Source organism: Symphalangus syndactylus, chromosome 6, assembly GCF_028878055.3.
Source record: "Symphalangus syndactylus isolate Jambi chromosome 6, NHGRI_mSymSyn1-v2.1_pri, whole genome shotgun sequence".
In the NCBI taxonomy this organism is placed as follows: Eukaryota; Metazoa; Chordata; class Mammalia; order Primates; family Hylobatidae; genus Symphalangus; species Symphalangus syndactylus.
The window spans coordinates 142,043,795-142,115,883 of record NC_072428.2 but is presented as its reverse complement, the minus strand read 5'-3'; the positions used below and the strand labels follow the sequence as shown (position 1 = coordinate 142,115,883).

The window sequence follows — 72,089 nt, the reverse complement described above, 5'->3', positions numbered from 1 at the left end:
CTCTGTCAAAATTAAGTTGTTGCAGAATTAAGTTTTTTTATTTTTTTAAATGGAATCTTGCTCTGTCGCCCAGGCTGGAGTTCATTGGCATGACCTCGGTTCACTGCAACCTCCACCTCCTGAGTTCAAGTGATTCTCCTGCCTCAGCTTCCCCAGTAGCTGGGATTACAGTCACATGCCACCACCCCTGGCTAATTTTTTTGTATTTTTAGTAGAGATGGGGTTTCACCACGTTGGCCAGGCTGGTCTCGAACTCCTGGCCTCAAGTGATCTGCCTGCCTCAGCCTCCCAAAGTGCTGGGATTACAGGCATGAGCCACCTAGCCCGGCCCAGAATTAAGTTTTATATAACAATTCCTCTCATTTAACATCCTTTTGAACAGTGTTTAAATTTTGTTACATCCAAGTAGAGTTTGTATCGGATGCTCTGCTTCCAACAGAATGAGACATCCACCAATGAGCAGACGGCTTAACCCTTTGTGTGCTCCCGTGCTGACTTTGCCTCTCATTTTCCCCATGGGCCTGGCAGTCTCTGGCCAGCTCTCCCTACAATCACCTCCCTTCCACATTTCTGCTTTCCTAAGCTTCCCATCATCTTCTCCACCAGGATGTGTGTTCCCATAACAGGTGCACAGGTTTTTTTGTTGTTGTTTATTTTTTATTTTTAAATTTGTTTGTATTTTATTTTCATAAGTTTTTGGGGAACAGGTGGTATTTGGTTACGTGAGTAAATTCTTTAGTGGTGATCTGTGAGGTTTTGGTGTACCCATCACCTGAGCAAGTACACATTGAACCACCCAATTTGTAGCCTTTTTTTTTTTTTTTTTTTTTTTTGAGACGGGAGTCTCACTCTGTCGCCCAGGCTGGAGTACAGTGGCGCAATCTCGGCTCACTGCAACCTCCACCTCCTGGGTTCAAGCGATTCTCCCACTTCAGCTTTTCGAGTAGCTGGGATTACAGGCATAGGCCACCACACCTGGCTAATTTTTGTATTTTTAGAAAAATAGGGGTTTCACAATGTTGGCCAGGCTGGTCTTGAACTCCTGACCTCAAGTGGTCTGCCCACCTCAGCCTCACAAAGTGCTGGGATTACAGATGTGAGCCACTGTCCCTGGCCTTAACCAGTGGTTGTAAAAGTATGATTTAAAGACCCCTGGAACCTGGGAGGCGGAGGTTGCAGTGAGCCGAGATCGTGCCATTGCACTCCAGCCTGGGCAACAGAGCCAGACTTCATTTCAAAAAATAGTAAAAAAAAATAATGACCCCTGGAGACATTTCAGGATGACTTTTCACGGGGTTCACAAAATCAAAACTATGTTCGTAAAAATACTGAGAGGTCATTTTCTTTTTCTGTTGCGTCGGCATTCGCATTATGTTCGTACCATGATAGACTGAGTTCAGAAGCTGACATGAGCTTGCAGCTAACCATTCAAGTAAGCCAGCCATTAAAGAGATTTGCAAAAATGAAAAGCAATGCTACTCTTCCCAATATTTTATTCCGGAAAATAATGTTTTTAATAAAATAAGTTTTTTTATGTGCACGTGTAATTGGTGGAATAAATAAAGAAAATAGTCATTTCTCCATTTTATTTGTAGTATGGTAAATATCAGTTGATAAACCTTCATGAACAAAAACCTTGTTGGGGTCCCTAATATATATATATTTTTTGAGATGGAATCTTGCTCTGTTGCCTAGACTGGAGTGCAATGAACTCACTGCAACTTCAGCCTCCTGAGTTCAACGGATTCGCCTACCTCAGCCTCCCGAGTAGCTAGGATTATAGGCATGCTCCACTGAGCCTGGCTAATTTTGTATTTTTTAGTAGAGACAGGGTTTCGCCATGTTGGTCAGGCTGGTCTCGAACTCCTGACCTCAGGTGATCCACCTGCCTCGGCCTCCCAAAGTGTTGGGATTACAGACGTGAGCCACTGCGCCCGGCAATAATTTTTTTATTTCTTTTTTTTTTGAGACGGAGTTTTGCTCTTGTTGCCCAGGCTGGAGTGCAATGCTGCGATCTCAGCTCACAGCAACCTCCGCCTCCCGGTGACAGACAGGACTAGCTGGATTTCCCTAAGCCTAGCTGGGAAGGTGACCGCATCCACCTTTAAACACGGGGCTTGCAACTTAGCTCACACGTGACCAATCAGGTAGTAAAGACAGCTCACTAAAATGCTAATTAGGCAAAAACAGGAGGTAAAGAAATAGCCAATCATCTATTGCCTGAGAGCACAGTGGGAGGGACAATGATCGGGATATAAACCCAGGCATTCGAGCCGGCAATGGCTACCCTCTTTGGGTCCCTTCCCTTTGTATGGGAGCTCTGTTTTCACTCTATTAAATCTTGCAACTGCCCACTTTTCTGGTCCGTGTTTGTTATGGCTCGAGCTGAGCTTTTGCTCGCCGTCCACCACTGCTGTTTGCCGCCGTCGCTGACTTCCATCCCACCGGATCTGGCAGGGTGTCCACTGCGCTTCTGATCCAGTGAGGCGCCCACTGCTGCTCCTGATTGGGCTAGGGGCTCGCCATTATTCCTGCATGGCTAAGTGCCCGGCTTTGTCCTAATCGAGCTGAACACTAGTCGCTGGGTTCCACGGTTCTCTTCCGTGACCCACAGCTTCTAATAGAGCTATAATACTCACCCCATGGCCCAAGATTCCATTCCTTGGAATCCGTGAGGCCAAGAACCCCAGGTCAGAGAACATGAGGCTTGCCACCATCTTGGAAGAGGCCTGCCACCATCTTGGAAGAGGCCCACCACCATCTTGGAAGCGGCCCACCACCGTCTTGGAAGAGGCCCACCACTGTCTTGGAAGCAGCCCGCCACCATCATGGGAGCTCTGGGAGCAAGGACCCCCGGTAACACTGGATTACAGGTGCAAGCCACCACGCCCGGCCAACAATAATTTTTAAAAGTACAGAGTTCCTGGCGCAAAAAGTTTGAGAACTGCTACACTAAAATAGTTATTCAAATCCAGTCTGGATAGTTTTTTGTTGTTGTTATTTTGATTTTTTTGTTGTTGTTTGTTTTTTTGTTTTTTGAGACGGAGTCTCGCTCTGTCCCCCAGGCTAAAGTGCATTGGCACGTTCTCAGCTCACTGCAACCTCTGCTTCCTGGGTTCAAGCCATTCTCCTGCCTCAGCCTCCCAAGTAGCAGGCACACGCATGTGCCACCATTTTTCTTTGCATTTTTGGTAGAGATGGGGTTTCACCATGTTGGCCAGGCTGGTCTCAAACTCCTGACCTCAAGTGATCCACCTGCTTCGGCCTCCCAAAGTGCTAGGATTACAGGTGTGAGCCACAGCTGCAATATTTTTTTTTTTTTTTTTTGAGGTGGAGTCTCGCACTGTCTCCTGGGCTGGAGTGCAATGGCACGAACTTGGCTCACTGCAACCTCCACCTCCTGGGTTCAAGTGATTCTCCTTCCTCAGCCTCCAGAGTAGCTGGGATTACAGGTGCCCGTCTCCACGCCCCGCTAACTTTTTGTATTTTTAGTGAGATGGGGTTTCAAGGGGTTTCACTATGTTGGTCAGGCTGGTCTCAAACTCCTGACCTTGTGATCTGCCCACCTCGGTCTCCCAAAGTGCTGGGATTACAGGCGTAAGCCACCGTGCCCGGTCCCTGGCAATAATTTTTAAAAGTACAGAGTTGTTGGCCCCAAAAGTTTGAGAATTGCTACACTAAAATAGTGATTCAAATCCAGTCTGGATAGTTTTTTATTGTTGTTGTTTTGTTTTTGAGACGGAGTCTTGTTCTGTCAGCCAGGCTGGAGCGCAGTGGCACGATCTCAGCTCACTGCAACCTCCATCTGCCAGGTTCAAGTGATTATTGTGCTGCAGCCTCCCGAGTGGTTGGGACTACAGGTGCATGCCATCACGCCTGGCTAATTTTTGTATTTTCAGAGATAGGGTTTCACCATGTTGGCCAGGCTGGTCTCGAACTCCTGACTTCAAGTGATCTGCCTGCCTTGGCCTCCCAAAGTGCTGGGATTACAGGCGTGAGCCACTGCGCCCGGCCTGTTTGGATAGTTTTGTTAGATCTTCCTCTGAAATGTTTTTTACCTCACAAAGATAAGAAAATTCTCTTAATTCCATCCCCACGTATATAATAGGTTTTTATTCTAAGGACTGTTAATCATATATATATCATATATATAAATCATATATATGATATATATCATATATAAATCATATATATGATATATATCATATATAAATCATATATATGATATATATCATATATAAATCATATATATGATATATATCATATATAAATCATATATATCATATATATCATATATAAATCATATATCATATATATCATATAAATCATATATATCATATAAATCATATATATGATATATAAATCATATATATCATATATATGATATATAAATCATATATATGATATATATAAATCATATATATGATATATATGATATATATAAGTCATATATATGATATATATCATATATATAAATCATATATATGATATATATGATATATATAAATCATATATATCATATATATGATTTATATAAATCATATATATGATATATAAATCATATAAATCATATATATAAATCATATATATCATATAAATCATATATATATCATATATAAATCATATATATCTAAATCATATATAAATCATATATATATCATATATAAATCATATATCATATATAAATCGTATATATCATATATAAATCATATATCATATATAAATCACATATATCATATATAAATCATATATATCATATATATCATAAATCATATATATCATATATAAATCATATATAAATCATATATATCATATATAAATCATATATGTATCGTATATATAAATCATATATATCATATATATAAATCATATATATGTAAATACAAATAAAAAGAGAAAGAGAATAGTAAGTCCTATACCATAGAACCCAAAAGACACATACATATGACCAAAAAAGCTGTCTCTAAGAAGTAAAAATTTATTCTGATATGACTGATGTGTGCATAATTGTGTTTAAAAAAATTTAAGGCCGGGTGCGGTGGCTCACGCTTGTAATCCCAGCACTTTGGGAGGCCGAGGCGGGCGGATCACGAGGTCAGGAGATCGAGACCACGGTGAAACCCCGTCTCTACTAAAAATACAAAAAATTAGCCGGGCATGGTGGCGGGCGCCTGTAGTCCCAGCTTCTCAGAGAGGCTGAGGCAGGAGAATGGCGTGAACCCGGGAGGCCGAGCTTGCAGTGAGCCAAGATCGCCCCACTGCACTCCAGCCTGGGTGAGAGTGCGAGACTCCGTCTCAAAAAAAAAAAAAAAAAAAAAAATTAAAAAGGCCGGGCGCAGTGGCTCACGCCTGTAATCCCAGCACTTTGGGAGGCTGAGGTGGGGGGATCACAAGGTCAGGAGATTGAGACCATCCTGGCTAACATGGTGAAACCCTGTCTATACTAAAAATACAAAAAATTAGCCAGGCATGGTGCTGGGTGCCTGTAGTCCCAGCTACTCGGGAGGCTGAGGCAGGAAAATGGCCTGAACCCGGGAGGTGGAGCTTGCAGTGAGCCGAGATTGTGCCACTGCACTCCAGCCTGGGCAACAGAGCAAGACTCCGTCTCGAAAAAAAAAAAAAAAATACAAAATTAGCCAGGCATGCTGATGCATGCCTGTAATCCCAGCTACTCGGGAGGCTGAGGCAGGAAAATCATTTGAGCCTGGGAGGTGGAGGTTGCAGTGAGCTGAGATCGGGCCATTGCACTCCAGCCTGGGCAACAAGAGTGAAACTCCATCTCAAAAAAAAAGAAGACAAAAAACAAAGTTTAAAAACAATTTTTTTAAAAGGGGAATGTCATCGTAGCCCATTTCAAAACCTCATAGCTTTTTTTTTGTTTTTTTATTTCTTTCTTTATTTTATTTTATTATTATTATTTTTTGAGACAGAGTCTCACTCTATTGCCCATGGTATGAGCATGGTGCATTGCAGCCTTCAACTTCTGGGCTCAAGTGATCCTCATGCCTCAGCCTCCCTAGTAGCTGGGGCTACAGGCATGAGCCACCATCCCTGGCAAATTTTCTTCCTCGTATTATTTTTTTTTTTGTACAGACAGGGTCTTGCTATGTTGCTCAGGCTGGTCTCAAATTCCTGGGCTCAAGCTCTCCTCTCGCCTCAGCCTCCCAAAATGCTGGGATTACAGGTGTGAGCAACTGTTCCTGGCCTCATAGCCTTTCTTTATGCAGCTTTACTGAGATATGATTCACATCCTATATAACTGACCTACTTAAAATTTATAATTAGAGCCGGGCGCGGTGGCTCACGCCTGTAATCCCAGCACTTTGGGAGGCCGAGACGGGCGGATCACGAGGTCAGGAGATCGAGACCACGGTGAAACCCCGTCTCTACTAAAAATACAAAAAAATTAGCCGGGCGTGGTGGCGGGCGCCTGTAGTCCCAGCTACTCGGAGAGGCTGAGGCAGGAGAATGGCGTGAACCCGGGAGGCGGAGCTTGCAGTGAGCCGAGATGGCGCCACTGCACTCCAGCCTGGGTGACAGAGCAAGACTCCGTCTCAAAAAAAAAAAAAAAAAAAAAAAATTTATAATTAGGCTGGCATGGTGGCTCACGCCTGCAATCCCAGCACTTTGGGAGGCCAAGGCAGGTGGATCCCTTGAGGTCAGGAGTTTGAGAACAGCCTGACCAACATGGTGAAATCCCATCTCTACTAAAAATACAAAAATTAGCTGGACATGGTGGTGCATGCCTGTAGTCCCAGCTACTTGGGAAGGTGACGCAGGAGAATCACTCGAACCCGGGAGGTGGAAGTCGCAGTGAGCTGAGATCATGTCACTGGACTCAGGCTTGGGCGACAGAGTGAGACTCCTTCTCAGAAAAAAAAAAAAAAAAGTGTAATTAGGAATCTCTGAACACACTCCGGCTCAGGAGGCTGCCCATTTAAAATAGTACATAAATAAAGTGTATAATTATACTTTCGTCTAGACTTTTAGTCTATTTACAGAGTAGTGAATCAATCACCACAATCACAACCAGTTTTAAAACATTTTTGGGCCAGGCACGGTGGCTCACACCTGTAATCCCAGCACTTTGGGAGGCCGAGGTGGCTGGATCATTTGAGGTCAGAAGTTCAAGACCAGACTGGCCAACATGGTGAAACCCCGTTTCAACTAAAAATACAAAAATTAGGCCGGGTGCGATGGCCCACGCCTGCAATCCCAGCACTTTGGGAGGCCAAGGCGGGCAGATCATAAGGTCAGCAGTTTGAGACCAGCCCGGCCAACATGGTGAAACTCGGTTTTTTTTTGGTTTTTTTTTTTTTTTTGAGACGGAGTCTCACTCTGTCACCCAGGCTGCAGTGCAGTGGTGCAATCTCGGCTCACTGCAAGCTCCGACTCCCAGGTTCACGCCATTCTCCTGCCTCAGCCTCCTGAGTAGCTGGGACTACAGGTGCCCACTACCACGCCCGGCTAATTTTTTGTATTTTTTTAGTAGAGACGGGGGGTGAAACCCTATCTCTACCAAAAATACAAAAAGTAGCCAGGACTGGTGTGCGCCTGTAATCCTAGCTATTCAGGAGGCTGAGGCAGGAGAATCGCTTGAACACAGGAGGCAGAGGTTGCGGTGAGCTGAAACCGAGCCATTGCACTCCAGCTGCATCTCAAAAAAAAAAAAAAAAAAAATTATCTGGGTGGTAGTGATGTGCGCCTGCAATCCCTGCTACTCAGGAGACTGAGGTGGGAGAATCCCTTGAGCCTGAGACGCAGGGGTTGCGGTGAGCCGAGATCGGGCCACTGCATTCCAGTCTGGGCAAGAGAGTGAGACCCTGTCTCAAAACAAAATAAAACAAAACAAAACAAACATTTTTGTCACCCTAAAAAAAACCAAACCCATTAGCCATCGCCCCCAAGTTTCCTCTCTTCTCTGGTCATAGGGAGCTGCTAATCTCCTTTCTGTCTCTAAACTGATCTATTCTGGACATTTTATGTAAATGAAATCATACAATAGGCTGATGCCAGGAGATGAGGCTGAGCCAAAGAGGAAATGTCATCTCCATCCTGTACAGAAGTCTGGTAGGACTTAGTCAAGGTGGGCATGTGTGTATTCTATGACCTAGCCATCCCATTCCAGAATACAGATTGCATAAACATTTATACAAAAGGTCCATAGGGCTCATGTATCCAAGAATGTTCCTCAGAGAGTTGTGCATGGTTATTGGAGTTGGAGGCACTCTTGTTTTCCGGGATGTGGGAAAGTGAAGCGTGGAGGATGCACAGCCCGGATGCTCCATGGCAGTTAGAGAGCGGTATATGTGCACACAGAAAAGCACAGTTAGGCCTTAAAATATGGTGTCCATAAAAAGGGGGAAAACTGAATGTATCAGCAGGGGATTAATCAGGAAAACAGAAACTACTTTAAGTTTTTTTTTTTTTTTTAGACGAAGTTTCACTCGTCAGGCTGGAGTGCAATGGCGCATTCTGGGCTCAGCGCAACCTCTTGCCTCCCAGGTTCAAGCGATTGTCCTGCCTCAGCCTCCCTAGTAGCTGGGATTACGGGAGTGCACTGCCACACCTGGCTAATTTTTTTGTATTTTTAGTAGAGATGGTGTTTCGCCATGTTGGCCAGGCTGGCCTCAAACTCCTGACCTCAGGTGATCCTCCCATCGTGGCCTCCCAAAGTGCTAGGATTACAGGCATAAGCCACTGCGCCCGGCCCCTTTAATTATTTTTTATTATAAATATTAACTCATTTAGACTTTTAGTACTTTTAAAATAGAATTTAGGCTGCTCCCGGAGAGGAAGCATCTGCTGCCTTCCTCTTCCTCCCTCCTTTAGGCTCCCCACTGTGCCGCCCACAGTAAGCTCAGAAGGAAGCTCACCTGGGAACCTACAAACGCAGTTGGAAAGGTCAGCCCACGCCTCCCCTCCTCCCACCCCACTCTCCCGTCCCCTGCCCTCTCCTGTGATACAAAGCAGAGTGGGGAAAGAAGAAGAGAATTTGAGAGTAAAAGGTACTAGCCTGAACACCGAATGATCACAACTCTTCATACAAATTACAAATAAGTACGCATTCAAAACAAAACTACTTTTTTTGGCAAGGAAGTTACAAACACAAGTAAATATTTAAAATACATTAGAGTAATTGCCTATGCAGGGATGAGATAGGGAGTAAGAAATGGGACTAAGAGGGAATAAATAAATGAAGATGAGCAAGGCCTGCAGGAGCAGAGAACTGGCCACAAACTGAAAAGTGCAATTAACTAACCCCAAGTACATAAAAAAGAAAAGAAGTTCAGTGAGAATGACTTTAGCATAAGGGAGTATTCATTTAGCTGATACTCATTTAGCTGTTGTTATTCCCCTGGGAAAAGGGAATGAAAATTTAGGTTATAACCTATTGGCACCTTAATAAACATGCCCATTTCCTCTATCTTCTTGCATCCTCATACTAAAGAATCATAGAATCTAGCCTTGTAAATGGCCTTAGATCCTTGGAATCATCTGGAAGCAACTTAACATGTTAGAAAGACCACAGGCCTTATAGTAGTGATGGAAGATCTGTCATCTTATCCAAATCCCCAAGAAAGAAGTGGAGGCCATCAGAGAGGTCGGGCCCAGAATCACATAGGGAGAGCAGAGCTGATGACAGATTTTGAATCTCTTGACCCTCATTCCAGAACCATTCCACCCTGCTATCCTGCTTCTATTTGTCTACTTGACCCTGAACTGTATTGATTGAAAAGCCAGCGATTGAATGACTCTTTAGGCATAGGTTTTTTTTGTTGCTGTTGGTTTGTTTTGTTTTGGTTTGATTTGGTTTTTTGAGACGGAGTCTCGCTCTGTCACCCAGACTGGAGTGCAATGGCACGATCTCGGCTCACTGCAACCTCCACCTCCCGGATTCAACCGATTCTCCTGCCTTAGCCTCCCAAGTAGTTGGGATTATAGGCGCCCACCACTATGCCTGGCTAATTTTTGTATTTTTAGTAGAGACGGGGTTTTGCCGTGTTGGTTAGTCTGGTCTGGAACTCCTGACCTCAGGTGATCCACCCACCTCGGCCTCCCAAAGTGCTGGGATTACAGGCGTGAGCCACCATGCCTGGCCTTTTTTTTTTTTTTAAGACAAGGTCTCACTATGTTGCCCAGGCTGGCCTTGAACTCCTAAGCTCAAACAATCGTCCCACCTTTGCCCCCCAAAGTGCTAGGATTATATGGATTAGCCACCACGCCTGGCCAGGCGTAGCTTTGTAGATTGACTTTCTATTTGTTTCTGATGATTTTAAATAAGTGAATTTGAAATTCATTCATACTAATAGAAATATCTTTAGGAAAAAATCTTGGCCGGTCATGGTGGCTCATGCCTGTAATCCCAGCACTTTAGGAGGCTAAAGTAGGTGGATCACCTGAGGTCAGGAGTTCGAGAGCAGCCTGACCAACATGAAGAAACCCTGTCTCTACTAAAAATACAAAAATTAGCTGGGCATGGTGCTGTGCACCTGTAGTCCCAGCTGCTCGGGAGGCTGAGGGAGGAGAATTGCCTGAACCTGGGAGGCGGAGGTTGCAGTGAGCCAAGATCGTGCCACTGTACTCCAGCTTGGCAACAGAGCGAGACTCTGTCTCAAAAAAAAAAAAAAAATTTCTAAAGACATCAGTGTATATTTTCTTGAAACAAGGGCTTTCTCTCAGAATATTAGAGCATAATTCCAAAATTATGACATTAATATTGATAAAAAAATTATCTAAATTACATACCTGGTCAGGTCCAGTGGCTCACACCTATAATCTCAGCACTTTGGGAGGTCAAGACGGAAGGATCACTTGAGCCCAGGAGTTCGAGACCAGCCTGAGCAACATAGCAGGACCCAGTCTCTACAAAAGTACAAAAACTAGCCAGGTATGGTGGTGCATGCCTGTAATCCCAGCTACTTAGGAGGCTGAAGCATGAGGATCACTTGAGCCCAGGATGCAGAAGTTGCAGTGAGCCTAGATGGTGCCACTGCACTACAACCTGGGTAACAAAGACCCTGTCTCCAAAAAATAAATAAATAAATAACAGACGTATTCAACTTTTACCAACTGTCTCACTAAGGTATTTTTCTGGTTCAGAATCCAGTTCAGGATCACACATTATATTAATATATAGGTGTCATGCCTCTTTAGTCACCCTTAATCTGGAATAGTTCCTCAGTCTTTTGTTTTGTTTGAGATGGAATCTCACTGTGTTGCACAGGGTGGAGTGCAGTGTCATAATCTCTGCTCACTGCAACCTCCATCTCCCAGGTTCAAGCGATTCTCCTGTCTCAGCCTCTGGAGTAGCTGGGATTACAGGCACATGCCACCATGCCTGGCTAATGTTTGCATTTTTAGTAGAGACGGGGTTTCACCATGTTGGCCAGGCTGGTCTTGAACTCCTAACAACAGGTGATCCACCCATCTCAGTCTCTCAAAGTGCTGGGTTTACAGGCGGGAGCCACTGTGCCCAGCCACGTTTTTGTTTTTGTTTTTTTAATCTAGATTTTAAAAATAATACTGGTTGGTTATATTCTAGAATATAATGTACCTCAGTTTGGGTTTGTGTAATGTTTGTGCATGATTAGATTTGGGTTATGCATCTTCGGTGGGAATACCACAGAAGGGATGCTGTGTTCTTCCCAGTGCACTGTATTAGGAGGCACATGATATCTATTTTTCTCATTACAGGTGATGTTAACTTGGATCACTTGGTTAAGGTGATGTTTAATAGGTTTCTCCATGGTGCAGGGCATGGTGCGTCACACCTGTAACCCCAGCACTTTGGGAGGCTGAGGCAGGTGGATCACCTAAAGTCAGGAGTTTGAGACCAGTCTGGCCAACATGGTGAAACCCCATCTCTACTAAAAATACAAAAAAATTAGCTGGGTGGCCAAGCACGGTGGCTCACGCCTGTAATTCCAGCACTTTGGGAGGCCAAGGCAGGCAGATCATGAGGTCAGGAATTCAAGACCAGGCTGGACAATATGGTGAAACTTGGTTGCTACTAAAAATACAAAAATTAGCCGAGCGTGGTGGTGTGTGCCTGTAGTCCCAGCTACTCGGGAAGCTGAGGTAAAAGAACCTCTTGAACCCGGGAGGTGGAGGTTGCATCGCGCCACTGCACTCCAGCCTGGGCGACAGAGTGAAACTCTGTCTCAATTAAAAAAAAAAAAGTTTCTCCAAGGCGGGGTCACTCTTTTCTTTGTAATTAACAAGTATCTTGTAGGGAGATCCTTTAGGCTATAGTCTGTCTTTAATTATACTTTTATCCACTAATTTTAGTATCAATTGATTACTCTTAATCTCCTCTTCCAAACTATTACTGTGGCAATTTGTTTTTCTTTTTTTTCTTTCTTTTTTTTTTAGACAGTCTCACTCTGTCACCAGGCTAGAGTGTAATGGCACCATAGTCATGAGCCACCATGCCCAGCCTACTGTGGCAATTTTTAAACATTTTAATTTTAGGTTCAGGGGTACACGTGCAGGTTTGTTATACAGGTAAACTCATGTCATGGGGGTTTGTTGTAGGAATTATTTTGTCACCTAGGTACTAAGTCTAGTATCCAATTAGTTATTTTTTCTGCTCCTCTCCCTCCTCCCACCCTCCAGTCTCAAGTAGGCCCCAGTGTGTGTTGTTCCTTTCTTTTCGTGCATAAGTTCTCATCATTTAGCTCCCGATTATAAGTGACAACATGTGGTATTTGGTTTTCTGTTCCTGCATTAGTTTGCTAAGGATAGTGGTCGCCAGCTCCGTCCATGTTCCTGCAAAGGACATGATCTTGTTTTTGTTTTGTTTTTTTCTTTTTTGAGACACAGTCTCACTCTATTGCCCAGGCTGGAGTGCAATGGCATGATCTCAGCTCATTGCAACCTCCACCTCCCTGTTCAAGCAATTCTCCTGTCTCAGCCTCCCGAGCAGCTGGTATTACAGGTATGCACCACCACACCCGGTTAATTTCTGTGTTTTTAGTAGAGGCAGGATTTTGCCATGTTTGCCAGGCTAGTCTCAAACTCTTGACCTCAGGTGATCTACCAGCCTTGGCCTCCCAAAGTGCTGGGATTACAGGCGTGAGCCACTGATGATTTCTTTTTTAGGAGGTAAAACATTATGTGATTCTAAAAGTTAGAGATGGCCAGTCATGGTGGCTCATGCCTGTAATCCTGGCACTTTGGGGATGCCGAGGTTGGTGGATCACCTGAGGTCAGGAGTTCCAGACCAGCCTGACCAACATGGTGAAACCCCATCTCTACCAAAAATACAAAAATTAGCCAGGTGTGGTGGCAGGTGCCTGTAATCCCAGCTACTCAGGAGGCTGAGGCATGAGAATCACTTGAACCCGGAGACAGAGGTTGCAGTGAGCCAGGATTGTGCCATTGCACTCCAGCCTGGGTGACAGAGCAAGACTCTGTCTCAGAAGAAAAAGAAATTGGAGCTATCAAAAAAAGTTACATGTAGGGAAGTGTCCCTCACCCCATCTCTTTTACCCTATTTTCATCCTCCATTTTTTCCAACCTATTTTTATCTACCCTCTGTAGATAAAGAATCCCATTTGTTTCTCATGTATTCTTCTGTGTTTCTTTTTACCCAAATGAGCAGAGACATGTGTCTCTTTTTCTTTCCCCCTCCCTTGTTACAAGAAAGCTAGCAAACTATAGACACCCCTTCCTCTTTGCCTTTTTCACTTAACGCTATATCCTGGAAATCATTCCTTACAGATGCATAGAGATCTTGGCCATTCTTTGTTGCAGCTGCATAGTGCTCCATTTTGTGGCAGTGCCATATTGTTTTCAACCACTCTCCTATGTATAAACATTTAGGCCATTTCCAGGATTTTGCAGTTACAAACCATGCTGCAATATGCTTTTTTTGCACACATGTTTTTGCAATGTTGGAAGTATGACTTCAAGCTAAATTCCTAGAAGTAGGATTGCCGAGTGAAAAAGTTAATAAATGTGTCATTTTGTTAGATATTGCCAAATTCGGCCTGGTGCAGTGGCTCATGCCTGTAATTCCAGCACTGTAGGAGGCATGAGGATCACTTGAACCCAGGAGTTGTAAACCAGCCTAGGCAACATGACAAAACCCTGTCTCTATCAATTAAAAAAAAAAAAAGATATTGCTAAATTCCTTTCCAAAAAGACCGTATGTTTTCATGTCTACCAGCAATTTGTGAGAGCACTTCAAGTATCCTTTTAAATGAGAAGTGATGTTTCTGGAGCATTAAAACTGAAGTAATTTCAAAACCATGTTGTGCTCACACAAACAGGTGTGCACCTAATGGACTAAACTAGTTCAGCTGATATGTCGTCTTCATTAAGAACAGTGTGGAGACTGAAAAACTAATTTAGCCTAGAGCAGCTATTTAATTGTAAAGTCTCCTTTCTCAAATATTGATTTACTATGTGAGGAAATATTTACTTTGTATAGAAGTGTGTGGAATGGACGAGGGGGTTGACCTACATACGTGGTTTGGTATACACATATCCTCATTACAGAGGGTGTAATGAAGATAGAGGTGTTTCAGCACCATAGGAAAGGGAAAAAAGAAAAAAAAAAGACGGTAGAGGTGGCCTCCCAAGCATCCACTCCCACTCCTCTTGTTAATGATTCACAATTTGTTGTTATTGTTGTCATTTACTGTTCTCTACACCTTTCCACAGAGCCTATGTGCTTTTAAAAAATATGTCGCTACTCCGGATAGAAGCGGGGCACACAGGGTCAGGCGCGGTGGCTCACGCCTGTAATCCCAGCACTTTGGGAGGCTGAGGCAGGCGGATCACAAGGTCAAGAGTTCAAGATCAGCCTGGCCAATATGGTGAAACCCTGTCTCTACTAAAAATACAAAAATTAGCCGGGCGTGGTGGCGTGTGCCTGTAGTCCCAGACACTCGGGAGGCTGAGGCAGAAGAATCACTTGAACCGGGAAGGCAGAGGTTGCAGTGAGCCAAGATCACACCACTGCACTCCAGCCTGGGCGAGAGTGCAGTGAGACTCCGTCTCAAAAAAGAAAAAAAAAAAAAAAAAAAGAAAGAAAAAGAAAAAACAAAAGTAAGTGGGCTCAGGCCTAAGCTAACCAGACCAACCTCATTCCTGATGGTTGTTAATGTTTCAGATATGGGCCCGCAGCCTTAAGTAGAGAAGAGGCCAAGGTAGAAAATATGAATCTGAGGTAAAAAGAAATGAGGTACTTGTTTGCCTAATCAAGCTTCTCAATTAAACTAACCTTGAAGCCTGTCTTACCTTTGGACTTCTAGTGATGTCACCCCGTAAAGCCCGTTTGTTTCAGTAAATAAGAGTTGGGTTTTCTGTGACTTGCAACCAAAACCATTCTAATTTACAAAATGAGCAACTTTAATATTACCCATGAGAAATACTTCATTGGTACATGCTCTTTCTTAGCGTTTTTGAAAACTAAACTAGGTGGGTGAAAAGTGTATCTTTGCATGAAACTTTTTCATTCCAGAAAACATTTTGTCATCTTGATAATAATGGCCAATGCTACTATATCCAAATTTTTGTCTTTTTTTTTTTTTGAGACGGAGTCTCGCTCTGCCGCTCAGGCTGGAGTGTGGTGGCGCGATCTCGGCTCACTGCAACCTCTGTCTCCCTGGTTCAAGCGATTCTCCTGCCTCAGCCTCCCTGAGTAGCTGGGATTACAGGCATACGCCACCACGCCCGGCTAATTTTTGTATTTTTACTGTAGACGGGGTTTCACCATTTTGGCCAGGCTGGTCTCGAACTCCCGACCTCAAGTGATACTCCTGCCTACCTCAAAAAGCAACTTGATAAATCCACAGGTTCGGTATATTTTAAAAATTCTTTTAAATACAGTATACTTTTCTCTTTTTTTCCAGAATTAACCATGAATCGCACACACAGCCAGAGGCTTCTAACTCGAGAACGGACAAAGGGGCCTGCTTGTGCAGTACAGTTTTTAATGGTTAAACAAATTAAGTATATAAGACCAGTTTTACCTAAAATAGTAATAACGAACCAAAGTTTACAACAGACAAGAAAAGCAAAGAATCGGCTGTCCTCGCCACCCCGGCGCGATCTCCAAAGGGACGCGGGAGAGCGCCGCGGGCGACGCGGAAGTCTGACGTCACAGGAACTGGGGGCGGGGCGGGGGGGGGGGTGGCCCGCACACCCTATTGCGCATGCTCCCGCCTCCCCGGCCGCGGCCTGGCGCAATGCGCACGCGCGCGGGTGGGCGGGTTTGACTGGCTGTAGAGTCTGCGCCGTTGGTGAATGGCGTTGGTGGCGGGAAAGTTGAGTCTCTCCTGCGCCTAGCCTTCGGGGCGATGTGTAGTGACTTCCATAGGGCTGAGTCTGGGACCGAGGTGAGAGCCGCCGGGTTGGGAGTGAGGGAGATGGGAACAAGGCCGCCGGTGGGCGAGGGGAGCCGAGGGAACCCGGGGGGCTGGGAGGCTTGGGGCGGCGCGGCCTGGCCGGGCTGGGACCCGGCTCTCGGCCTGGACGCCGGCGATGCTGGCACCCTCTGCCACCTCTCACCTGGGTCCCAGGGGTCCGCCCCTGGGCAGCCTGGAGTCCTCCGAGGTGGGAGGACCGGGCGGAGGTGGAGGAAGTCTTTCTTTGGAAGACTTGCTGCCTACCCAGATCGATATACAAGGTCTCTCCTCCCAAGAGTTATGGTCTAAAAACCCGTCACAAATTAACTACCGTTGGAAATGTCAAGCTATGCAAGAAAAGCTAGAAAAGGGGAGGGGTCGCCCGTTGGAGCATTTGGAGCTTTTCTGGAACAGGTGGTGTTTGCGGAGGTTGCCTCACCTCCCTGTAGCCCACGTGTCTCTGTTTAGGGCAGCTGGCCCTCGCCACTCCCCAGTATTCGTTTCCAGCCCAGGTAGCTCCAGAGCCACACAAGCCGGTGGATGCCCCTCAAGAATTGAACCAAGTGTCCAGCACTTACTGTGTGTCAACTACGGGTTAAGGGATAGGAGTAAGCAATAGAAGACATAACTTGTGCCATTAAAGAACTAGTAAGGGAGGCTGCTGTAAGAATTACAGTATTGCACAGAAGTTTGTTGTCCATTAGAGGGGCGGACATCATGGAAGATGCAGGAGGAGATGACTGAAGTTTCAAGGACCATTTGAAATGGTTTGGCAAGGAGAGGATGACATTCAGAGCGGAGACAGTCGGGAATACATGGATTCTGAATTAAGCAAGAGCATGGCTTATTTAGATAACTGCAAGTATTTCTGTAAAATTGGAACAAAGGGAGTGAGGGACAATAGGGTGGGAAGTAAGCGCTGAGCAGTGGGCAGGGTATGAAGGATCTTCTATGCAGATGAGAGAGGAAGCAATCTCAAAAGAGTCAGCAAACATTTTTGTGGAGGGCCATGTGGTAGATATTTAGGCTTTGCAGGCCATGCCGTTTCTGTCACAACCACTCAATTCTGCTGTTCTAATGGGAAGGCAGTCATAGATAAACAAAGGCACATGGCAGAGTTCCAATAAAGCTTTGTTTTTTGGATTTAGCCTGCTGGCTATAGTTTGACAATCCCTGTTGCTAAAGAGTAGAACCACTGCTTAGTATAAGAACGGCTACAGTTAAAACCATAGATATATATATTTAAAAATATATTTATATATATAATATATATTTAAAAATATATTTATATATAATATGTATTTAAAAATATATTTATAGTATATATTATATAGAAAGTATATAATACATGTAAACATTTTTTATATATAAATATATATTTTTTGAGATGAAGTCTCGCTCTGTTGCCCAGGCTGGAGTGCACTGGTGCGATCTCAGCTCACTGCAACTTCCATCTCCCAGGTTCAAGCAATTCTCCTGCCTCCGCCTCCCAAGTAGCTGGGATTACAGGCACATGCCACCACACCCAGCTAACTTTTCTATTTTTAGTAGAGATGGGGTTTCGCCGTGTTGGCGAGGCTAGTCTCGAACTCCTGACCTCAGGTGATCTGCCTGCCTCAGCCTCCCAGAGTGCTGGGATTACAGGTGTGAGCCACTGCGCCCAGCCAAAACCTTATATTTAAATGATTATTTGATACCCAGGTTAAGGTCCGATGATTTTTGCAATCAGAACAAGCCTTGTATCCAAAAAATGGGAGTCTAGCTAGCACAGTTAAGTCATGGAACAAAGAACTTAACATCATATCCTTTGCCTACCTTGTCTGTGTGGCAGTCTTAAGCCTAGCTCATACTACTCTGGAGTAGAGTGGGGTGGAATGGTGAATAGGAAGCTAGGCAATTGGCGCTGCTCTATTTTCTTATTAACAAAACCAGTTAAGCCAGTCTCTTTCCCTTTGTCTTGGGAACTATGTGGCCACTGCCAAATTTGTTTGAACTCTAGCTTCTTTGCACATTCATCTACTTTGAGTTTACTTGGAGGGATTGTGTTGAGGAATATATCTGAAGCCATAAGCTAACCCAAGAAACTGAAATAAACTACTGTAAATTTTTGTTTGTTTGTTTGTTTTTTTGAGACAAGAGTCTCACTCTGTTGCCCAGGCTGGAGTACAGTGGCGCGATCTCGGCTCACTGTAATCTCTGCCTCCCGGGTTCCAGCAGTTCTCCTGCCTCAGTCTCCCGGGTAGCTAGGACTACAGGTGCACGCCACCATGCCCGGCTAATTTATTTTTTATTTTTATTTTTTTAGCAGAGACCGGGTTTCACTGTTGGCCAGGCTGGTCTTGAACTCCTGACCTTGTGATCCGCCTGCCTCGACCTCCCAAAGTGCTGGGATTACAGGCATGAGCCATCGCACCTGGCCTGCTTTAAAATTCACTAGAATTAGAACCTAATAAAATAGTTAACCTTTCTTGGGAGTATCAGGGAAAAGACATTTCATATGGGGGTCTTCAAGAAAATAAAATTGCAAGAATACTTTTTTAGGCTGGGTGCGGTGGCTCATGCCCGTAATCCCAGCACTTTGGGAAGTTGAGGTGGGCGGATCACCTGAGGTCAGGAGTTAGAGAGAAATCCTGTCTCTAATAAAAATAAAAAAAATTAGCTGAGTTTGGTGGTGGGCGCCTGTAATCCCAGCTACCTGGGAGGGTGAAGGAAGAGAATTGCTTGAACCCAGGAGGCGGGGGGTTTCAGTGAGCCTACATCACGCCACTGCACTCCAGCCTGGGTGACAGAGCAAAACTCTGCTCAAAAAAAAGAATATATATATATTTTTAGCAGATTCTAGGGATGAAGTTTATGGTAAGCAAGGTGGAAAGTGGAAAACATATGTGCCCTTGATTTAAAGAAGACAAGCATTTGACTACAGTTTACAATAGAACAATCCATTTTTCCCTTTGCACAGTAGCAATGGGATTTTTACTTTTATATCTCACTGAGATTGTGAGAAAAGATTCAGTGATTTGGGCAGTATTTTGGTATCATCCACCAAATGGCTTCATTTGCATATAGTTGTTAAATAATGGTGTACTTTGCATTTTTTCAAGAATGCTAATATGCCTTGAATTTAAAAATAATTGGTAAAAAAAAAAAATTGGAAGTGTCTGTCTAGTTTTGGTTGCTATGCACAGCATACCATGTTTTTTTTTTCTTTAAAAAACTAACCCCATTATATTTATTATTAAAGCAGTTCATGTACATGGCAGAAAATTCCAATAGCACTGAAGTGAAAAGTAGGAAATGTCTCCACTCCCATTATCATTACCCAAGGATAGCCCTGTGAATATGTGTACATTCTTCCAGGAATTTTCTAATGACATATTTTGGAGGCTGAGATCTAGAGAATATTGGACTGGAAGTTCAGAAACCTTGGTTCTGCCAGGAGCAAGCACTGTGATTTTGGATGAGTCATTTAACCTTTGCTGTACTTTTGTGAGATGAAGGTGGTGGACTGATTTCTCAGCTCCCTCACAGCTCATATACTTAACTGCATCCTTTGAACTAAACACAGTGTCTGCATAGTAAATGTAAATAGTTACTGATAATAAAGGTTGGTTTTCTTAAAAAGAAAAGCTACAGGGTGGTCTTTTTGCTAGAGGCAGATATTACATAAGACAAATATTTATTGTTTCTTGTAAAATAATAATTGGTGTTGTATAATCACCTTTTATCTTTGCTTCCCTTTTACCCAGAATAGAATCCATGTTCCTTCATTATAATTATTCCATTATTATTGCCATCAAATTACTTGCCTCTTAACACCTCTAACCTATTTACCCATGCATGGTGAAAACCAACTGTCTACTTCCACTCAGCTGAATATTATTAGAGAAAATCACAACTAGGCTGACTTGATTTTATTTTAAATTTATATATTTTCATGTTTTTGAGAAAGGGTCTCACTCTGTCACCCAGGCTGGACAGCAGTGGCACGATTACAGCTCCCTGCAGCCTTGACCTCCTGGGCTCAAGTGATTCTCCCACCTCAGCCTCCCAAGTAGCTGGGACTAAAGGGATACACCACCATGCCTGGCTAATTTTTGTATTTTTTGTAGTGATGGGGTTTCGCCATGTTTCCCAGGCTGGTCTCAACTCCTGGGCTCAAGTGATTCACCTGCCTTGGCCTCCCAAAGTGTTGGGATTACAGGCGTGAGCCACTGTGCCTGGCTCCATTTTAAATTTATAATCATCAATCTTAAATGGGCACCCGGTCTAACTATATTTCTCTAGTAATTCACTTTCTCACTACAAAACATCCAACCTTATCCCGGAATTCCAGACTCATGTTCTATCATCTTGACATCACTATGTATATGTTTAATAGGCATCCCAGATTTAACATATTTATCCTCAATTGCGTCTAGTTCCAGGGAAAATATAATAAAGAGTATATGTATAAGAGAGTAGTATTGTATGTATCAATGTTAAATTTATGATTGTGATCGTAATGTGACTGCAGAATACCTTTTACCTCTTTTTTGAGTTTATTTTGTTTTTGCTTCTTTGTTAGGAATATCTTTTTGCTTAGGAGATACATATCAAAGTATATGAGGGGAAGTTGTTCAACAAAAAGTTACCTCAAATTTGGCAAAATGTTAGCAATTGGTGGATCTAGGTGAAGGTATTGGTTGTTCACTGTACTATTCTTACGCTTTCTCTGGAGGTTTTAAATTTTTCAATTTTTATTTATTTATTTTTTTTGAGACAGTCTTACTCTGTCACCCAGGCTGGAGTGCAGGGGCATGATCTCGGCTCACTGCAGCCTCTGCCTCCTGGGTCCAAGTGATTCTCCTGCCTCAGTCTCCCTAGTAGCTGGGATTACAGGCGTGTGCCACCATAGCTGGCTATTGTATTTTTAGTAGAGATGGGGTTTCACCATATTGGCCAGGCTGGTCTCAAACTCCTGACCTTGTGATCCACCCACCTTGGCCTCCCACCCATAGTGCTGGGATTACAGGCGTGAGCCACTGCACCCCGCCAAATTTTTCAAAATTTAAAAATTGGGGGCAAAAACTTAATGTGCTTCAAACTGAAGTCTTGATTGACCACCACACACGTGCACTCACCCCCAGCCTGCTGCTTTTCAGATCTTCCCTATCTTGTTAAATGGCCGCTTTATCCTATCTGGTGCATAAGCCAAATACCCTGGAGTCCTCCTTGACTCTGCTTGTTCACACATATCTCCTGTCAGTCCACTTGATTCATAAGCAAATTCTGTCTCCTGTACATTCAACATACTTTGTGAAATTGACCACTCCCCACTGTCTTTACCGCAACCATCATTCCTGCTGCTGTCGCCAGCACCTCCTTTTATTGCAGTAACCTAATTGGTCTCTGCTTCCAACCTTTCCACACTTACCCCAGGCTATTTTCTACATAATATCCAGAGTGATTCATTTTAAACATAAGTAGACTCTACTGACGAAAGCTTCCGAGAGTCTCCCATATCATTTACAGTAAAATCCGGAGTCCTTATCCTCTCCTACACGGGTACGCGTTGCCCTGTAGCCCCACCCATACCCTCTGTCTCAATCTCCTGCCCTTTTGTTCCCATCTCCTGTCCCCCCAGTCGTCTTCAGACATTGTCCCTTGAATATGCCAAACGTGGTTCCATGTCAGAGCTGTTTGCACTTCCTGGTCATTCTGCCTCGATTGCACTTCCCTCAGAAATTCACATGGCTCACTTCCTCAGGTGCTTCCGGTTTCCGCTCAGATGTCGGCAAACAGGAGAAGCTTTTCCTGCTCATCCGTGTAGAGCAGCCCTCCTCCTGTCAGCCCTGACTCCTTTACCCTGTTTATTCTTTTTTTTTTTTTTTTTTTGAGATGGAGTCTCGCTCTTGTCGTCCAGGCTGGAGTGCAGCGGCGCTATCTCGGCTCAATGCAACCTTCACCTCCTGAGATCAAGCCATTCTCCTGCCTTAGCCTCCCGAGTAGCTGGGACTACGGGCGTGTGCCACCACGCTGTTAGCCAGGCTGGTCCCGAACTCCCAACCTCAGGTCATCCTCCTGACTTGGCCTCCCAAAGTGCTGGCATTACAGACAGGCGTGAGCCACCGCACCCAGCCAAGTGTTCATTTTATATTTACTCAAATGCCATGATTTTTCAGTTAATAGGGTTTCTCCTAAAAAAAAATCATTATTTTATCCTTCTGAAAATTGCATATACTGATTTCTTTTTCAGAATTTCCTCTTCCTAAAATAGAGTAATAATTTTTTCTCTTTTTGGGCCAAAAAAAGGTAAAAGTAAATAAATAATAGAGTCATAATTTTTGCTCCTAGAAAAGGGCAACTTCTGCACTTGTGAGATAGATTCCCTCCATCCCATGCCACCTCCTCAAGGACATCACACCTGCCGTCCTTACCGCTTCAGTCATTTTTCTCTGTCTTTTGCATTTTTTCTCCCAGTCTTTTCCGTCAGGATCCCAACCTAAAACAATGAAAACAAGACAAACGAAAAACCTCCCTCTCTGCCACCCCCCCACCCCAGTTCGGCACCCTTCATCACAGTGATGAGTTGTCTGTGCTCTCTGCCTCCACTTCCTCCTCTCACAGCCACCTTAGCTCACTGTGTTCTGGCTTCCCTCTCCACCCTGTTCATTGAAACCTCTCGTCAAGGTTATCAACAACCAGTTGCCAGTGCAGCACTCGTTTCTATGTCCTCCTCAAACTGGACCTCACAGTTGATCATGTATCTCTGTAAAACATCTCCTTCCCTCAGGACTCTTAAGGGCCTGCCTCAGTCAAACTTAGGGCCTGAAGGAACACAGGAAAATGCAGGCTTCCTGCAGGCAAGCTGTCTGAGGAAGGGGCAGATTCATGCATGTCTAGTTTCTGCTCTTAAAATTACCCATAGAAAAATCTCTCTTTCCTGGAGGAAGAGAGAAGGAAAAGATGGGAGAAAATACCAGAAGTATTTTTCCAGCGGAATCCTTCCCATACAATTGGGGTAATGAGTGTTTCACCATCAGAAAGCTCCTGCAGTTTTGATTTTGTGCTTTCCTGCCTCTTGCTATGATCTTGCATAAAGATTATTTTTATGTCTAAATGAAGTTTTGAAGCACAGTCTGATAAAATTTTCTAAAGGATTCATTTAATGGAATTAACAATTTGGGAAACTTCTTAAGTTTAAAATTTAGTACTACAATCATGATAAACTGTCCATGAAAAAAACTTTTAAAAAATGTTAGTGCTTACAAATTGTTAGAAATTGATGCTGCTTAGTCACGTATAGATAATTTTTGCTTGACCTTTTATGTATTCTTCTATTTTCCCTTTTCTCTTATAGGATGATCGCTTTTCAAAAAGTAATTATAAAAGTAGCAGCGCTTCAGGGAATATACTTAGAAACAATGGTATTTGAGTAATAGTTGTCTTTTCTGTAAAATTTAGACAAATGCTTTATTGAAGAGCCAGTACCATGCCTTGAAGGACAACTGAATTTTCAAAGTGGCAGAGAAGTGTGATTTCACATGTGACAGAATTAGTCCTCTGATTCTAGGAAATGTGGTGTTAAGGGCCAAGCTTTACACTGATCCCACACATCCTCACATCGCAGCAGCTCTCCTCTGCCTCCTACTCATTCCAGCTGTTCTCTGCTTTCCCCGTGCTACCAAGTTACACACACATTTTCGCTTGAAGTGAATTTCCTCTACATATCAGTAGTACAACTATTAAGACTTGTATTCAGTTGGGCGCAGTGGCTTACGCCTGTAATCCCAGCACTTTGGGAGGCTGAAGTAGGCGGATCACCTGAGGTCAGGAGTTCAAGATCAGCCTGGCCAAAATGGCGAAACCCCATCTCTACTAAAAATACAAAAATTAGCTGGGTGTGGTGGCTCACGCCTGTAATGCCAGCTACTCGGGAGGCTAAGGCAGGAGAATCGCTTGAACCTGGGAGGCGGAGATTGCAAAGAGCCAAGATCCTGCCACTGTACTCCAGCCTGGGCAACAGAGCGAGACTCCGTCTCAAGAAAAAAAAAAAAAAAAGAATTGTATTCACTGTTTTGTATTCAGGGGTAAAAAAGACAAAGGATAAAAAACTATTCAACTTACAGGTGGAAATCCAGGCCTCTTATAGAGCAAGGTTGGGAATATTTGGTTTAGCATGTTTGCTTCTTTAGGTAGCCTTTTCCACTGCTTAAACTGGTTTGAAACCTTGCCAGTGGGGTCCATTTCCAAGCAGATAATCACAAAAGGGGTGAGGAGATAAACCTTTATCCAAATGGTCTTGTATTAGGCCGTTCTTGCGTTCCTATAAAGGAATACCTGAGTCTGGATAATTTATTTCAAAAGAGGTTTAATTGGCTTCTGGTTCTGTAGGCTGTACAGGAAGCATAGTGGCATCTACTGGGGAGGCCCCAGGAAGCCTCCAATCATAGTGGAAGGCACAAGAGCAGGGCGTCACATGGTGAAAGCAGGAGCAAGAGGAGAGAATGGTGGAGGGAGAGGGAGGTGTGACACTCTTTTAAGTGACTAGGTCTCTTGTCATGAGCTCACTTATCACCAAGGGGATGGGCCCAACCCATTCGTGAAGGATCTGCCCCCATGATCCAAACACCTCCCACCGTCAGGCCCTACCTCCAACAGTGGGGATTACGATTCAACATGAGATTTGGGTGGGGACAAATAGACAAACTATATCAGGTCTTATATCCATGTTTGTGTTATACACGTCATTCATTTCTGATTAATTTAAGCACTCCCTGCTTTAGTGTAGGCTTTTTTCTTTCTTTTTTTTTTTTTTGAGGTGGAGTTTTGCTCTTGTCACCCAGGCTGGAGTGCAATGGCATGATCTCGGCTCACTGCAACCTCCACCTCCTAGGTTCAAGTGATTCTCCTGCCTCAGCTTCCTGAATAGCTGGGATTACAGGCACCTGCCACTACGCCCAGCTAATTTTTTGTATTTTTATTAGAGAGGGGGTTTCGCCATGTTTTCCAGGCTGGTCTCGAACTCCTGACCTCAGGTGATCCGCCTGCCTTGGCCACCCAAAGTGCTGGAATTACTGGCATGAGCCATTACGCCCAGACTAGTGTAAGCTTTTCTAAATGATGTTTAAAAACATCTGTATGGGCCAGGCGTGGTGGCTCACGCCTGTAATCCCAGCACTTTGGGAGGCTGAGGCGGGCGGATCACCTGAGTTCAGCAGTTCGAGACCAGCCTGACCAACGTGGCAAAAGCCTGTCTCTACTAAAAATACAAAAGTTACTGGGCATGGTGGCACACACCTGTAATCCCAGCGACTCAGGAGGCTGAGGCAGGATAATCACTTGAACCTAGGAAGACAGAGGTTGCAGTGAGCTGAGATCACGCCACTGCACTCCAGCCTGGGTGACAGAGTGAGACTTGGTCTCAAAAAATATATATATAATATGTATTCTACTAAATAGGCGATATACTGATTGCCCTAAAACAGGGCAATGTTTTGTTAGTACCTTGATGATAGTCATAAGGATGTGTACTCACGGACTTCTGTGTAATAGAGGTTTGCATCAATTATCCAAACCTGAACATCTAAATAGTTAGAGGTTCTTTACACTCCCCATTCTTCTCCCAGTTCTGCCTGTGCATGCCTTGTTTGCCTGTAGTTTAATAGGCAGCTATTAAGTTTCTGTCAAGCATAAAGCATTGCATTTTGGAATTGATAACAAAGCCAATACTGATCTTTTTCCTTTTAAATGTTTATATCCAGATGAGGGAGAGTGGCTGGCAATGTGTTCTTAAGGACAGTAATAGCTTCATGGAGGGAAGGAGCCTTGAAGAATGCCCAGAATTTTCATTCATTCAGTAGGGAATTTAGCTGGAGGAAATAGGGTAAAGATATTCCAGGTAGAAGGAAAAAAGGCATTTCTCTATCAGTACACAATTTATATTTACCTGAAAGAACTAGGTACTAAAATCTCTCACTCAAAATTAAAAGTCACTCTCACGCAGATTAGAATTGGCCAACTCTCTTTTATGTCCTCACAATGCCCCATGTGTATTTCTGTTACGGCACCTGCCTAACTTTATTGTACTTTTTTTTTTTTTTTTTTTTTTTACAGCCTTTTGACTCTTTAGTTTAAATAGGTCACACTATGTTGCTAGCCTTGGCCCAAGCATCCTTTCACCTCGGCCTCCCAAAGTGCTGGGATTACAGGCATGAGCCACGATGCCTGGCCTCCCCATCAGTTTCGTTGAAAACAGCAGCTGTGTTGGCTACATCTTTATATCCCTAGCACTTACCTCAGTTCCTGGAACATACTTGAATTGCATGAAATGTTCACTGGTAAGTGGCTGGGCATGGTGGCTCATGCCTCTAATCCCAGCACTTTGGGAGGTCGGGGCAGGCAGATCACCTGAGGTCAGGAGTTTGAGACCAGCCTGGCCAACACGGTGAAACTCCGTCTCTACTAAAAATAGAAAAAATAGCTGGGTTTGGTGGTGGGCGCCTGTAATCCTAGCTACTCAGGAGGCTGAGGCAGGAGAATCGCTTGAACCCAGGGGCTTGCAGTGAGCCGAGATTGTGCCTCTGCACTCCAGCCTGGGCGACAGAGTGAGACTCTGTAAAATGCTTACCATTAAATGTCTGTATAATTGAGTATTATCTCTTTTGCAGACTACATGCTTGCTCCAGCAATGCTGCTGCTGCTGAAGACGTTTAGGACACCTTGTTAGCGTTCAAGTTTCAACTAAAGGAATGGTTGAAAGAAGTCAGATAATTGCCCAGACAGGACCTCAGATGGCTTTCCTCCTGTTTTTTAATTTTTAACTTTTATTTTTCTGTAGAGGTGGGATCTCACTATGTTGCCCAGGCTAGTCTCGAACTCTTGGCCTCAAGTACTCCTTCTGCCTCAGCCTCTCAAAGTACTTGGATGACAGGTGTGAACCACTGCACCTGGCCTGATTTTCAGTTTAATAGGTCCAAAAACTCAGTTTAGTCCTTGTACTCATATTTGATTAGTCTCAGTGATACTGAGGTTGTATAGCATAGTGGAAAAATTCCAGGCTTTGAGAATCACAGAGATCTTGATTAAATCCTGGCCCTGGCATTTACTAGTTTTCTCATGTGAAAAATAGAATAGTAACAAATAGGGTTGATGTAACAATTAAAGGATATAATATAAAGAATGTACTGCTGATACCACAGTAAGCTCAAATAACTATTATTAGATAGCTATTGTTACGATAATAGAACTTAGCAGATGCTGATTTACAATCCAAATATCAAATCTATTGACTCACAATATTAGTGAAACTGTCAAATAGATTAAAATTGTTAGTCCACTGTGTATTCTTTTCTAGTTAGGAAATTTTGCCTCAGAAAGGTTGCTTAGAGAATTAAGAGAAACAGTTTGTCATAATGGCTACCATCACCAAGCTCTGATCCCTGAGGTATTAGTCTTCCCTAAGAGGATTAAACTGTCATGTCAAGCAGAATTTACTTGGGTTCCCTTTACTCTGGACACTTAAACTTCTTTCACTTCTGAAACTGCAGGTTGACGATACCTTGCTTCTATTGACTCTTTCCTTGAATCTGGACATCATTAATTTTAATTTTCTATAATAGGCCTATGTCACATTTTTGGAGTACCTCTTTTCTTATCCATGGAGGATATGTTCCAAGACCCCAGTGGACGCTGAAACCACAGATAGTAGTGAACCCTATATACACTATGTTTTTTCCCATACAGTGATGAACAGCTAGTATATACAGCATGGATATGCTGGACAAAAGGATGATTCATGTCCCATGTGGGACAGAACAGGATGGTATGATATTTTATTATGCGACTCAGAATGACACGCAATTGAAAACTTGTGTATTTATTTCTAGAAGTTTCTGTTTATTAGTTCTGAACTGTGGTTGGCTATAACTGAAACCACAGAAAATGAAACTGCAGATAAGGGGGGACCAGTGTATTTTCTGCCTATGTTTCTTTTTTTTTTTTGAGTTGGAGTCTCGTTCTGTCTCCTAGGCTAGAGTGCAGTGGTGTGATCTTGGCTCGCTGCAACCTCCATCTTCTGGGTTCAAGTGATTCTCCTGCCTCAGGCTCCCGAGTAGCTAGGATTACAGGTGCCCACCACCACGCCTGGCTAATTTTTTGTATTTTTCATAGAGATGGGGTTTCACCATGTCAGCCAGGCTGGTCTCGAACTCCTGACCTCAGGTGATCCACCTGCCTCTGCCTCCCAAAGTGCTGGGATTATGGGTGTGAACCACAATTACAATTGTTAATAGTAATATTAACAATTCACTCAGCTTGTGAATTGTTAACATTATCCATTACTTGTAAATTTAAATCCATTTCCTATTTCTGGGAGGTTCTTTCACCGCCTTTATAATTCAGTATACTCTGCTTTGATGTAAAACATTGCTTTGGATATTCTCAGTGGTGGACGGTTTTTCTCCTTTGAAAATAAATTTGATTTTCTAAGTAACAGTGGAAAGTCTGGTGCAGATTGCCTAATCCTTTTGGGTAACTAAGAGGAGTAATATCATCTTCGCCCAAAAAAGTCCCGTCGATAAAATTATAATACTTTTTTCTGTTTTTTTTTTTGAGATGGAGTTTTGCTCTTGTTGCCCAGGCTAGAGTGCAATGGCGCGATCTCAGCTTACCGCAACCTCTGCCTTGGACTCAAGCGATTCTTCTGTATCAGCCTCCCCAGTAGCTGGGATTACAGGCATCTGCCACCACGCCTGGCTAATTTAGTATTTTTAGTAGAGGCAGGGTTTCTCCATGGTGGTCAGACTGGTCTCGAACTCCCAATCTCAGGTGATCCGCCCACCTTGGCCTCCCAAAGTGCTGGGATTACAGGCGTGAGCCACTGCACCCGGCCTATAATACTTTCTTGAGTACTGTTTTGCCAGGATTTCTCAGGGGTGAGGATTCTAAAGTGTTTTGAGCAATAGCAGTAAGAGTAAACAATTGGAGTGTCTTCCCAAGTTAATCTAATGAGGATGTTATTCATTCGTATACATGCCTTTGAAGATATTTTATAGTTGTTTCCACGTGCTCTTTCTCATCCATGAAAGTCTCTCTGTCTTGCTGGGCGCGGTGGCTCATGCCTGTAATCCCAGCACTTTGAGAGGCTGAGGTGGGTGGACCACCTGAGGTCAGGAGTTTGAGACCAGCCTGACCAACATGGCGAAACCCCATCTCTACTAAAAATACAAAAATTAGCCAGGCATGGTGGCACACGCCTGTAATTCCAGCTACTCAGGAGGCTGAGGCAGAAGAATCGCTTCAACCCAGGAGGCAGAGGTTGTAGTGAGCTGAACTTGTGCCACTGCACTCCAGCCTCGGCGACAAAGTAAAACTGTCTCAAAAAAAAAAAAATAAAGAATCTGTATTTTTCTTTGAGTTACATTCTTTCAGTCTTGTAGCCCAGTGGTTCTTATACGTTTTAGTCTTAGCACTATGTAACACATTTAAAAATGGGAGCTTCCACGGGGTATGGTGGCTCATGCTTGTAATCCCAGCACTTTGGGAGGCTAAGGTGGGAGAATTGCTTGAGTCCAGGAGTTCGAGACCAGCCTGGACAACATAGGGAGACCCTGTCTCTGCAAAAACTAAAAAAATTAGCCGGGTATGGTGGCACACACCTGTGGTCCCAGCTACTCAGGAGGCTGATATGCGAGGATTGCATGGGCCCAAGAAGTCGAGGCTGCAGAGAGCCATGATGTCATCACTGCACTCCAGCCTGGGTGACAGAGCAAGACCCTGTCTCAAAAAAAAAAATTATTGAAGAATCTAAAGAGCTTTTGTTTATAAAAAAAAAAAAAAAAAAAAAAAAAAATTTTAAATATTTACATTCATGTACAGTGACACACACATTGAATATTTTCATAAAACATCCTCTCAGAGAAAGTCACGTTGGGAAAGGGAGGAGTATTTTAAGACCTTTTCAGAGAATTATAGATATTCTTCTGGGTTACTGTACCAAACTTTGACAAGTAGTAGTTTTCCTAAAGGCTAACTACAATGTGGGATATAAAATCTTAAGACCTTGGCCAGGTGCAGTAGCTCACACCTGTAATTCCAGCACTTTGGGAGGCCAAGGCAGGTGGATCACTTGAGCCCAGGAGTTGGAGACCAGCCTGGGCAACATAGTGAGATCCTGTCTCCTAAAAATAACAAAAAATTAGCTGGACATAGTGGCTGGCCTGTAGTCCAGCTACTTGGGAAGCCGAGGTGGGAGGATCACTTGAGCCTGGGAGGTTGAGTCTCAACGTGCCATTGTACTCCAACCTGGGTGACGGGAGTAAGACCCTGTCTAAAAAAAAAAAAAAAAGTTTTTCTTACAGTTGGAGTGAAATCTTTTACCCAGGAATGATTTCACACCATGCATCTTTTGGATGGCTCACTGAGTTATGTGTTAGGCACAGTTCTCCATAGGAGAAACACAACCAATAGGATGCATGTAGATATATAAGAGGAAATTTATTATGGAAATTGGCTCACATTGTTACCAGGGCAGCCAATCCGGTTGGGGTCCACAGTCCTTAGTTCTCGTCTTCTTGGAAGAAAGAATTCAGCCAAGACAGAAGTAGATTCAAGGCAGGAGTGAAGGGTTTTTGAAGTAATGTTCACTTGGAAGGGACCAAATGGGCAACTTGAAATATTGAATGCCCCTATTTCCTGATCCTTCCTGGTCTCCTCTCATCCTTCTCCTTGGGTGGGCTGCTGGCTAATTGCCTCATGTGCAGTGACTTGCCACCATCTCAAAGGGGCCACAAGTGCCATTTGGTGTTTGGAGTTCTGTGCATGCTCGCGTAGGGCAATTTTCCCATACTGGTCTAGTGCTCCCAGAGAAAGGTCATATACTGGGCACACTCCACCATTTTGCTCCTTACTGCACATTCGTGGACATGTTTGCTCAATTCCTAGGATCTTATCAAGAAGTTGTTGCCCATAAGCCCAAGATGTTTCCTGTTAGGAAATTTTCCCCTCCCTGGTGCCAGCTGCAACCAGTTATCATTCCTGAAGAGGCCACCTGGACATTCCTTGGGGCCTGTCCTGCCCCACTCACACCTGCCTGCCTACCTACTCTAACAGCGTGATTATGGAGGCCAAGAAGTCCCAGACACACCATCTGCAAGCTGGAGAACCAGAACGCCTGTGGTGTAATTCAGTCTGAGCCTGAAGGGCTGAGAGCCAGGGGAGCCCATGGTGTAACTCCAGTCCAGGGCTTTAAAGGTTCGAGAATGGTGTAGGGTTAGGGGACAGGCAGCACTGGGGTAAGTCCCAGAATCAGGGGCTCCAATATCTGAGGGCAGGAGAAGATGAGTGTCCCAGTTCTAGAAAAGAGGGATTGGAGGATTTCGTCTGCACTAGTGAGGATGGATCCTCTTTAATCAGTCTACTGATTGAAATGCTCATGTCCTCCAGAAACACCCTCATGACACACCCAGAAATAATGCTTTACCAGCTATTTGGGCATCTCTTAACCTAATCTAGTTGACACATACAATTAACCATCACAGCCACCTTCAGGCTTAATAAGTCTCTAGAAGAACTCAGAACTCAATGAAAGCTGTTATGCTCATGGTTATGGTTTGCAACAGCAAAAGGATATAGATTAAAATCAGCCAAGGGAAGAGACACAATAGGACGAAGTTCAGGAACTTCCAAGTACAGAGCTTCCAGCTGTCCTCTCCCAGTGGAGTCATCAACGGTGCTAAATTCTCCCAGCAACAATGTGTGACAATAGAATATTGGCAAGCAGGGAATCTCAACTAGACTCTGGTGTCCAAAGGTTTTATTGGGGCTCTGACATGTGGACATAGTCAACCGCCTGCATAGCTGACCTTAGCTGCCAGCACCTCCAGGTTGGCCTGACACTGCATGACCCAAAGCCCCCACCATAAATCACATTCCTGTGTGGCTCAAGGTTCCCTTGTAAACAGACACTATTTGGGGGGGCGGTAGGGGGGACAGGGTCTTGCTCTGTTGCCCAGGCTGGAGTGCAGTGGCACAATCTTGGCTTACTGCAGCCTCGACCTCCTGGACTCAAGCGTTTCTTTTCTGTCAGCCTTCTGAGTAGCTGGGACTACAGGTGTATGCCACCATGCCCAGCCAATTTTTGTATTTTTTTTTGTAGAGACAGGGTTTCGCCATGTTTCCCAGGCTGGTCTTAAACTCCTGGGCTCAAGCAATCCTCCCGCCTTGGCCTCCCAAAGTACTAGGATTACAGGCGTGAGCCACTGTGCCCGGCCCAAAGACGCTTTTATCAGGCAAGACGTTCCAAGGGTTTAGAATTACCTCTCAGGAGCCAAGGACAAAAACCAGACCTCCCTTTGGGCAAGGTTAAATTATTCACCACACAGTATGTTTCTCATGTCATCACAAAGAATATTTTTTAAAGTGTACTCAAGGGTCATGATTTAGTAAAAGCAGTCTTTTTTTTTTTTTTTTTTTTTTTTACTTCATTAAAGACATTCTTACATAAAGCTGGTTTTGTTCTGCCTGAGTGCAGGTAGTGCTTAGCGATGTGTGCTAATACATTTCCACACCACTGCCTTGATTACGCTAGTTGTCAGTAGGTACCCACTATTGCTTTTAGGACCTTAGTGTCAAACTAGGCAAATAACATCTTAATTTTTACTTTTCCTGTTTACGAAAATAGTTTTGGCCATGGGTATGCCCTCAGAACCTCTGCTCTAATTAAGCACCCTGTAACTTTACCTTGTTTTATGACATAATCTCATCTAGAGGACCAAGACTGCACATTCTTTGAGGGTAGGTTGTCATCTTCATCTTTGTGTCAACATTTTACCTAGCACAGTGCTTCATACACAACAAATCCAACGAATGCCTGTTAAATTAATGCATATAACTTTTTCATCACTTGAGGACGTCTTTCCACAACTTGATTTGGTTTAAAAAAATGCAAATAAAAGGTGACTTTTTCTTCCCATTTGTGATAGATTTTTCTTTGTCATATAGAAGGGTTGTCAAATCTGCTGATTCCCAAGAAACTTGAGAATCAGTTTTGTCTCCCTTGTGACAGTTAAATCCTTCACCGAGGTTGCCCCCTGTGATCCTAATGACTTCTGTCATGGTGCAGACACTCCTCCTGCAGACTAGGGTGACAAACCCCAGCCCTCTCTCCACATGCAGTTTTACTCTCCTCACATCTGTCCCCTAGTAACCACCAAGGTGATCTGTTTGAAATGCAGATAGGCTGGGCACGGTGGCTCATGCCTGTAATCCCAGCAGATTGGGAGGCCGATGGGGGTGGATCATTTGAGGTCAGGAGTTTGAAACCAGCCTGGCCAAGATGGTGAAACCTTGTCTCTACTAAAAATACAAAAATTAGCCGGGCGTGGTGGTGGGTGCCTGTAATCCCAGCTACTCGGGAGGCTGAGGCAGGAGAATCACTTGAGCCCAGAAGGCAGAGGTTACAGTGAGCAGAGATCGTACCACTGATCTCCAACCTGGGCGACAGGGCAAGACTCCACCTCAAAAAAGAAAAAAAAGCGGATAATATGCCAGGTACTCTTTCCACATATTTAATCCTCATCAGCCTTAGGAGGGAGGGTGCTGTTTGTTATCCTCACTTTACAGATGAGAAGCCTAAGGACCTCAGTGACCTAACAGGTCTGGCTCTGGGGTCCCAAATGTCTACTCTTAACTATGTGCTAAATACTTCTCACTGCTTAGTGTCACACCTGTTGGCTGTTGTCTACAAGCCAAAGATAAGCTCCCAAACATGGCATCTGAGCCCTTCCGTGCTCTGACTTCTGCTCTCTTTTAGGGCTTCCCTGGGTCCTGCCTGTTTGGTGCTGTTACAGTATCTAGGAGTTCAAAGCTGCTCACAGTTGTCTCTATGCACATGCTATTTATAACCTCTGCACTGTGGCTGCTCCTGTTTCTGCTAGCAGGTCTGCTAGGCCTGCCTGTGCCCCATTCACCTGGCAGAGTCTGAGGAGCCCAGGTGGTGGCTCCTCAAGGAAGTTCTCCACCTTTCTCCTTTGTCCCCTTACCCAGGGAAATAAAGAGCTCACAATGAATGGGGCAGACAAATGAAGGCAGATAACTGTAACAGTGTGGTAAGAATTAACAGCATGAAAGTTAATTATAAGGAAGGTAAAAATTTTGCCATAGCAGTTTGTCCTATATCCTAAACTAGACTATCCATTCCTTTGAGGGTACAGACTCATTTTATACTGTCAGTATTTGGTAGATAAACAAAAAGTAAAATATCTGAAAAATAAGTAAACATAACATTTCTCCTAAACTATATTTCCTATTTCATATTTTCTTCCAAATCCACAAAATTATGAAAAATTTTTTTTTGAGATAGGGCCTCACTCTGTCACCCAGGCTGCAACCTCTGCCTCTTGGACTCAAGTGATCTTCCCACCTCAGCCTCCTGAGTAGCTGGGATTACAGTGTGTGCCACCATGCCCAGATAATTTTTGTATTTTTTGTAGAGTCGGGGGTTTCACCATGTCGCCCAGGGTGGTCTGAAACTGGACTCAAACGATCTGCCCACCTTGGCCTCCCAAAGTGTTGAGATTACAGGTGTGAGCCACAGCACCCAGCCTAAAGTTATGAAATCTTACAGACTTTCGGAAAATGGTATAAATATAGATGTCTAGGATTTTATATTTTTAAATAATGAGTTTTCCTTTTCTCTTCTTTTGTAAGCTCCTTGCCCGACTTGAAGGTAGAAGTTCCTTGAAAGAAATAGAACCAAATCTGTTTGCTGATGAAGATTCACCTGTGCATGGTAAAAATACAACCTTTATAAAAATATATAAATAAATGCAAATCTTTATAAAAGGAGTTTTCACATAAGCTCACATGTATACACATACTCCTCGCAAGAGTTTATACGGGTTAAACTGTACAATTGAAAAATGAGACACAGGTTATGACAGAAAGCTTTTAAGCTTTCCTCATCAGTGTTGGACAAGATAAGTTTGCTTCTCTGCAGTAAATCTTCAGAATATGCCTTGACCTCTGTCTTATTCCCAACACACAATATTTATGCAAGCCCTGTTATTATAGTTTAGTTTGAAATTCCTTTTCTTTAGAAGTTTATGGAGTTGTAAGGAGGTCCTTAGGTACCCACTTGTTCTCTTAGTATTTCTACAACAGGGAAAACTGACAAAGGGCGTGTGCTTAGGTTGATTTTTTTTCTTTTAACGTAGCTGCTTCATAGAGATAAAATTCACCCACTAAAGTGTGCAGTTAAGTGATTTTTAGTTTATTACACAGTTGTGCAACCGTTACCACAGCTGACTTTAGAGCATTTTATCTCCCCATAAAGAAGCTCATTTCTAGTAATCGTCATCTCCCATGTTCCCCAGCTGTAGGCAACTACTAATCTACTTTCTAACTATAGATTTGCCTTTTCTGGACATTTCATATAATTGGAATCATGTAATATGTGATCTTCTGTGACTGGCCTCTTTTACTTTGAATAATTTGCACTGAATTGTGTAATTCAGTGTCACCATATCATAACAGGTATCAGTAGTTCATTTTTTGTTAAATATTTCATTGCATGAGTGTACATGTTGCTTATCCATTTGTTAGCTGATGGACATTTGGGTTGTTTCCATTTGCTGGCTGTTATGCATAATGCTGCTGTGGTTATCTGTGTACATGTTTTTCTGTGGATAGATGTTTTCAGTTCTATCGGGTAATACCTAGGATAGGCATTGCTAGGTCATATGGCAATTCTACATTTAACCTTTTGAGAAACTGCCAGACCGTTTTCCAAAGGAGCTTCACATTTTACTTGCACCATCATTGCATTGCCAGCAATTCCTATATTCTGGGAATGTGGTTCCAATTCCCATATTCTGGGAATAATTGTTATTGTCTGTCTTTTTGATAATAGCCATCCTAGTCAGTATGAAGTGTTACCTCTTTGTGGTTTTTGATTTACATTGTCCTCACGGCCAGTGATTTTGGGTATCTTTGCACAGGCTTATTGGCAGATTGTATATCTTTGAAGAAACGTCAGATCCTTTGCTCATTTAAAAAATCAGGTTATAGCCGAGCGTGGTGGCTCACACCTGTAATCCCAGCACTTTGGGAGGCTTAGGCAGGCAGATCATGAGGTCAGGAGTTCGAGACCAGCCTGGCCAATATGGTGAAACCCCCATCTCTACTAAAAATGAAGTATCCAACTGTTATTGTTGAATTGTCTGTTTCTCTCCTGAGTTTTATCATTTTTTGCTTTTGTATTTTGGGGCTTCATGTATTGTTAAGCACATATAACTTTTATTTTGTCTTATTGCTGGCTGACCCATTTATCATTATAAAATGTTCTTCGTCACCTCACACCCATTAGGAAGGCTACTATCAAAAAAAATAGGACACAGCAAGTGTTAGTAAGGATGTGGAGAAATTGTAACCCTTTTGCACTGTTGGTAAGATTGTAAAACGGTGCAACCATTATGGAAAACAGTATGGAGGTTCCTCAAACAATTAAAAATAGAGCTACCATATGATCCCATAATCTCACTTCTGGGTATTCATCCAAAAGAATTGAAAGCGGGGTCTTGGAGAAATATTTGCACACTCTTGTTTATAGCAGCACTATTCACAATAACTAAGAGGTAAAACCAACCTAAATGTACATCAATGTACTTATAACGAATCCCTGGGGGGAAAAGTATCCATCAATGGTTGAGTGGTATATACAAAATGTGATATATACATGCAGTTGATATGATTCAGCCTTACAAAGGAAGGGAATTCTGTCACGTGCTACAACATGGATGAATCTTGAGGACATTGTGCTAAATGAAATAGGCCAGACACAACAAGACAAACTGCTTGATTCCACTTATATGCAGTTTCTAAGGCAGTTAAATTCACAGAAAAGAAAGTAAAATGGTAGTTACCAGGAGCTGGGGAGGCGGGGGAAGGGAGTCATTGTTTAATGGGTGCAAAATGTGAGTTTTGCAAGATGGAAAAGTTGTGCAGTTCTGCTTCATTGCTTCGCAGCAATGTCAATGTACTTCACACTGCTGAGCTGTATGCTTAAAAATGGTTAAAGTAGGGGCCAGGCACGGTGGCTCATGCCTGTAATCCCAGCACTTTGGGAGGCCAAGGTAGGTGGATCACCTGAGGTCTGGAGTTGGAGACCAGCCTGGCCAACATGGTGAAACCCCGTCTCTACTAAAAATGGAAAAAATTAGCCAGGCGTGGTGGCGGGCGCCTGTAGTCCCAGCTACTCGGGAGGCTGAGGCAGGAGAATGGCATGAACCCGGGAGGGATTCACTGAGCTTGCTGTGAGCCAAGATTGTGCCACTGCACTCCAGCCTGGGCGACAGAGTGAGACTCTGCCTCAAAAAAAAAAAAGAAAAATTACCCAGCTGTGGTGGCTCATGCCTGTAATCCCAGCTACTCGAGAGGTCAAGACAAGAGAATCACTTGAACCTGGGAGGTGGAAGTTGCAATGAGCCGAGATTGTGCCACTTCACTCCGGCCTGGGTGACAAAGCAAGACTCCGTCTCAAAAAGAAAAAGAAAAAAAAAAAACCGAAGACAAGAAGGTTATGGATGCATTTTGCTGTCTGTTTTTTATATATGTCTTATGTCTTTTCTGTTTCTCCTTTACTGTTTTCTTTTGTGTTAAATATTTTCTAATGTACCATTTTAATTCCCTTGTCATTATTTTCTTTTTTTTTTTTTTTTTTTTTTTTTTTTTTTTTTTGAGACAGAGTCTCGCTCCGTCACCCAGACTGGAATGCAGTGGCGCAGTCTCGGCTCACTGCAAACTCCGCCTCCCGGGTTCACGCCATTCTCCTGCCTCAGCCTCTCCGAGTAGCTGGGACTACAGGCGCCCGCCAACACGCCCGGCTAATTTTTTTGTATTTTTAGTAGAGACGGGGTTTCACCGTGGTCTCGATCTCCTGACCTCGTGATCCGCCCGCCTCGGCCTCCCAAAGTGCTGGGATTACAAGCGTGAGCCACTGCGCCCGGCCTCATTATTTTCACTATATTTTTCTGAATTATTTTTCTAGTGATTGCCCTGGGATTACAAGTAATACCGTAATTTCTAACAATCTAGTTGGATTAATACAAACTTAATTTCCATATTTTGTAAAAAGCTTTGTTTACTGTATAGGTATTCCCTACATCTTTATACATTGTATGGTCATCAGCACACTTAATATTATTACGGAATTAAAGTAATTAAAATGATCCCTTAAGAATACTTTCTGGTGAGGTGCAGTGGCTCACACCTGTAATCCAGCACTTTGGGAGGCTGAGGTCTGTGGATCACCTGAGGTCAGAAGTTCAAGGCCAGCCTGGTCAACATGGTGAAACCTCGTCTCTACAAAAATTAGCCGGGCATGATGGTGGATGCCTGTAATCCCAGCTACTCTGGAGGCTGAGACAGGAGAATTGCTTGAACCTGGGAGGCAGAGGTTGCAGTGAGCCGAGATCGCACCACTGTACTCCAGCCTGGGCAACAGAGCAAGACTGTCGCAAAAACAACTTCCTTCTTAAATCAGATAGATGAAAAAACAGTTACAAATATAAAAACATGTTTATACTTTTTTTTTTTTTTTTTTTTTTTTTTTAGACAGAGTCTCACTCTGTCGCCCAGGATGGAGTGAAGTGGTATGATCTCGGCTCACTGCAACCTCCACCTCCTGGGTTCAAGCGATTCTCCTGCCTCAGCCTCCCCAGTACCTGGGACTACAGATGTGTGCCACATCTGGCTAATTTTTTATTTTTAGTAGAGACGGGGTTTCACCATGTTGGCCAGACTGCTCTGGAACTCCTGACCTCAGGTGATTCGCCCACCTTGGCCTCCCAAAGTGTTGGGATTACAGAGGTGAGCCACCACACCAGACCTGTACTGTCTTTTATATTTACCTAGATAGTTACATTTCCCTGTGCTCTTTATTTTCTCATTTGGATTTCAGGTACTGTGTCCTTTCATTCAGCCTGAAGGACTCCCTTTAGTATTTTTTGTACAGCAGATTTGCTAACCAAAATTCTCCATAATAAAACACAAATTTTGATCAAACATGTAAGACAAAAAGAATGGTCTTTGTACTCTCTCTATAGGGAAGGTTATTAAGGTGAGCCTTATGAAACTGACAATATGTTAAAATGGGTTTGTGGAACAGCTTCTACATTAGAATATTATATTATAGAAACACTGAAAAACACCATCATGTTTAGTAACTAACAAAAAAGTTTACTGGAAACTGCTGAAGATCCTATAGCTGTAAAACTAGTTAGATGAGTATAAAACTAGTTAGATGAGTATAAAACTAGTTAGATGAGTACTCCACTGGAACAACAGCAGATAGAAGACTGGGGTTATAAAGATTATTTATCAGCAATAGAAGCTTCTCAGAGCTTGTTACAGAAAAGCTTAAGTTGAAGTAGTAAGATTTAGAGGTTATAGAGTCTCGATGCCATTGTAAACTTTTCTTTTGAGACAGAGTCTTGCTCTGTCATCTGTATTTTTAGTAGAGATGGGGTTTCACCATGTTGGCCAGGCTGGTCTCGAACACCCAACCTCAGGGAATCCACCCACCTTGGCCTCCCAAAATGCTGGGATTACAGGTGTGAGCCACTGCACCCATCTGAACATTTTTTAAAATTTAATTTAAATTCTAGGATACATGTGTAGAACGTGAAGGTTTGTTACATAGATAAACGCGTGCCATGGTGGTTGGCTGCACCTATCAACCCATCACCTAGGTTACTTGTCCTATTTGTCCTGATGCGCTCCCTCCCCTCATGCCTTCGGCAGGCTCCAGTGTGTGTTGTCCCCCTCCCTGTGTCCATGTGTTCTCATCCAAACATTTATTTTTATTTTTGTTTTGTTTTGTTTTGAGACAGAGTCTCACTCTGTCACCCAGGCTGGAGTGCAGCTCGATCTCGGCTCACTGCAACCTCAGCTTCCCAAATAGCTGGAATTACAGGCGGATGCTACCATGCCCAGCAAATTTTTTGCATTTTTAGTAGAGACAGGGTTTCAACATGTTGGCCAGGCTGGTCTTGAACTCCTGACCTCAAGTGATCCACCCGTGTTAGCCTCCCAAAGTGCTGAGATTACAGGCATGAGCCATTGTGCCCAGTGCCAAACTTTTCTTTTTGAGACAAGGTCTCACTCTTGTTGCCCAGGCTGGAGTGCAGTGGCGCCATGATGGCTCGCTGCAGCCTCGACCAACCCCCGGGCTCAGGTGATCCTCACACCTCTGCCTCCTGAATAGCTGGGACTACAGATGTGTGCCACCACACCCAACTAATTTTTGTGTATTTTGTAGAGATGGAGTTTTGCCATGTTGCCCAGGATGGTCTTTTTTTTTTTTTTTGAGACAGAGTCTCGCTGTCGCCCAGGCTGGAGTGCAGTGGCACGATCTCGGCTCACTGCAGCCTCCGCCCCCCGGGGTTCACGCCATTCTCCTGCCTCAGCCTCCCGCGTAGCTGGGACTACAGGCGCCCGCCATCTCGCCCGGCTAATTTTTTGTGTTTTTAGTAGAGACAGGGTTTCACTGTGTTAGCCAGGATGGTCTCGATCTCCTGACCTCGTGATCCACCCACCTCGGCCTCCCAAAGTGCTGGGATTACAGGCGTGAGCCACCGCGCCCAGCCAAAGGATGGTCTTGAACTCCTGGGCTCAGGCCATCTGCCCACCTCAGCCTCCCAAAGTGCTGGGATTATGGGCGTGAACCACCACGCCCAACCTGTAAACATATTTTTAATGCTTTTTTGGATAGGAGTTATTCAGTACCATGTACCAATTCATTACTTCTTTACTTCTATAATGATTATAATCTTCAAATTCAACATATTTGTTATATAGTTGGTAGGCTGGTACCGAGATGATAGATCTTTTGGCTTTTCCTTTCTTTTCCTTATTTTGAAGGATCTTTAGATTCATAACTCTCTCTGACAATCTGTTACCCAAACTCCTTACAGCGTTCTATTTGTAAGAGTAACTGTCAAGGCCAAATCATCCAGATTTTCTGATTTAGTTTAATATCTTCAAGTGCCAAACCTTAGAGATTTTTTTTACTGCGAGTTGTCACGTTCCATAATTTGGCCGGACAAGGATGCTGTAGCAGCCACAGAAACATATGAGACGGTGACTTCAAGTACATTGAAAAGGATGATGTCCCTTCTGTAGGACATAATATTTGATTACAGGTTTTGATCTTGAGGATCAAACAGTAAATGTTAAGAAAATCAGTAAAACTGATTTCAGTTCATCATTAAACATATTTGTGAGGAATTTAGTTCAAGGACCTTAATGATAATTCATGTGTCTCTTGCAAGTTTGCAGTGTCTTCCCGGTTGTTATAAAAGCCTTTTTTATATCTGCTTTGCTATTAATGTGTAAAAGAAAAAGAGTATCTCTTAGGCTGGGATTTAACCTTCAACTTCTTTGCCTCAGTTTCACTCGTTGGGAATCCACTCTGTCCTTGCTGTTACTCTAGAAGCAATGAATGCCTAGGCTAGTGCTGTTGTCTGCTGTCTTCTGAGTTTCTCAGTTTTAAAAGTTTGGTTCACAAAATAAGATGTTAAATATGCTTTTGCGGAGTACATAATTAATGCTCCAAGGTCACTATTTTGGACAAACTCAGTGATCTTTTCCCTGCCGCTTTTCATTGTCATGACTTTTCTGCTGCATTTATCATTTAGTACTGTTTCATTTTCTTGAAACATTCTCTTTTGCCCAGTAATGTTTTTCTTCTTGGTTTTCCTATTAAATTTCTGTTTTAGCTGTCTTCTAATGCCTCTTCTAACTGTGGATATATCTCAAAAATTTAGTTTTGGCCTTAATTTTAGGTCCATAATACCCACCCATCAAAGAGATTTTTGTTTTTTCTCTATTATTTCTGTGTGGATTACTCCCAGACTGCTATAACCAGCCCCTTATTACCATCTTGAATCTTTTTTTTTTTTTTTGAGATGGAGTTTCACTCTTGTTGCCCAGGCTGGAGTGCAATGGCGCGATCTCAGCTCACTGCAACCTCTGCCCCCCAGGTTCAAGCAATTCTCCTGCCTCAGATTCCCAAGTAGCTGGGATTACAGGCACATGCCACCATGCCCAGCTAATTTTTATATTTTTAGTAGAAGCAGGGTTTCGTCATGTTGGCCAGGCTGGTCTTGAACTCCTGACCTCAGGTGATCCACCTGCCTCAGCCTCCCAAAGTACTGGGATTACAGGCGTAAGCCACCGTGCCCGGCTTACCATCTTGAATCTTAAATTTTAGTGGCTGTAGGACATTTTCATTTTGTGACACCTAGAGATACATTTTTAAAAACCCATACCATTTTGAAAGCTAAATTTTTGCTGGAATACTCAATGTGAATTATGTGAATTAAAAATTTCTACTTTGGGCTGGGCGTGGTGGTGCATGCCTGTAATTCTAGCACTTTGGGAGGCTGAGGTGGGTGGATCACTTGAACCCAGGAGTTTGAGACCAGCCTGGGCAACTCAGCAAGACTCCGTCTCTACAAAAAAATACAAAAATTAGCCAGGAGTGGTGGCACACACCTGTGGTCCCAGCTACTCAGGAGGCTGAGGTGGGAGGATGGCTTGAGCCTGGGAGGTGGAGGTTGCAGTGAGCTGAGGTCACGCCGCTACACTCTTGCCTGGACGACAGAATAAGACCCTGTCTCAAAAAAAGTCTACTTTATGTCTATATTTGATTTGTGCAGGTACTTCCAAGCCTATCTTTGAGAAGAACTTTTAAATCACCACATTAGGTTTACCTGCTGTATTAGTCCATTTTCATGCTGCTGATAAAGACATACCCAAGACTGGGTAATTTACAAAAGAAAGAGGTTTAATTGGACTTACAGTTCCATGTGGCTGGGGAAGCCTCACAATCATGGCAGAAGGCAAGGAGGAACAAGTCCCATCCTACATGGATGGCAGCAAGCAAAGAGAGCTTGTACAGGAAAATTCTCCCTTATAATAAGCGTCAGATCCCATGAGACTTACTATCACGAGAACAGCACAGGAAAGACCCACCCCCATGATTCAGTTACCCCTACTGGGTCCCTCCCACAATACGTGGGAATTCAAGTGAGATTTGGGTGGGGACACAGACTAACCATATCACCTGCAGGACTGAGGCCTTCACCATGCTAAGTGTGAGCACCCTGTGGTCTCTGGGCAGCAGGCCCCACACCTGGCAGTTTGCTCCTCTTGCTTGGCTCCTATGTTGGTCCCTGTGTCAACCCTGGTCTAGGACCTTCTTACCTGCTGAACTCTGCCACCAAAGCCACACACCCCACCTGTTGCTCCCTACCAGACCTGCTTCCGTTTAAAATGCCAGTTTCACAATTGGCTTTTAGGCCCTTAACCCTCACAAACCAAGACTTATATTTTTATTCTTTAGATGTCTCTCAAGAGGATCTTGAGAAGAAGGTAACTGATGAAGCACATTCAGAAGATCCTGGGTTTTGTGCTGGGGACAGAATACTCAAGTCCCAACCTTAGATAAGCTAGCAGGAAATGTAATCAAGTAAATAGTGATTATATAGTGTGATCTGTGTGATGATGGGAGATGGCAGTTTGCTTTCCCTACCTCAGTGTTATTAGCAGCAAATAGGACATGTCTGAAGCAGCCTTTTTAAGGCATGCAGTACTCTAGAAAGGTGAGTAGCTGTGGGTCACCCTCTCTGGCTGCCTCTCTGGGAGCGGGAGAGGGAGGATTTGCTGTGGTCTGCTTCTTGGTTTCCCCATCTGCGCTTCTGCATGGTCCCTCATTCTCTATCACGTAGGGCAGTAAAAGACGCTTGGCAGGAGTGGCGGGTTCAGCATAGCTCCTCAGTAGCATAGTAAGAGAGGGCACACTGAATATCTGGGTAGAATACAGGTTTAGTTGCTATGTTAACTTTTAATTAGATGGACAATTGTTAATATGAAAATAGTTTTACTCCTTGAGCCTGGAATCTTTTTTTTCTTTTCTTTTTAGAGACAGGGTCTCCCTCTGTTGTCTGGGCTAGAGTGCAGTGGCATGATCACAGCTCACTGTAGCCTCAACCTCACAGGCTCCCACTTCACCCTGAGTAGCTGAGACTGGGACTACAGGCACATGCCACCACGCCCAGCTGTTTCTTTTTTTACATTTTTTGTAGAGGCAGGGTCTCCCTATGTTGCCCAGGCTCGTCATGAACTCCTGGGCTCAAGTGATCCTCCCACTTCAGCTTCCAAAGTGCTGGATTACAGACATGAGCCACTGTGCCCAGCCATGTGTAGAATTCTTAAATACAAGAGAAGTCGATGAGAACTGATAACATACTATGCTATAAGAAAGCCGAAGCCAGGCATGGTGGCTCATGCCTGTAATCCCAGCACTTTGGGAGGCTGAGGCAAGCAGACCACTTGAGCCCAGGAGTTCAAGACCAGCCTGGGCAACATGGTGGAACCCAGTCTGTACAAGAAATACAAAAATTAGCCAGGCATGATGACACATGCCTGTAGTCCCAACTACTTGAGAGGCTGAGGTGGAATCATTTTTTAAAGTTCTTTTTTTTTTTTGAGATGGAGTCTTGCCCTGTCGCCCAGGCTGGAGTGCAGTGGTGTGATCTCGGCTCACTGCAACCTCCGCCTCCCAGGTTCATGCCATTCTCCTGCCTCAGCCTCCCGAGCAGCTGGGACTACAGGTGCCCACCACCATGCCCAGCTACTTTTTTGTATTTTTAGTAGAGATGGGGTTTCACTGTGTTAGCCAGGATGGTCTCAATCTCCTGACCTTGTGATCCACCCGCCTCGGCCTCCCAGAGTGCTGGGATTACAGGCGTGAGCCACCGCGCCCGGCCTAAAGTTCTTCTTAAGGTAAATTTAGAATTGCAAGTTGTATGTAAGATTATGGTGGAAATTTGATGCAGTCTTGGCTCACTGCAGCCTCTACCTCCTGGGTTCAACTGATTCTCCAACCTCAGCCTCCCAATTAGCTGGGACTACTGATGCACACCACCATGGGTGGCCTTTTTTTTTTTTTAATTGTAGAGTCGGGGTCTCACTATCTATATTGACCAGGCTGATATCGAACTCTTGGGCTCAAGTGATCCTCCTGCCGTGACCTCCCAAAGTGCTGGGAGTTACAGGCATGAGCTACTGTACCCAGCCTAGATTTCTTATACATTATTTGTGAATACTCCAATATACAATGGTTTGTTGATAATAATAAGAAAGGCCAGGTGTGGTGGTTCACACCTGTAATCCCAGCACTTTGGGAGGCCGAGGTGGGTGGATCACCTGAGGTCAGGAGTTCGAGACCAGCCTGGCCAACATGGCAAAACCGCATATCTACCAAAAATACAAAAATTCGCTGGGCGTGGTAGCGCACGCCTGTAATCCCAGCTACTCGGGAGGCTGAGGCAGGAGAATTGCTTGAACCCAGGAGGCGAAAGTTGCAGTAAGCCAAGATTGTACCACTGCACTCCAGCCTAGGCAACAGAACAAGACTCCATCTCAAAAAAAATTAAATAATAAGAAGAAATAAAGTAATTGAATTCTTTGTTTTTGTTTTTGTTTTTTGAGATGGAGTTTCGCTCGTCACCCAGGCTGGAGTGCAATGGCGTGATCTCGGCTCACCGCAACCTCTGTCTCCCGGGTTCAAGTGATTCTCCTGCTTCAGCCTCCCAAGTAGCTGAGATTACAGGTGCCCGCCACCATGCCCAGCTAATTTTTTGTATTTTTAGTAGGGTTTCACTATGTTGGCCAGGCTGGTCTTGAATTCCTGACCTCAGGTGATCCTCCCACCTCTGCCTCCCAAAGTGCTGGGATTATAGGCGTGAGCCACTGCACCCAGCCCTTGAATTCTTATTTAGACCATCATTTGATTGGGGCTAATAATCGGTATTTTAACATAGTGTTTCCAATCAGGTAGTTCAGTTGTAAATTAATAATGACAAGCAAGAGTTGAATGCCACTGTGAGTGCATTTTGAAAAGCTCTGGAAGCAAGGCAACTTCCCCAGTGTCGTTTGATTTAACTTGTGCTGTCCTCAGTGAGTTATTCGAGCCTAGATAGGAGAGTGGGAGTCTTTAATGTTCAGAGTAGTTGACTTTGATTTTTGATGCTAGGAAAATAATTTCTAGTGCGGCTGGACATGGTTTCCAGAGATAATTCAAATGGCAAAGAATAACTGAAGGCAGTTTGGGAACGTGTAAGGTTGTTTTCAGTTGAAGGATGCTGTTGGCATTTAGGGCCTGAGAGCCATGGGCTCTTGCCTCAATAATGTGTGAAACCACAAAATCCAGAATTGTTCCCCCCATAACATCAATAACACTGAGAAACCTAATTAGGGAGTGCTTTCACCTGTATGTCATAGAAGTCCAACTTAGTGACTTGCCCCGGTGGGGGCTTGTTTTCCTCACATCCTGAGTGGCACAGAGGCAGGCTGTGCGTGGCTGGTGGGGGCTCCGTATGCCGAGTCCTGGGCACCTTCTGTCTTCCACGCCACCATCCTGAGGGTGGGCTTTCTTTTTTTTTTTTTTTTTTTTTTGAGACGGAGTCTTTCTCTGTCGCCCAGGCTGGAGTGCAGTGGCGCGATCTCGGCTCACCACAACCTCCACCTCCTGGGTTCACGCCATTCTCCTGCCTCAGCCTCCCGAGTAGCTGGGACTACAGGCGCCCGCCAACACGCCCGGCTAATTTTTTGTATTTTTAGTAGAGACGGGGTTTCACCGTGTTAGCCAGGATGGTCTCGATCTCCTGACCTCGTGATCCGCCCGCCTCGGCCTCCCAAAGTGCTGGGATTACAGGCTTGAGCCACCGCGCCCGGCGAGGGTGGGCTTTCATCCCCACTGCTTCCAGATGGCTGCTCCACCCCCGCAGGAGGGCGTGGCAGGGCAGAAGGGGTCCCTGGATAGGAAAGAATCATCAACAGAGAGCAGCCTGCATCTCACTGGTGACAGCTGTGTTACCTGGTAACCTTTCTTTTCAAAAGAGACTATGAAAAATAGTTTTAAAGTGGACACATTTCCCTCCCCATCAAATTAGGTTTTATACTTTAGGAAGAGGGGAACAATGGATATAGTGTAATCAACTACCAGAAAGGGTGTGTACTGTAGTCATCAGATTTTGGAAAGGCCCTAGATCTGTGGCTCTTTATTTTTGAATCTCGCAAATTGAAGAGGGAGTGCATGTGAGCCTGGCCCGAGGAGAGTCCCCTAGCCTCTTCCAACCTTCCCACCGGGCTCTAATTTCCTTGCTTATTGTATTTGCTTGTACAGCCTCATTTTGGCAAAAGTGAATTTATTTATTTATTTTTTTTTTGAGGCGGAGTCTCGCTCTGTCGCCCAGGCTGGAGTGCAGTGGCGCAATCTCGGCTCACTGCAAGCTCCACCTCCCGGGTTCACACCATTCTCCTGCCTCAGCCTCTCCGAGTAGCTGGGACTACAGGCGCCCGCCACCACGCCCGGCTAATTTTTTTGTATTTTTAGAGACGGGGTTTCACCGTGTTAGCCAGGATGGTCTCAATCTCCTGACCTTGTGATCCGCCCGCCTCGGCCTCCCAAAGTGCTGGGATTACAAGCGTGAGCCACCGCGCCCGGCTCATTTTGGCAAAAGTGAATTTAGATTTTCTTTCACATTCCAGTAAATGTCTTTTTAAACTTTTTTGCATACTTTGCATTTTGTACCCTACCCTTGAGCTCTACTGCATTTTGACTGAGATTTTTAAATTTTACACAGGTGACATTCTTGAATTTCATGGCCCAGAAGGAACAGGAAAAACAGAAATGCTTTATCACCTAACAGCACGATGTATACTTCCCAAATCAGAAGGTGGCCTGGAAGTAGAAGTCTTATTTATTGATACAGATTACCACTTTGATATGCTCCGGCTAGTTACAATTCTTGAGCACAGACTATCCCAAAGCTCTGAAGAAATAATCAAATACTGCCTGGGAAGATTTTTTTTGGTGTACTGTAGTAGTAGCACCCACTTACTTCTTACACTTTACTCACTAGAAAGTATGTTTTGTAGTCACCCGTCTCTCTGCCTTTTGGTTTTGGATAGCCTGTCAGCTTTTTACTGGATAGACCGCGTCAATGGAGGAGAAAGTGTGAACTTACAGGAGTCTACTCTGAGGAAATGTTCTCAGTGCTTAGAGAAGCTTGTAAATGACTATCGCCTGGTTCTTTTTGCAACGACACAAACTATAATGCAGAAAGCCTCGAACTCATCAGAAGAACCTTCTCATGCCTCTCGACGACTGTGTGATGTGGACATAGACTACAGACCCTATCTCTGTAAGGCATGGCAGCAACTGGTGAAGCACAGGATGTTTTTCTCCAAACAAGATGATTCTCAAAGCAGCAACCAATTTTCATTAGTTTCACGTTGTTTAAAAAGTAACAGTTTAAAAAAACATTTTTTTATTATTGGAGAAAGTGGGGTTGAATTTTGTTGATATATATCATAAAATAGTCTTTTGCAGGGTACTATGCAAGCCTTAAAATTTTTCTTTCTTAAGACAGAGTCTTGCTTTGTCTGCCAGGCTGGAGTGCAGTGGCACAATCATGGCTCACTGCAGCCTTGAACTCCTGGTCTCAAGGGATCCTCCTATGTGTGCGTCCTAGAGTGCAGGGATTACAGGGGTGAGACACTGCTCGTGGCCAAAGGTTTTCTTTTTTTTTTTGGGGGGGGGGGGGACAGAGTCTCACTCTGTCTCCCAGGCTGCTGGAGTGCAGTGGCACGATCTCAGCTCACTACAGCCTCCACCTTCTGCGTTCAAGTGATTCTCCTGCCTCAGCCTCCCAAGTAGCTGGGATTACAGGCACCCACCACTACACCTGGCTCATTTTTGTATTTTTAGTAGAGACGGGGTTTCACCATGTTGGCCAGGCTGGTCTCGAACTCCTGACCTCAAGTGATCCACCCGCCTTGGCCTCCCAAAGTGCTGGGATTACAGGTCCGCGCCCAGCCCTGAAGTTTTAAACTCTAGGGGAATTAACAGTATTTCTTTACAGAATGGATTTGTTAAACTAGCACAGTAAAAGTAAAGACTATTCCGTTTCGCCGGGCGCGGTGGCTCACGCCTGTAATCCCAGCGCTTTGGGAGGCCGAGGCGGGCAGATCACGAGTTCAGGAGATCGAGACTATCTTGGCTAACACGGTGAAACCCCGTCTCTACTAAAAATACAAAAAATTAGCCGGGCGCAGTGGCAGGCGCCTGTAGTCCCAGCTACTCAGGAGGCTGAGGCAGGAGAATGGCGTGAACCTGGGAGGCGGAGCTTGCAGTGAGCCCAGATAGCGCCACTGCAGTCCGGCCTGGGTGAAAGAGCGAGACTCCGTCTGAAAAAAAAAAAAAAAAAAAAAAAGACTATTCTGTTTCTAGGCTGTTGAATCAAAGTGATTTTAGCAATTAACCTTTGTATTAAGCTTGATTTAAAAGAAAATAAATAATATATACATACATCTGCCTAAATAAAATGGACATGGATAACTTTGTGTCACATTTTTGGAATTCAGTTAAGTCCTTTTTTATTTAAGAAAGTTTAAATGCATTTCTTTTTTTTTTTTTTTTTTTGTTTGGGATGGAGTCTCGTTCAGTCACCCAGGCTGGAGTGCAGTGGCATGATCTTGGCCCACTGTAACCTCCACCTCCCAGGTTCAAGTGATTCTCATGCCTCAGCCTCCCAAGTAGCTGGGACTAGAGGCATGCGTCACCATACCCAGATAATTTTTGTTTTGTTTTGTTCTGTTTTTGAGATGGAGTCTTGCTCTGTCGCCCAGGCTGGAGTGCAATGGCGCAATCTCAGCTCACTGCAAGCTCTGCCTCCCGGGTTCACGCCATTCTCCTGCCTCAGTCTCCCGAGTAGCTGGGACCACAGGTGCCCGCCACCACGCCTGGCTAATTTTTTGTATTTTTTAGTAGAAACAGGGTTTCACCATGTTAGCCAGGATGGTCTCGATCTCCTGACCTCGTGATCCGCCTCGGCCTCCTAAAGTCCTGGGATTACAGGCATGGGCTGTAAAAGCCTGGTGTCTTTTCTTTCCTTTTCTCTCTGTCAGACGCCTTTTTTTTTTTTTTTGAGACAGGATCTCACTCTGTTTCCCAGGCTAGAGTGCAGTGGTGCAATCACAGCTCACTGCAGGCTCGACCTCCCGGGCTCCGGTGACCCTCCTACCTCGGCCTCTTGAGTAACTGGGACTATAGGCATGGGCCACCACACTCAGCTAATTTTTGTATTTTTTTGTAGAGACGGGTTTCACCATGTTAGCCAGGCTGGTCTCAAACTCCTGGGCTCAATCCATCTACCTTGGCCTCCCAATGTGCTGGAATTACAGGTGTGAGCTACCATGCCCAGCCAATTACTAGTATTTTCTTATCTATTTAGAATAGTCAGGCATACCTCAAAATGGATTGAATCATTTCCAGCTGAGAGCTAGACAGGCACTTTTTTGCTTTTGAGATAGACTCTCTCCCTCTGCTGCCCAGGCTGGAGTGCAGTGGTGCAATCTTGGCTCACTGCAACCTCCGCCTCCCAGATTCAAGTGATTTTCCTGGCTCAGCCTCCCAAGTAGCTGGGATTACAAGCATGCTCCACCACGCCCAGCTATTTTTTGTATTTTTAGTAGAGATGGGGGTTTCGCCATGTTGGTCAGGCTGGTCTTGAACTCCTGACCTCAAGTGATCTGCCTGCCTCGGCCTCCCAAAGTGCTAGGATTACAGGCGTGAGCCACCGCACTCAGCCTGGACAGGAACTTTGGTGCAGGGATGGCCCAAACAGGAGCATGCACCTCAAGGGATATACAAGGTGATGTATAGGAAGAAAGTTTTAGAAATTCTATTAATTTTAATTCAAGAAAAGATCAATTTATATTGGTTTGATATTTAGATTGACTTCAGCAGTCTCTTTCAATCTGTATGTCAGAATGTCATATGTCACATATGTATCTGAGTTACTCCATGGGAAAAATGGAAGGGATTTAGAGTAGTGTTCTCATAGGTTTGTTCATTTGTATGTTACCTATCAGTTAAAACTATTTCACTGTAAATGCACTTATCTAATGAACGTTCTTTTCAAGGGTTTAAGAGGAACACTGCAAAGAAACTGAGCTGGAAATCGTGTTTTCATAACGCAGCCTAGCAGATGCAGCAGGTGCCGTCTGTGCCCACCCACCAGTCGTGGGCCTGCTACTCTGGTCCACTACAGTTTCCAAACATCCAGGGCTTCTGAGGGTGTCTTCTTGATGCCACAGCCTGCCGGGCTGCATGTGGGGCAAGCTGGGCCATCCTTAACCAACGAGGGGCATTTGGTGCATAAACACCTGGATTTCCTCAGCTCTCAGTGAGAGCTGTTTCTCAGAGTGGCCCCAGCAGGAGGCATTCCCAGTTGCTTACAGCGATAACCTCTTCATGGACACATCACTTACTGCCTCCCTCCCTTCCATTCCTCACTTCCCCACTTTCTCAGGGGCCTCCTGGGATGTCTCCCTTGTGAACAGGCCTGTCTTAGGAACGTGTCAGCAGACAGTAAAAAGTCATCAGACGGCCGGGCGCGGTGGCTCACGCTTGTAATCCCAGCACTTTGGGAGGCCAAGGCGGGCGGATCACGAGGTCAGGAGATCGAGACTATCTTGGCTAACACGGTGAAACCCCGTCTCTACTAAAAATACAAAAAATTAGCCGGGCGTGGTGGCGAGCGCCTGTAGTCCCAGCTCCTCGGAGAGGCTGAGGCAGGAGAATGGCGTGAACCCGGGAGGCGGAGCTTGCAGTGAGCCGAGATTGCGCCACTGCACTCCAGCCTGGGGGACAGAGACTCCGTCTCAAAAAAAAAAAAAAAAAAAAGTCATCAGACTAACAGCCCTTCAATGGTGTTTGCTCTTCAGCCACATGATGAAATTAAACACGATGGCAGTTGTTCACACCCACACACCTGTATGCTCCCACTAAATAATTTTACCTTGAAAAAAAAAAACTGTGTGCGTGTGTGTATATATATATACACACATATATATGTATACATATATACACATATATATGTGTGTATATATATATACATATGTGTGTGTGTGTGTGTATATATATATATATATATATATATGTATGTATATTTTTTTTTTTTCCTTTTGAGACAGTCTCACTCTGCCACCCAGGCTGGAGTGCAATGGTGTGATCTCGGCTCACTGCAACCTCCACCTCCTGAGCTCAAGCGATTCTCCTGACTCAGCCTCCCAAGTAGCTGGGATTACAGGCGCCTGCCACCACGCCTGGCTAATTTTTGTATTTTTAGTAGAGACAGGGTTTCACCATGTTGGACAGGCTGGTCTTGAACTCCTGACCTCGGGTGATCCACCCACCTCAGCCTCCCAAAGTGCTGGGGTTAAGACTTGAGCCGCCGCGCCTGGCCACGAATATATATATATTTTAATAGTTCATCTTTCTAAATTTTGTGTACTTTTATTATATGCAATACATGTTATACATAAGTAATTTATAAACATTTGTAAGTTGGGGAAATATGCTAATTTCCCCCATCAGTGTGTATGGTCAGTACAATTCAGAATCTTCAGCTCTAGAGAAAAGATGTGAATATTCAGTTACCTTCCCTTTCAAGCTCTGTAAATTGTGTGTGCCAAGTGTGTATGAAAAACTCAGCAACTCTCAGCAGAAGTCTAGCCTTGAATATGATAAGATTTTCCATTTCCTCTTTCTATAAATGAAGTGCTAATTTAATGGACTGTTATTCACAGATTTATAACTTATTCTTCAGGAACATGATTAAAAAATAATGAACTTTTATATTACATTATCAATTATATATTAATGTATCAGACTAAAGACTTCGTTATCTTAAAAAGATTTGTTATTTGACATGTTGGAAGGAATTAAGAATACTGGCTAGGTCGGGCGTGGTGGCTCACACCTGTAATTCCAGCACTTTGAGAGGCCGAGATGGATGGATCACTTGAGGTAAGGAGTTCGAGACCAGCCTGGCCAACATGGTGAAACTCCGTCTCTACTAAAAATAGAAAAATTAGCTGGGCGTGGTGGTGCACACCTGTAATCCCAGCTACTAGGGAGGCTGAGGCAAGAGAATTGCTTGAGCCCTGGAGGCGGAGGTTGCAGTGAGTTGAGATTGTGCCACTGCACTCCAGCCTGGGCAACAGAGCAAGACTCCATCTCAAAAAAAAAAAAAAGAATACCGGTTAATAAAAAAATATTTAAACCAAAAGTTATACACTAGAAATGTTAAGGCTGGCATGGTGGCTCACACCTGTAATCCCAGCACTTTGGGAAACTGAGGCAGGTAGATCATTTGAGGTCAGGAGTTTGAGACCAGCCTTGCCAACTTGGTGAAACCCTGTCTCTACTAAAAATGCAAAAAAAGTTAGCCAGGCGGTAGAGGCATGTGCCTGTAATCCCAGCTATGCGGGAGGATGAGGCAGGAGAATTGCTTGAGCCTGGGAGGCAGAGGGCGGAGTGAGCCAAGATCATGCCACTGCACTCCAGACTGGGTGACAGAGTGAGACCCTGTCTCAAAAAAATAAAAAAGAAATTTTAGCACTTGTAAAAAGAATCCACCTTATAAAGAGAAAGAGACACCACATTGTAAGTTACATACGTGGCAGACACCAGGGATGCAGGATAGAACCAGAAGAATAATAGAAGTGCATGTTTACAAATCTTAGAATATCCCATTTATTTATTTTATTTACTTGCAAAAAAAAACATGGGGATCATAAAATACTTTTCTTCTCAGGGTCATTTTGAGAATCTAGTGAAAAAAATACATGTGAAAAATAGTTCAGACATTCATTTCATAGTATATACTATACAAAATAGGGTATGTACCTTATCACTTGCTTCAAATATATAGTTTTCTGCTTTTAACTATAAGATGCTGTATTATCAATATCATTAATTTTTTTTTTATTAATTTTTTTGCATACAAAAACAATAAACATTTTCTAAAAATACATACAAACAAAAAGATGCGTATCAAACATATTAGGAAGGTTGCACATGGGAAGTCGGGGAATAGAAATGGGGGTGGGAGTTAAAATAAATGAGAGAGGGACTTTATATGGATCAGTGATAATAACTCAATCCTCTATTTGACAAAGAAGAGGGAGAAGGAAGAGGAAGAAAAAGAAAGTGGGATAAAGGATCAGAAAGGGAGGAAAATAGAAAAAATTAGAGTATGACTCCAGGGTAGACCTGTTTTGTTGTCACTGAGTTGGTTGGTTGGTTTGTCTGTTGTATTCTTCATGTTTCGCCAAGTTGGCCAGACTGGTCTCGAACTCCTAGCCCGAAGTGATCAACCCGCCTCGCCCCCCAGAGTGCCGGGACCACAGGCGTGAGCCACCACGTCCAGCCCTCACATTGCTTCTGGCCTCCGTGGTAGACCTCCCAGACGGAGCGGCCAGGCAGAGGAGCTCCTCACTTCTACCCAGACACGGGGCGGCCGGGCAGAGGGGCTTCTCACTTCTTCCCGGACGGGGCGGCCGGGCAGAGGCGCTCCTCACTTCTTCCCGGATGGGGCGGCCGGGCAGAGGCGCTCCTCACTTCCCAGACGGTGGGTGGCCGGGCAGAGGCGCTCCTCACTTCCCAGACGATGGGTGGCTGTGCAGAGGCGCTCCTCACTTCTTCCCGGATGGGGCGCCCGGACAGAGGCGCTCCTCATTTCTTCCCGGACGGGGCGGCCGGGCAGAGGCGCTCCTCACTTCCCAGACGGGGCGGCCGGGCAGAGGCGCTCCTCACTTCTTCCCAGACAGGGCGGCCGGGCAGAGGCGCTCCTCACTTCTTCCCGGACGGGGCGGCCGGGCAGAGGCGCTCCTCACTTCTTCCCGGACGGGGCGGCCGGGCAGAGGCGCTCCGCACTTCTTCCCGGACGGGACGGCCGGGCAGAGGGGCTTCTCACTTCTTCCCGGACGGGGCGGCCGGGCAGAGGCGCTCCTCACTTCTTCCCGGATGGGGCGGCCGGGCAGAGGCGCTCCTCACCTCCCAGACGATGGGAGGCCGGGCAGAGGCGCTCCTCACTTCCCAGACGATGGGTGGCCAGGCAGAGGCGCTCCTCACTTCCCAGACGGGGCGGCCGGGCAGAGGCGCTCCTCACTTCCCAGACAGGGTGGCGGGGCAGAGGCGCTCCTCACTTCCCAGACGCTGGGTGGCCGGGCAGAGGCGCTCCTCACTTCCCAGACGATGGGTGGCCGGGCAGAGGCGCTCCTCACTTCCCAGACGGGGCGGCCGGGCAGAGGTGCTCCTCACCTCCCAGACGGTGGGTGGCCGGGCAGAGGCGCTCCTCACTTCCCAGACAGTGGGTGGCCGGGCAGAGGCGCTCCTCACTTCCCAGACGATGGGTGGCCGGGCAGAGGCGCTCCTCACTTCTTCCCGGATGGGGCGGCCGGGCAGAGGCACTCCTCACTTCTTCCCGGATGGGGCGCCCGGGCAGAGGCGCTCCTCATTTCTTCCCGGACGGGGCAGCCGGGCAGAGGCGCTCCTCACTTCCCAGACGGGGCGGCCGGGCAGAGGCGCTCCTCACTTCTTCCCGGACGGGGCGGCCGGGCAGAGGCGCTCCTCACTTCTTCCCGGACGGGGCGGCCGGGCAGAGGCGCTCCTCACTTCTTCCCGGACGGGGCGGCCGGGCAGAGGCGCTCCTCACTTCTTCCCGGACGGGGTGGCCGGGCAGAGGCGCTGCTCACTTCCCAGACGGGGCGGCGGGGCAGAGGCGCTCCTCACTTCCCAGACGGGGCGGCCGGGCAGAGGCGCTCCTCACTTCCCAGACGGTGGGTGGCCGGGCAGAGGCACTCCTCACTTCCCAGACGATGGGTGGCCGGGCAGAGGCGCTCCTCACTTCTTCCCGGATGGGGCGGCCGGGCAGAGGCGCTCCTCACTTCTTCCCGCATGGGGCGCCCGGGCAGAGGCGCTCCTCATTTCTTCCCGGACGGGGCGGCCGGGCAGAGGCGCTCCTCACTTCCCAGACGGGGCGGCCGGGCAGAGGCGCTCCTCACTTCTTCCCGGACGGGGGCGGCCGGGCAGAGGCGCTCCTCACTTCTTCCCGGACGGGGCGGCCGGGCAGAGGCGCTCCTCACTTCTTCCCGGGCGGGGCGGCCGGGCAGAGGCGCTCCTCACTTCTTCCCAGACGGGGCGGCTGGGCAGAGGCGCTCCTCACTTCCTCCCGGACGGGGCGGCCGGGCAGAAGCGCTCCCCACCTTCCAGATGGGGCGGCGGCCGGGCAGGGGCTGCAATCCCAGCACCCTGGCAGGCCAAGGCAGGCGGCCGGGGGGTAGAGGCTGCCGCGAGGCCAGACCACGCCACCGCCCTCCAGCCCGGGCAACACCGAGCACTGGGTGAGCGAGACTCCGTCTGTAGTCCCAGTACCTCGGGAGGCTGAGGCGGGCAGAGCACTCGGCGTCAGGAGCTGGCGACCAGCGTGGCCAAGATGGCGAAGGCGTGCCTGCATCCGAAGGAGAAAAGGCAGGCAGCGGTGGCGGGCGCCGGCAGTCCCAGGGAGTCCGCGGCGCCGGCAGCAGCAAGCCGAGTAGATTGTAGCCTGGGCCAGAGAGGGGAAAGGGAAAGAAAGAAAGAAAGGAAGGAAGGGAGGGAGGGAGGGAGGGAGGGAGGGAGGGAGGGAGGAAGGAAGCAATTTTTTATGTAGACTATGTTATATACGGATTATCTAAGAATGACAGTGAAATAGACATTTTCAGATAAAAACAGAATTTACCACCAAAATTTCTTCACCAAAGGAACTTTTAAAAGATTATCTCAGAAAGTAAATCTGAGATGTAAGAAGTAATGATGAGTAAATGGTAAGTACTTGAGTAAATCTAAAGAAATATTGATAGTAAGGCAATCCTAAGCAAAAAGAACAAAGCTGGAGGCATCATGCTACCCAGCTTCAAACTATACTACAAGGCTACAGTAACCAAAACAGCATAGTACACTGGCACAAAAACACAAGTAGACTGGTGGAACAGAATATAGAATTTAGAAATGAGACCACACACCTATAATTTTTTGATCTTCGACAAACCTGACAAAAACAAGCAATGGGCAATGGATTCTCTATTCAATAAATTGTGCTGGGATAACTGGCCAGCCGTATGCAAAAGATTGAAAATGGACGCCTTCCTTATGCCATATACAAAAATTAACTCAAGATGGATTAAAGACTTAATGTAAAACCCAAAACAATAAAAATCCTGGAAGACAACCCAGGCAGTACCATTCAGGACATAGGCACAGGCAAAGATTTCATGACAAAGACGCCAAAAACAGTTGTGACAGAAGCAAAAATTCACAAATGGGATCTAATTAAACTAAAGAGCTGCACAGCAAAAGAAACTATCAACAGAGTAAACCGACAGCTTACAGAATAGGAGAAAATTGTTGCAAACTATGCATCTGAGAAAGGTCTGAAATCCAGCATCTATAAGTAATTTAAACAACTTTAGAAGAAAAAACCACCCCATTAAAAAGTGGGCAAAGGACATGAACAGACGCTTTTCAAAAGAAGACATCTGTGGCCAACAATCCTATGAAAAAAAGCCCAGCATCACTGATCATTAGAGAAATGCAAATCGAAACGAGGTACCATCTCACACCAGTCCAAATGGCTATATAAAAATGTCAAAAAATAACAGATGCTGGTGAGGTTGTGGAGAAAAAGATACGCTTATACACTGTTGGTGGAAGTGTAAATTAAATTAGTTCAGCCATTGTGGAAGACAGTGGGGGGATAAAGACAGAGATACCATTCGACCCAGCAATCTCATTACTGGGTATATACCCAAAGGAATAGAAGTCATTCTGTTACAAAGACACATGAACGCATATGTTCGTTGCAGCACTGCCCATCAGTGACAGACTGGATTAAAAAAATGTGGTACATACACACCAGGGAATACTATGCAGCCATAAAAAGGAACAAGATTGACCAGGCGTGGTGGCTCATGCCTGTGATCCTAGCACTTTGTGAGGCCAAGGTGGGTGGATTGCCTGAGCTTAGGAGGTCGAGACCAGCCTGGGCAACACGGTGAAACCTCATCTCTACTAAAATACAAAAAATTAGCTGGGCATGGTGGCACACGCCTGTAGTCCCAGCTACTCAGGAGGCCGAGGCAGGAGAATTGCTGGAACCTGGGAGGCGGAGGTTGCAGTGAGCCAAGATCACGCTATGGCACTCCTGCCTGGGCGACTCCATCTCTAAAAAATATAAAATATAAAGAACAAGATCATGCCTTTGCCAGGGACATGGATGGGGCTGGACACTATTATCCTTAGCAAACTAACATAGGAACAGAAAACCAGATACTGCATGTTCTCACTTAGAAGTGGGAGCTAAATGATGAGAACTCCTGGATACAAAGAAGGGAACAACACGCACACACACATCCTCTCACAGACTTAGAATATGTGGCAAGAAAAGCATATAATTTAACATTGGGAGCAGAAGAATTAGTGTTCGAAGGTCCTTGCATTGTCTGGGAGAAGGGGAAAAGTATCAACATTAGACATTGATAAAGGGTCTGCACCTTTTGATTTCTTAATCAAGGTGAATTGATTATAGAAATTAAGGATTTCTATCCTTAACCACTGAAGGATAGAAAAAGGGGCATAACTTTAAAATGAAACAGGAAAATGGTGGGCTGATTTTTAAATTTAAAAGAGCCGAATACAGCAGGACAAATCCAAAGCACAGAGGAGATGGTGTATTTAACTCCATCCACACCAATCATTAGACATGCAAAGGGACTGAGGACTCCAGTTAAAATGACAGTTTTAGACTGGTTTTTAAAATACATATTTGCTGTTTTATTTTTAGAGACAAGGTCTCGCTCCGTTGCCCAGGCTGGAGTGCAGCAGCGTCATAACTCCTGGGTTCCAGTGAGCCTCCACCTCAGCCTCCAAAGTAGCTGTGATTACAGGTATGTGCCACCTTGCCTAGCTGAGTCTCTTGAATTGATAAAAGGTATATACAAAAATCCCTCAGTAAACATTAGTTAATAGTGAAACATTAGAAGTGTCTCTTTTAAAATCAAGAACAAGAGTGCCTGCTATTATTACTTGTATTCAACATTATACTGAAAGTGTCAACACAGTAAAGCAAGGAAAATTAAAAAAAAAAAAAAAAGGCATGAAAAAAAGGCATATGGAAGAAACAAAACTGTCATTCTTTAAAGGTTAGATGATTGTATGTATGGAAATCCAGTATCATCTATGAGCAGATTATTAGAATGAAGAGTTTAGCAAATTTGCGAGCTAAAACATCAACATTTAAGTTTTTCTAAGTACCAGCAACAGAATTAAAAAATAGAATTTTAGGCTGAGTGCAGTGGCTCACAAGTATAATCCCAGTACCTTGGGAGACCAAGGAGGGAGGATTGCTTGAGTCCTAGGAGTTCAAGACCAGCCTGGGCAACATAGTGTGAGACCCTGTCTCTATAAAAATAAATTTTAAAAAAGAAAATGGAATTTTAAATATATATAATATTTAATCATAACTAAAAATATAAACTTCCTAGAAATAAATCTAATAAAAATATGCAAGACCTTTTTGGAGAAAATTACAAAACTTTATTGTAAGAAGCAGAGTTTAACCCTTTTCCCATTTAGAAAACAAAAGTGCAGCTCACTGCCAGCGCTCATTTAATTTTACGTAAACACATTCTTGGAGACTGAAGCAAATCTTACTGATTTTCAATGTGAAAATAAAATATAAAAACTGTTCTTGGAGTTATTTCTAAACAGAACTAACATCAGAAACATCTGAATCATCAGAATCTATTTCAGAAAAATCGGGCTCATTGAATGAATCTTCGGCCAACTGTTGAGAACGATGTTAACATCACGTGTAGGAATACTACATTTTCTAGAATTTTATATTTTCAGCGATCGAGAATTACTATGTTTTATAAATGGACATACCACTACTAAAGACAGAATGCTGTAAATAGAATGATGTCTTTTGTTTCTAAAGTCGATATACTAGAGCGATGTGAAAATAATCATAAAAGCGAGATATTTTGTGGCAAAATTTTCTCGGGGTAAATGCTGCAGCTGTAAGCACTGCCGGTGAGTATTCTCAGGGCAAATGGGAAAAGGATTAAAGAACCCCTAAATAAATGGAGAGAAGTAGCATGTTTGCGATTGAGAGACTCAGTGTCATTAATATAAAGATGTCAGTTCTGTGACTAAGCAATTGATCCAATGCAATTCCTGTCAAAATCCCAACAGAACTATTTTTGTTTTGCTTCATTTTGGAACTGATTCTTAAATTTAGTACAGCGAGGAGCCAGGAGTCCTGGAGCCCCTCGTATCCACTCAGGTCCACCAGGAGGCAGATGCAAAAATGATGTCAGGAGCGTAAGAGGTGAAAGACAAGAGGGGGCAGAATGAGGCAGGGAAAACCTTAGGGCCTGACACCTTTGGAAGGAAGGAGGCAGGAAGAACTGGGAGGAAGAACTTCAGACTGGCAGCACACAGCTCAGAGAAAGTCTTGGCCTGTCCACCAGGGAACTTCTATGCAAAGATTGTCTGGAGGACACCCTCACTGGGCAGAAGTATTCATGAGGAGCACATGACCTCAGCTCATATACTGTGGCAGAGCAAAAGGCACTTTAGCTGGACGCTGTCAGATAACTCACTTTCAAAGGGAGATCCGAGCTAAGTGTTCTTTCTTTTCTTTTCTTTTTCCTTCCTTTCCTTCCTTCCTTCCTTTCTCTCTCTCTCGTCTTTCTTTCTTTCTTTCCTTTCTTCCTTTCTTTCGGAGGCTTGCTTCTTCACCCAGGCTGGAGTGCAATGGCACAATCTCAGCTCACTGCAACCTCTGCCTCCTGGGTTCAAGCAATTCTCCTGCCTCAGCCTCCCAAGTAGCTGGGATTACAGGCGCATGCCAGCACGCCCGGCTAATTTTTGTATTTTTAGTAGAGACAGGGTTTCACCATGTTAGCCAGGATGGTCTCGAACTCCTGACCACAAGTGATCTGCCTGCCTCGGCCTCCCAAAGTGCTGGGATTACAGGCGTGAGCCATTGCACCCAGCCTGGCTGCTAAGTGTTCTTAAAGGAGGCTGAGGTAGAGGAACTTACCCTATTAGATGTAAGGATATGTAGCTAAGGCCAGGCATGGTGGCTCAGGCCTGTAATCCCAGCATTTTGGGATGCCAAGGTGGGCGGATCACGAGGTCAAAAGATCGAGACCATTCTGGCCAACATGGTGAAACCCCCGTCTCTACTAAAAATACAAAAATTAGCTTGGCGTGGTGGCGCACACCTGTAGTCCCAGTTACTCAAGAGGCTGAGGCAGGAGAATTGCTTCAACCCAGGAGGCAGAAGTTGCGCTAAGCCGAAATCACACCACTGCACTCCAGCCTGGGCGACAGAGCGAGACTCTGTCTCAAAAAAAAAAAAAATTTTTAGCTAAAGTGAGAGTATGCTATTGGTAAAAGGATACACAAGTAGAACAGAATATAGAGCTTCAGAACAAACCCACACGTATGGACTTAAGCATATTTCAGAAGCACCAAATCATTGTGGAAAGGATGGACTATTCAAATCCTTGTAGCAAGGATGGATGATACATAATGGAAAAAGATGCCACTGAAAACTGGATTACATTAGTACTTATAATTTTTACTCATCAAAGATTCCATCAACAAAGTGAAAAGAGAAGCTACAAACTGAGAGTATATTTGCAACCCATGTGAACAACACGTTTAATATTAAAACCAAAATGTGTGTATACTCATAAGTGTGTATATATGTGCACACAAATATGTGTGTATACAGAAATCAAGGCAAAATTAATAAGTAGAAAAATGGGCAAAGGAGGCCGAGTGCAGTGACTCACGCCTGTAATCCCAGCACTTTGGGAGGCCGAGGCAGGCGGATCACGAGGTCAGGAGATCGAGACCATCCTGGCTAACATGGTGAAACCCCGTCTCTACTAAAAATACAAAAAATTAGCCGGGCGTGATGGCGGGCGCCTGTAGTCCCAGCTACTCGGGAGGCTGAGGCAGGAGAATGACATGAACCCGGGAGGCGGAGCTTGCAGTGAGCCGAGATCGCGCCACTGCACTCCAGCCTGGGGGACAGAGCAAGACTCCGTCTCAAAAAAAAAAAAAAAAAAAAAGAAAAATGAGCAAAGGATATTCAGAGGCATTTCACAGAAAAGAAACAGGACTGGTCAAAAAATATGAAATGATGTTCAATCTCATTAGTAATTGCAAAAAACAAATTAAGAGCTCAGTAAGGTGTCATTTCACACACACTTGGATGACAGAAATTTAAAGGCTGACATTACCAAGTAGCGAAGCAGATGTGCAACAAAGAACGCCTACTCTGTGCTTCTGGCAAAGTCAAACCAAAGAAGTGCAAGCATCTGGAAAACGAACTTGGCATTATTTTCTTTATTTCTTTTTTTTTTCTTTTGAGACGGAGTCTCGCTCTGACGCCAGGCTGGAGTGCAGTGGTGTGATCTCGGCTCACTGCAACCTCCGCCTCCCGGGTTCAAGCGATTCTCCTGCCTCAGCCTCCTGAGTAGCTGGGATTATAGGCGCGCACCGCCACACCCAGCTAATTTTTGTATTTTTAGTAGAGACGGGGTTTCACCATGTTGGCCAGGATGGTCTCCATCTCTTGACCGCATAATCCACCCGCCTCGGCCTCCCAAAGTGCTGGGATTACAGGCGTGAGCCACCGCGCCCGGCTTGGCATTATTTTTCAAAGTTAAATACACATATATCCTTCAACTTGGCATATATTCTTGAGAGATTCTTGCTCATGTGTATCAGGAAAGATGTATAAATATATTTATATTAGCATTATTCATAACAACAAAAGCCAGAGTCAACTCAAAAACATCCATTCACAACAGAATGGATAAACAAATGGTGGCATATTCATACAAGGAAGCACCCAACAGCATTAAAAATGAACGCACTACTATCAGTTGCATAAACAGTCAATAAATCATACAAACGTAATCCTGAATTTTCTTCTTTTTTTTTTTTTACTTTTTCTTTTTTTCAGAGGCTAAGGAAGGGGTGGGGTTGGGCAGGGAGAGGAAGGGGCTGAGGGTGGAGTCTGCTGATTTTTCTTAAAGAACATTACAAAGGAATACCTTCAATATAATACCTTTTAAAATAATACCTTTGGCCGGGCGCGGTGGCTCACGCCTGTAATCCCAGCACTTTGGGAGGCCAAGGTGGGTGGATCACCTGAGGTCAGGAGTTTAAGACCAGCCTGGCCAATATGATGAAACTCCATCTCTACTAAAAATGCCAAATTAGCTGGGCATGGTGGCGCATGCCTGTAATCCCAGTTACTCGGGAAGCTGAGGCAGGAGAATCACTTGAACCCGGGAGGCAGAGATTGCAGTGAGCCGAGATCGCGCCATTGCACTCCAGCCTTGGGGACAAGAGCAAGACTTCATCTCAAAAAAAAAAAAAAAAGACATAACTCACATACTATACAATTTGCTCATTTAAAGTATACTATTTGGTGGTTTTAGTCAACTCCAAGTTCTGCGACCATTTTATTTTAGAACATTGTCATCACCCCGAAAAGAAAAGAAGCCCCATACCACTTAGTAGTCATTCCTCATGCCCTTCTCTTCTCCAGCTCCTGGTAATCCTAACCTGCTTTCTGTCTGCATTTGCCTGCTATGGACATTTCAAATACATAGAATCATATACTCTGTGGTCTGAGTCTTCTTTCACTTAGTACAATGTTTTCAAGATTCATCCATGTCATAATATATGTCAACAGTTTATTCCTCTTTTTTTTTTTTTTTTTTCCGAGACAGGGTCTCACTCTGTCACCCAGGCTGAAGTGCAATGGCGCTATCTCAGCTCACCACAACCTCCGCCCCCTGGGCTCAAGTGATTCTCCTGCCTCTCGGCCTCTTGAGTAGCTGGGAATTACAGGCATGCGCCACCACACCTAGCTAATTTTTGTATTTTGTTGTAGAAATGGGGTTTTGCCATGTTACAGAGGCTGGTCTTGAACTCCTGGGCTCGAGTGATCCACACGTCTCAGCCTCCCAAAGTGCTGGGATTACAGGAGTGAGTCACCAAACCCAGCCAGTTTAGTCCTTATAGCTGTATAATATTCCATTGCACAAATATGCCACTTTTAAAAAATCCAACATCAATGGTTGGATATTTGGGATGTCTCCAATTTGGGGCTATTTTGATTAATGCTGCGATGAATATCAATTTACAAGTCTTCATGTGGAGATGCCTTTTAAAATAAGGTTCAAAAACAAAACTAAACAATATATGCTAAAATCACAAGAAAAGCAGGGGACCAGCAGCGTGCTATTTGCAAATGTTCCAGTCAGTTCATCGAGGTTCTTTTCTTAATATTCCTCATAACTCATCACATATTACAATAATCATAACATACACACACATACAAATAGGGTGTTCTGGCCTCCACATTTTGTAAAAAGCTTCACGGTTGGATGTGGGAGGGAAAGTAGCCTTTAGAAACTGTAAGTAGACTTTGGTTTCTTGGATGCATCCACCTTCTCCCTTTCTGTCCCACCGCACTCCCACTTCCAAGTACGCCCAGTTCTCTGCTTAGCTTTCACAGCATCTGCTCTGTTATGTCCACAGACCTACCCGAATTTACCAGCTTTAAATATTGGAATGTTTCAGCCGGGGGTGGTGGCTCACGCCTGTAATCCCAGCATTTTGGTCAGGAGTTTGAGACCAGCCTGACCAATACAGTGAAACCCCGTCTCTACTAAAAATACAAAAAATTTGCCGGGCGTGATAGCGGACACCTGTAATCCCAGCCACTCGGGAGGCTGAGGCAGGAGAATCGCTTGAACCCAGGAGGCAGAGGTTGCAGTGAGCTGAGCTGGTGCCACTGCACTCCAGCCTGGGCAACATGCAAGACTCTGTCTCAAAATAAATAAATAAATATTGGAATGTTTCAACAAAATACAGAAACAATTAAAAAAAATTTTTTTAATTGGAGTGAGGGAAACTCTGAGCCGATGAGCCTATTCTGGTTCGGGAAACCACCCTATTTTAAAAAGAGGGGGAATTGCTATAGTCTTTCCTCTTTTTTTTTTTTTGTCTTTATGGGTTTATGCTTTTTTCCCCTTTCCTGTGATTTTAGTAGGTTTCAGGAGGAATTACTGGTTAACAGGCATGTTCAACTGCAGTGGTTATCCAGAAGTTTCATCATTTAAGCTGATTCTGGGTTTTCTATTCCTTGCAGTTAAAATCATCTTGATTTGACGGAATTGCAATGGTATTTACCCACAGAAATATTTTATGATTTTTAATGAGTACATCGTATTTCCTCTTATGGAATAAATATGTAATTATTTAATCACTTTTGAAATATTTGAGTGGCTTTCAATTTCTTTGTTTTTTGAAAATAGAATTATAGAAGTAAAAAAATTTAAAAAGTTTACAAGAATTATACAATTTTTCTGCAATTTTTTAATGTTATTGAACATCCCAAACTAGGCACAGTGGCTCATGCCTGTAATCCTAGCACTTTTGGAGGCCAAGGCAGGAGGATGCTTGGGTCCAGGAGTTCAAGACCAGCCTGAGCAATAGAGTGAGACCCTCATCTCTACAAAAAAATTATTTATTTATTTATTTATTTATTTATGAAATAGAGTCTCGCTCTGTCGCCCAGGCTGGAGTGCAGTGGCCTGATCTCAGCTCACTACAACCTCCACCTCCCGGGTTCAAGAGATTCTCCTGCCTTAGCCTCCTGAGTATCTGGGACTACAGGCACAAGCCGCCACGCCCAGCTAATTTCTGTACTTTTAGTAGAGGTGGGGTTTCACTGTGTTGGCCAGGCTGGTCTCCAACTTCTGACCTCTGGTGATTCGCCCACCTCAGCCTCCCAAAGTGCTGGAATCACAGGCATGAGCCACTGTGCCTGGCCTCTACAAAAAATTTAAAAATTACCCAGGTATGGTGGTGCCCGCCTGTGGTCCCAGCTACTCGGGAGGCTCAGAGGGGAGGATCGCTTGAGCCTGGAAAGTCAAGACTGCAGTGAGTCATGATCAGACTGCTGCACTCAAGCCTGGGTAACAGAGTGAGATCTTGTCTGATTAAAAAAAAAAAAAAATCAGCTGGGCTCAGTGGCTCACGCCTGTAATCCCAGCACTTTGGGAGGCCGAGGCGGGCGGATCACTTGAGGTTAGGAGTTCGAGACCAGCCTGGCCAACATAGTGAAACCCTGACTCTACTAACAATACAAAAATTAGCTGGGGATGGTGGTACATGCCTGTAATTCCAGATACTTGGGAGATTGAGGCGCAAGAATCACTTGAACCCAAGGAGGCTGCAATGAGCTGAGATGGCACCACTGCACTCCAGCCTGGGTGACAGAGTGAGACTCTGTCTCAAAAAAAAAAAAAAAAAAATTGCAAGAATATTTATATCAACTTATGATCCTACCCTCAGAGGAGGAGAGTATCAGTATTTTCACACTCATAACAGCAGGCAGTACTTATATTGTCTTATACCTCTATTTCCTAATTATATTCATTTGAAAAAAAATTCAGAAAAATAAAAAGCCATGATCTCACCATCCAAAGATCTCTGCCATTATCATTTGGAGTGTATCATTCCAGATGAGGCTCTATACGTTGTTCTTTTTTTTTTTTTTTTTTTTTTTTTGAGATAGGGTCTCAGTCTGTCACCCAGGCTGGAGTGCAGTGGCGCAATCATGGCTCAAGTGTTCCTCCCACCTCAGCTTCCCGAGTAGCCGTGACTGCAGGCACACACTACCACACCTGGCTAATTTTTAAAATTTTTTTGTAGAGAGAGAGTCTCGCTTTTTGCCCAGGCTGGTCTCGAAATCCTGACCTCAACTCATCTTCCCACCTCGGCCTCTCAAAGTGCTGGATTACAGGCGCGAGCCACTGCATGTGGCCCACATTGTCCTTGAGGGAGTGTTTTGGCTTTTTGTTGTTTTTCCTTGCTGGACATACTGTTTTTTTATTTGCTTTGTTCACTTAACAATGGGTTTTGGACATCTTTCCATATCAATATATCGATCCAATCATTTTCAAAGCTCTGTACATCATACTTTGCTTAACCCACTCCTATTGATGGGCATTTAAATTGTTTCTATTTTTTCCTAAATCCTTATACACACAGCTTGGCAGTTACCCAATTATTTCCTTTAGATAAATAAAGAGATACACTTCTTGGTTAAAGGATGTTTACTTTTTTGAGTTTTCAACACGTTAATATGTACCACTAAAGGTAGAAAAAACTGAGGCCAGTGATAAACAGGTCTTGGGCAGAATCATTTGATGTGCAAAACTCAATTCTTAGACTTTTGATTTATATGAGGTAATGAATTTACATTTTGCCTATTCTGGCAAAATCTGACATTTGTAATTTCAAATTCTTTCTAAAGTGAGACAGTCACTTGACTATACCTATATTAGTATTTCAGTAACATAAGGCTCAGATTTCAGCTGTGATGGGAACTGCAAAATGGTATGATTCATGTGACTGCTAACAAATCATTCAAAATTTAGGAAGTTTGCATCTGTTTTATGTAGATATATCTAAATTATGAATATGGGTTAATATTTGGAGTATTCTTAGCCTAATATATTATATTGCATCTGAAGGCTTGAATTGACACGAATTAACCTATACATCTTTAAATATTTGCAAAATTATATTTTATACAAGCTAGTAATAAATGACCATATTACAATTCAGAAGCTGAAAAGTGTAGTGAGGGTTGCCATGGGAACCTTAATGTGATATTCCCTTTCATTTAAATTTCATTTTTAATATTGCATTAACATTTTTGCATTTAATGGATAGATATTTGAATTAATATTGAAGTGCTCTTTCTAATATAAATAAAATATAAGAAATGAAAATGTGATTTTTCTTCCAATGAACAAATGAACATATAATCCAAGATCTTGTAGAAATAACAGCACTTGAGTTTTAAATTACTGGATTCCATTCATTTATTTTGAAGTTTCTTAAAGGATCTTTTTTAAAGATTCAGAAATATTTATGGATAGTCACATAATTCATGCCTTTAACATTTTAAATATGATTCAGAATTTCCTGAAGGCTTTTTGGGGGTAATTTACCATGCCAAAGTTGATTGTTCTGTATTTCTGACTGACTGACCTCTCACATCACTTCTACCTCTCCAAGCTCATATTGGGGTAATGATCATTTATAGGGTGATACGCTTAATCTTACTTAAAACAAAATACAGATTACCAAATACCGGTTTGTCTATTTAAATCTACTATATAAAAATCTAACTTATGCCAGAGATAAATTATAGGGTATTACTTATGGATTCTTGACTATAAAAAGTATTCATACATAAGGGTATATGTGAATAGTGCACTGAAAATCAAAATAAATGGCCATGATGTATGGACAACAGAACCTGTGACTGCAAGCGGCTGTTGGGTGTCGGGAGCCTTGAGGTCTTGCTGATGTGGTGCAACCCACTGGACGTGTGACTGTGTGCAAGCTACTTAATCTCATGGATAAAACAAAGAGTCTGAATCAGGATCACTAGCTTCTTTTCTACTAAAGTATTCGCTAAAAGAAATTTGGAAAATTATGTATCCCCTTACATGTTTTGACTTAACATTCAAACTTTCATTTATAAGTATTTAATTTATGACATATTCACATTTTAAAATAAAACATTTATTTAAAATATCCACTAAAATCTACATATCACAGCAGTTTGATACCCACCATACATTTTTTTGTTTTGTTTTTCGAGATGGAGTCTCGCTCTGTCGCCCAGGCTGGAGTGCAGTGGGGCGATCTTGGCTCACTGCAACCTCTACCTCCCAGGTTCAAGTGATTCTCCTGCCTCAGCCTCCCAAGTAGCTGGGACTACAGGCGTGCATCACCACGTCCAGCTAATTTTTGTGTTTTTTGGTAGAGATGGGGTTTCACCATGTTGCCCAGGCTGGTCTCGAATTCCTGACCTCAGCTGATCTGCCTACCTTGGCCTCCCAAAGTGCTGGGATTACAAGCATGAGCTACCGCGCCTGGCCACACCATGCATTTTCTAAAATACAAAAATAAAGCTCCATGATTCTACCCATGGGAGGTACCTGGAGTGGCCACATTCATAGAGACAGGAAGCAGAAAGGTGGGTGCAGGGGCTGGGGATGGTGCTGGAAACTGTTTGCGGAATGATGTGACTATACTTCACGCACTGAGCTGTACACTTCTAAGTGGTGAATGTGGTAAATATTACAGGTATTTTACCACAATGTTTTTACAATTAAAAATTAATTTTAAAAAGTAATGCTTGTACTTGTCAGAATTTTTACATAATTCCTAGTTTCATTAATTTCTATTCCATTCCTATTCCCCTACAGAATTTTAATCTGATATAATTGTGCCTTTTATATTTGAAAGTACTTTATTGACTTTGTTGGCCCAGACACAGGTCTCTGCAACAAATACATGCATATAAATTTAAATTTTCTCCCCAGCCTGGGCAAGATAGCAAAACCCTGTCTCTATAAAAAAATTTTTTAAAAATTAGCTGGGTGCGGTGGCACATGCCTAGGGTCCCTGCTAGTCAGGAGGCTGAGATGGGAGGATCGCTTGAGCCCAGGGAAGTCCAAGCTGCAGTGAGCTATGATTGCAACACTGCACTCCAGCCTGGGTGACAGAGCCAAGACCTTGTTTCAAAAACAAAAAAAGAAAGGAACTCTTTTCTCCCATGACCTTAAGACTCCAAATATTAAGTAACTGAGTCATTGTAATAGCTATTAGTAGGACACAATTCATCAAAACAACCTAAATATTTCAGATATTGATAAATAATGGGTAACAAAAGGCAAAATGTGTCAGAAACGTATTTCTTAATAAGATCTGTCAGTTAGGTCTAAATATAGTAAGTACATAATAGGACTGAATAAATGAACATAATTAGCTGATCCGTAACGTCAGGAAGGAGACTTGCCTGAGTTCAAAAATAAATATGGATTTTAATATCCTACAATCTAAAAGTTAATGAAACTAACATCAACATAAAACATGAACTTACCTTGAGTTTATGTTCCTTTCACTTGAAATGGTAAAGTTCATCTGTCAAAAGAAAACATGGGCATTTTCACGCTTCTTCCTTGTAGTCAGGCAAAATATGCAACTGAGACACAAGTGAACGACCATAATCGTCAAGTTCTTTCCCATTATGAGGAACTCTGAAATTACAGAGAAAATGCATTTTGTAAGAAACTGGCATTTTCCAAAATGTTATCTACACATCTTGAATATTTTAATTATTGGATGGATAGATACTTGAATGGATGGGTGGGTGGGTGGGGTGGATGGAATAGATAGCTGGGCGGCTGATAGGTGACAGATAGATAGATAGATAGATAGCTAATAGATGATTGATACATAGACAATAGATGATATAGATGATGGATTGATACATAGATGATAGATGATAAGACAGGTGATAGATTGTTACATAGATGATAGGTAGATGATAGATAGATAATAGTTAGATATATAGATGATAGATACACAGATGATAAATAGATGATAGACAGAATCACCAAGGCTGGCCATGTTATTGCCTGGATGAAGCCCCCACTGCCTTCAGTAATTTCTACTCTTCCCTCTTTGCACACAGTATTTTCCCCATAAGCGATGCATTCTAAATAATCAGAGATATTAGGTCACTAAGAGAACTGTTCTTTTCTCCACTGGCCCACTGCATAAAGGTAGCCCACCCTTAACCTATGAAAGGGGAAAACATGAAACGCTACTATGGGTTCATGGTTCTTTGATTAAAGGAATCCTCAGAGACATCAGTGTTTTAAATTGATCCCCTTCACCCTGTCATCCCTTATTTTTGGTGCTCAAAAGATTCCACCTCCAGCAGCAGTGTGCCGTAATAAGGTCTGGTATGGGTGGGAAGAATCCCTCTCTCGGGTAAAATGAGGATCTCCTGTGACGCTCCCATGCCCACTGATAGCTGTCAATGACGAACTGAAGCAGCCGTTCCAGACAAGGGCAAGGCAATGAAGGGCTCGGACCCCTTACAGATGAAAGTCTGGATCCCCTCAGCTGGCAAACGAGCCAGACCCGCCAAAATGTTTGGGTGAAAGTGGGGCAACCTGGAATGGATGGTGGGAGGGAGATAACAGAGACCAGTTGCGGGCTGGGAGCCACTACAGCAGCAGGGACTGGATCTTGGTATGCCTGGGAGATGGCCACAGCCACTGCTGTTAACATTACACTTTCATTTGTTCTTGTGGGGAAGAAGTGACAGCATTATTCTCCTGTGAGATCTGGATATCATTAAGAGGAATTGAGTACATTGGAGTGGTACAAAGGGTTGACTGTCCCACCCAGTGTTTATGTGCCAACCAAAATCCACATGGCCATGCCCATTTCACCCCCTGCCTCTCCACACCATGGTCTCTCAGCTTCTGGAGCAACACTGCATGGCTCACGTTCCTCCCTTGGTTGTAGAACCACTCCTGCTTGCTGCCACCACTGCCTTGCAAATAAGGACTCTCGAAGACAATGAAAAGCTAATGCCTGTGCCTGCCCACCGGTCATCCAGGGGCCATTCCTCCCCAATAGCTGCCTAGAGTGGCAAGGTGACACATCCTGAAAGTTTAGGGGACTGAACTCCCTCTAGGGCTGACCTTAACTAAGGAGAGTCAGGAAAAGAAGACAAGGAGCATGGAAGTCAGTTTCTTCCTCCTGAATGCAGCATTTTAGCATTTCCTATGATGTCACTGAGGACATCCCAT

At 44.2% G+C, this 72,089-nt stretch overlaps 1 protein-coding gene across 3 annotated transcripts; it reads left to right on the top strand.

Moving 5' to 3' along the window:
* Nucleotides 1-16,186: 16,186 nt before the first annotated feature.
* Nucleotides 16,187-54,350, top strand: XRCC2 (X-ray repair cross complementing 2). Of its 3 annotated transcripts, none has more exons than XR_010121429.1 (4): nt 16,227-16,349; nt 35,046-35,127; nt 48,047-49,092; nt 49,564-49,803. XR_010121429.1 is itself a non-coding variant. In XM_063641756.1 (4 exons), exons 1-4 carry the CDS (start codon nt 16,311-16,313, stop codon nt 50,677-50,679), a joined length of 903 nt encoding a protein of 300 aa, XP_063497826.1. In that variant the 5' UTR covers nt 16,227-16,310; the 3' UTR covers nt 50,680-54,350. The 3 variants fall into 3 exon arrangements, 2 of the variants coding, with proteins under 2 accessions (XP_055125735.1, XP_063497826.1); XM_063641756.1 differs by lacking the exon at nt 49,564-49,803 and adding an exon at nt 50,561-54,350 and having other exon boundaries at nt 48,047-48,709; XM_055269760.2 differs by having other exon boundaries at nt 16,187-16,349; nt 48,047-49,803.
* The last annotated feature ends 17,739 nt before the right edge of the window (nt 54,351-72,089 follow it).

Coding starts and splice junctions, on each gene's coding strand:
- XRCC2 (XM_063641756.1), top strand. CDS start 16,311: ATGTGTAGTGACTTCCATAGGGCTGAGTCTGGGACCGAG. Junction 35,128..48,046: donor TGAAGATTCACCTGTGCATG/GTAAAAATACAA, acceptor AATTTTACACAG/GTGACATTCTTGAATTTCAT. Junction 48,710..50,560: donor AGTTTCACGTTGTTTAAAAA/GTAACAGTTTAA, acceptor ATTTTTTTGTAG/AGACGGGTTTCACCATGTTA.